The sequence below is a fragment of the Protomyctophum bolini genome (genome assembly GCF_963924005.1).
Source record: "Protomyctophum bolini genome assembly, chromosome: 3".
NCBI classification, from domain to species: Eukaryota; Metazoa; Chordata; class Actinopteri; order Myctophiformes; family Myctophidae; genus Protomyctophum; species Protomyctophum bolini.
Genome location: NC_137864.1, coordinates 4,712,604 through 4,773,551, shown reverse-complemented (window position 1 = coordinate 4,773,551; position 60,948 = coordinate 4,712,604). Strand labels below are relative to the sequence as shown.

The following is a 60,948-nucleotide window of genomic DNA, read 5'->3' as shown; positions in this document are numbered from 1 at the left end:
TCCACACCATTACGCCACGGCACCTTTGGGCATTCAGCAGATGTCTCCGGGTGCTTTTGAGTTTCTATTTTTTATTCTAGCCTTGAAAAGTTCAAATTACTGCAGCATTGAGCTGTAGGAGGAACAGGCCTTGAACATGGAATGTCTGTACTGAAACCCTGATGATTTGACCACTGCACCATCAGTCAGACACTCTCAGGCAAAGTCTCCTGGTAATTTTGAAGTGATCTTTTGTTCGTTAGCCTTCAGTTAGTAAAGTTTAAATAACACAGCATCATATTAATCAGATCTTTCTTAGCGCTGTTGAGGTCTTCTTTTGTATGATAGTGTAACAGCCAGGAATCGAACCCTGGTCTCCCACGTGGAAAGCCAACATCTTAACCACTACTACAATTAGAGTTATCCTCTTTTCTCATCATTTTGGACCATGGGCTATAGCCCATATCGAACGGCATACTATAGCACGCCGTTTTTCATCATTTTGGAGGATTTGAAAAAAATGAAAAAATAAAAAAACGATGGGTTATAGCCCATGTTTTTTTAAATTTTGGAAAAAAAAAGTTAGCCTCGTTTCTCATCATTTTGGACCATGGGCTATATATAGCCCATATCGTACGGCATACTATAGCACGCCGTTTTAATCATTTTGGAGGATTTGAAAAAAATGAAAAAATACAAAAACGATGGGTTATAGCCCATGTTTTTTGAAATTTTGAAAAAAAAAGTTAGCCTCGTTTCTCATCATTTTGGACCATGGGCTATAGCCCATATCGTACGGCATACTATAGCACGCCGTTTTTCATCATTTTGGAGGATTTGAAAAAAATGAAAAAATAAAAAAACGATGGGTTATAGCCCATGTTTTTTTAAATTTTGAAAAAAAAAGTTAGCCTCGTTTCTCATCATTTTGGACCATGGGCTATAGCCCATATCGTACGGCATACTATAGCACGCTGTTTTTCATCATTTGGAGGATTTGAAAAAAATAAAAAAATAAAAAAACGATGGGTTATAGCCCATGTTTTTTGAAATTTTGGAAAAAAAAAAGTTAGCCTCGTTTCTCATCATTTTGGACCATGGGCTATATATAGCCCATATCGTACGGCATACTATAGCACGCCATTTTTCATCATTTTGGAGGATTTGAAAAAAATGAAAAAATAAAAAAACGATGGGTTATAGCCCATGTTTTTTGAAATTTTGAAAAAAAAAGTTAGCCTCGTTTCTCATCATTTTGGACCATGGGCTATAGCCCATATCGTACGGCATACTATAGCACGCTGTTTTTCATCATTTGGAGGATTTGAAAAAAATTAAAAAATTAAAAAACGATGGGTTATAGCCCATGTTTTTTGAAATTTTGAAAAAAAAAGTTAGCCTCGTTTCTCATCATTTTGGACCATGGGCTATAGCCAATATCGTACGGCATACTATAGCACGCCGTTTTTCATCATTTTGGAGGATTTGAAAAAAATGAAAAAATAAAAAAACGATGGGTTATAGCCCATGTTTTTTGAAATTTTGAAAAAAAAAGTTAGCCTCGTTTCTCATCATTTTGGACCATGGGCTATAGCCCATATCGTACGGCATACTATAGCACGCCGTTTTTCATCATTTTGGAGGATTTGAAAAAAATGAAAAAATAAAAAAACGATGGGTTATAGCCCATGTTTTTTGAAATTTTGAAAAAAAAAGTTAGCCTCGTTTCTTATCATTTTGGACCATGGGCTATAGCCCATATCGTACGGCATACTATAGCACGCCGTTTTTCATCATTTTGGAAGATTAAAAAAAAAAAAAAAAAAAAAAAAACGATGGGTTATAGCCCATGTTTTTTGAAATTTTGAAAAAAAAAGTTAGCCTCGTTTCTCATCATTTTGGACCATAGGCTATAGCCCATATCGTACGGCATACTATAGCACGCCGTTTTTCATCATTTTGGAGGATTTGAAAAAAATGAAAAAACGATGGGTTATAGCCCATGTTTTTTGAAATTTTGAAAAAAAAAGTTATCCTCGTTTCTCATCATTTTGGACCATGGGCTATAGCCCATATCGTATGGCATACTATAGCATGCCGTTTTTCATCATTTTTGAGGATTTGAAAAAAATGAAAAAAAACGATGGGTTATAGCCCATGTTTTTTGAAATTTTGAAAAAAAAAACTTATCCTCGTTTCTCATCATTTTGGACCATGGGCTATAGCCCATATCGTTCTAGTCAGGGTTCTAGTCTCCTGAAGAACATTTTCACTGTCCATCTAAATTCTAAAAGGCTGGTTAAATGAGACATGGGCTATAACCCATCGTTTTTTTCATATTTTCATTATTTTCAAATCCTCAAAAACGATGAAAAGCGGCGTGCTATAGTATGCCGTACGATATGGGCTATAGCCCATGGTCCAAAATGATGAGAAATGAGGATAACTCAAATTGTCGTAGTGGTTAAGATGTTGGCTTTCCACGTGGGAGACCAGGGTTCGATTCCCGGCTGTTACACTATCATACAAAAGAAGACCTCAACAGCGCTAAGAAAGATCTGATTAATATGATGCTGTGTTATTTAAACTTTACTAACTGAAGGCTAACGAACAAAAGATCACTTCAAAATTACCAGGAGACTTTGCCTGAGAGTGTCTGACTGATGGTGCAGTGGTCTAATCATCAGGGTTTCAGTACAGACATTCCATGTTCAAGGCCTGTTCCTCCTACAGCTCAATGCTGCAGTAATTTGAACTTTTCAAGGCTAGAATAAAAAATAGAAACTCAAAAGCACCCGGAGACATCTGCTGAATGCCCAAAGGTGCCGTGGCGTAATGGTGTGGAGCGCTTGTCCCGATGCCTCTGCTACAGTCAGTTGGCCGGTTCAAGTCCCATGTCATGACATCAAGGTGCTGGAGGACCATCGGGAGTTCCTCCTACAGCTCAATGCTGCAGTAATTTGAACTTTTCAAGGCTAGAATAAAAAATAAAAACTCAAAAGCACCCGGAGACATCTGCTGAATGCCCAAAGGTGCCGTGGTGTAATGGTGTGGAGCGCTTGGCCCGTTGCCTCTGCTACAGTCAGTTGGCCGGTTCAAGTCCCATGTCATGACATCAAGGTGCTGGAGGACCATCGGGAGACGGTGCTCTCTCCCCCTGTTTCCTGAAAAGTTGCATTTGGGGGTTATGTTTGAAAGAACCCTGTCCACCTAAAGTTTTACAGATAAGAATTAGGTCAAACTTTAAAAAAGAAATAGCAATGCATTTTGGCCCATCATCTGACAGAATAGTCTGTGACTATATGAATTTCACAATGAAAAACTGCAAATTGCGGAAATTGCAAATTTGGGAAATTGCGGAAATTGAGGAAATTGAAAATTGAAAATTGCGGAAATTGAAAATTGCGGAAATTGCGGAAATTGCAAATTTGGGAAATTGGAAATTGCGGAAATTGAGGCAATTGCAAATTGCGGAAATTGGAAATTGCAAATTGCGGAAATTGCAAATTTGGGAAATTGAGGTGGCCCAAAACTTGGTTGGAAAGTCCCTCTTTTATGTCTGGCTTCCAGGCCAGTTGGAAAATGGCACACTGAGAGGTGGTAAGAGTATGTTAAATTGGACATTTTCATGGTAAAAGATTAGCTGGACAGGGTTCTTTCAGATATAAGCCCCAACCGATACATCTCAGGAAACAGGGGGAGAGAGCACCGTCTCCCGATGGTCCTCCAGCACCTTGATGTCATGACATGGGACTTGAACCGGCCAACTGACTGTAGCAGAGGCAACGGGCCAAGCGCTCCACACCATTACACCACGGCACCTTTGGGCATTCAGCAGATGTCTCCGTGTGCTTTTGAGTTTTTATTTTTTATTCTAGCCTTGAAAAGTTCAAATTACTGCAGCATTGAGCTGTAGGAGGAACTCCCGATGGTCCTCCAGCACCTTGATGTCATGACATGGGACTTGAACCGGCCAACTGACTGTAGCAGAGGCATCGGGCCAAGCGCTCCACACCATTACGCCACGGCACCTTTGGGCATTCAGCAGATGTCTCCGGGTGCTTTTGAGTTTCTATTTTTTATTCTAGCCTTGAAAAGTTCAAATTACTGCAGGATTGAGCTGTAGGAGGAACAGGCCTTGAACATGGAATGTCTGTACTGAAACCCTGATGATTAGACCACTGCACCATCAGTCAGACACTCTCAGGCAAAGTCTCCTGGTAATTTTGAAGTGATCTTTTGTTCGTTAGCCTTCAGTTAGTAAAGTTTAAATAACACAGCATCATATTAATCAGATCTTTCTTAGCGCTGTTGAGGTCTTCTTTTGTATGATAGTGTAACAGCCGGGAATCGAACCCTGGTCTCCCACGTGGAAAGCCAACATCTTAACCACTACTACAATTAGAGTTATACTCATTTATCATCATTTTGGACCATGGGCTATAGCCCATATCGTACGGCATACTATAGCACGCCGTTTTTCATCATTTTTGAGGATTTGAAAATAATGAAAATATGAAAAAAACGATGGGTTATAGCCCATGTTTTTTGAAATTTTGAAAAAAAGAGTTAGCCTCGTTTCTCATCATTTTGGACCATGGGCGATAGCCCATATCGTACGGCATACTAAAGCACGCCGTTTTTCATCATTTTGGAGGATTTGAAAAAAATAAAAAAACGATGGGTTATAGCCCATGTTTTTTGAAATTTTGAAAAAAAAAGTTAGCCTCGTTTCTCATCATTTTGGACCATGGGCTATAGCCCATATCGTACGGCATACTATAGCACGCCGTTTTTCATCATTTTGGAGGATTTGAAAAAAATGAAAAAATAAAAAAACGATGGGTTATAGCCCATGTTTTTTGAAATTTTGAAAAAAAAAGTTAGCCTCGTTTCTCATCATTTTGGACCATGGGCTATAGCCCATATCGTACGGCATACTATAGCACGCCGTTTTTCATCATTTTGGAGGATTTGAAAAAAATGAAAAAATAAAAAAACGATGGGTTATAGCCCATGTTTTTTGAAATTTTGAAAAAAAAAGTTAGCCTCGTTTCTCATCATTTTGGACCATGGGCTATAGCCCATATCGTACGGCATACTATAGCACGCCGTTTTTCATCATTTTGGAGGATTTGAAAAAAATAAAAAAATAAAAAAACGATGGGTTATAGCCCATGTTTTTTGAAATTTTGGAAAAAAAAGTTAGCCTCGTTTCTCATCATTTTGGACAATGGGCTATAGCCCATATCGTACGGCATACTATAGCACGCCGTTTTTCATCATTTTGGAGGATTTGAAAAAAATGAAAAAACGATGGGTTATAGCCCATGTTCTTTGAAATTTTGGAAAAAAAAGTTAGCCTCGTTTCTCATCATTTTGGACCATGGGCTATAGCCCATATCGTACGGCATACTATAGCACGCCGTTTTTCATCATTTTGGAGGATTTGAAAAAAATAAAAAAATAAAAAAACGATGGGTTATAGCCCATGTTTTTTGAAATTTTGAAAAAAAAAGTTAGCCTCGTTTCTCATCATTTTGGACCATGGGCTATAGCCCATATCGTACGGCATACTATAGCATGCCGTATTTCATCATTTTGGAGGATTTGAAAAAAATAAAAAAATAAAAAAACGATGGGTTATAGCCCATGTTTTTTGAAATTTTGAAAAAAAAAGTTAGCCTCGTTTCTCATCATTTTGGACCATGGGCTATAGCCCATATCGTACGGCATACTATAGCACGCCGTTTTTCATCATTTTGGAGGATTTGAAAAAAATGAAAAAATAAAAAAACGATGGGTTATAGCCCATGTTTTTTGAAATTTTGGAAAAAAAAGTTAGCCTCGTTTCTCATCATTTTGGACAATGGGCTATAGCCCATATCGTACGGCATACTATAGCACGCCGTTTTTCATCATTTTGGAGGATTTGAAAAAAATGAAAAAACGATGGGTTATAGCCCATGTTCTTTGAAATTTTGGAAAAAAAAGTTAGCCTCGTTTCTCATCATTTTGGACCATGGGCTATAGCCCATATCGTACGGCATACTATAGCACGCCGTTTTTCATCATTTTGGAGGATTTGAAAAAAATAAAAAAATAAAAAAACGATGGGTTATAGCCCATGTTTTTTGAAATTTTGAAAAAAAAAGTTAGCCTCGTTTCTCATCATTTTGGACCATGGGCTATAGCCCATATCGTACGGCATACTATAGCATGCCGTATTTCATCATTTTGGAGGATTTGAAAAAAATTAAAAAATAAAAAAACGATGGGTTATAGCCCATGTTTTTTGAAATTTTGAAAAAAAAAGTTAGCCTCGTTTCTCATCATTTTGGACCATGGGCTATAGCCCATATCGTACGGCATACTATAGCACGCCGTTTTTCATCATTTTGGAGGATTTGAAAAAAATGAAAAAATAAAAAAACGATGGGTTATAGCCCATGTTTTTTGAAATTTTGAAAAAAAAAGTTAGCCTCGTTTCTCATCATTTTGGACCATGGGCTATAGCCCATATCGTACGGCATACTATAGCACGCCGTTTTTCATCATTTTGGAGGATTTGAAAAAAATGAAAAAATAAAAAAACGATGGGTTATAGCCCATGTTTTTTGAAATTTTGAAAAAAAAAGTTAGCCTCGTTTCTCATCATTTTGGACCATGGGCTATAGCCCATATCGTACGGCATACTATAGCACGCCGTTTTTCATCATTTTGGAGGATTTGGAAAAAATAAAAAAATAAAAAAACGATGGGTTATAGCCCATGTTTTTTGAAATTTTGGAAAAAAAAGTTAGCCTCGTTTCTCATCATTTTGGACAATGGGCTATAGCCCATATCGTACGGCATACTATAGCACGCCGTTTTTCATCATTTTGGAGGATTTGAAAAAAATGAAAAAACGATGGGTTATAGCCCATGTTCTTTGAAATTTTGGAAAAAAAAGTTAGCCTCGTTTCTCATCATTTTGGACCATGGGCTATAGCCCATATCGTACGGCATACTATAGCACGCCGTTTTTCATCATTTTGGAGGATTTGAAAAAAATGAAAAAACGATGGGTTATAGCCCATGTTCTTTGAAATTTTGGAAAAAAAAGTTAGCCTCGTTTCTCATCATTTTGGACCATGGGCTATAGCCCATATCGTACGGCATACTATAGCACGCCGTTTTTCATCATTTTGGAGGATTTGAAAAAAATGAAAAAACGATGGGTTATAGCCCATGTTCTTTGAAATTTTGGAAAAAAAAGTTAGCCTCGTTTCTCATCATTTTGGACCATGGGCTATAGCCCATATCGTACGGCATACTATAGCACGCCGTTTTTCATCATTTTGGAGGATTTGAAAAAAATAAAAAAATAAAAAAACGATGGGTTATAGCCCATGTTTTTTGAAATTTTGAAAAAAAAAAGTTAGCCTCGTTTCTCATCATTTTGGACCATGGGCTATAGCCCATATCGTACGGCATACTATAGCATGCCGTTTTTCATCATTTTGGAGGATTTGAAAAAAATAAAAAAATAAAAAAACGATGGGTTATAGCCCATGTTTTTTGAAATTTTGAAAAAAAAAGTTATCCTCGTTTCTCATCATTTTGGACCATGGGCTATAGCCCATATCGTACGGCATACTATAGCACGCCGTTTTTCATCATTTTGGAGGATTTGAAAAAAATGAAAAAATAAAAAAACGATGGGTTATAGCCCATGTTTTTTGAAATTTTGAAAAAAAAAGTTAGCCTCGTTTCTCATCATTTTGGACCATGGGCTATAGCCCATATCGTACGGCATACTATAGCACGCCGTTTTTCATCATTTGGAGGATTTGAAAAAAATAAAAAAATTAAAAAACGATGGGTTATAGCCCATGTTTTTTGAAATTTTGAAAAAAAAAGTTAACCTCGTTTCTCATCATTTTGGACCATGGGCTATAGCCCATATCGTACGGCATACTATAGCACGCCGTTTTTCATCATTTTGGAGGATTTGAAAAAAATGAAAAAATAAAAAAACGATGGGTTATAGCCCATGTTTTTTGAAATTTTGAAAAAAAAAGTTAGCCTCGTTTCTCATCATTTTGGACCATGGGCTATAGCCCATATCATACGGCATACTATAGCACGCCGTTTTTCATCATTTGGAGGATTTGAAAAAAATTTAAAAATTAAAAAACGATGGGTTATAGCCCATGTTTTTTGAAATTTTGAAAAAAAAAGTTAGCCTCGTTTCTCATCATTTTGGACCATGGGCTATAGCCCATATCGTACGGCATACTATAGCACGCCGTTTTTCATCATTTTGGAGGATTTGAAAAAAATGAAAAAATAAAAAAACAATGGGTTATAGCCCATGTTTTTTGAAATTTTGAAAAAAAAAGTTAGCCTCGTTTCTCATCATTTTGGACCATGGGCTATAGCCCATATCGTACGGCATACTATAGCACGCCGTTTTTCATCATTTTGGAGGATTTGAAAAAAATTAAAAAATTAAAAAACGATGGGTTATAGCCCATGTTTTTTGAAATTTTGAAAAAAAAAGTTAGCCTCGTTTCTCATCATTTTGGACCATGGGCTATAGCCCATATCGTACGGCATACTATAGCACGCCGTTTTTCATCATTTTGGAGGATTTGAAAAAAATGAAAAAATAAAAAAACGATGGGTTATAGCCCATGTTTTTTGAAATTTTGAAAAAAAAAGTTAGCCTCGTTTCTCATCATTTTGGACCATGGGCTATAGCCCATATCATACGGCATACTATAGCACGCCGTTTTTCATCATTTGGAGGATTTGAAAAAAATTAAAAAATTAAAAAACGATGGGTTATAGCCCATGTTTTTTGAAATTTTGAAAAAAAAAGTTAGCCTCGTTTCTCATCATTTTGGACCATGGGCTATAGCCCATATCGTACGGCATACTATAGCACGCCGTTTTTCATCATTTTGGAGGATTTTAAAAAAATGAAAAAATAAAAAAACAATGGGTTATAGCCCATGTTTTTTGAAATTTTGAAAAAAAAAGTTAGCCTCGTTTCTCATCATTTTGGACCATGGGCTATAGCCCATATCGTACGGCATACTATAGCACGCCGTTTTTCATCATTTTGGAGGATTTGAAAAAAATTAAAAAATTAAAAAACGATGGGTTATAGCCCATGTTTTTTGAAATTTTGGAAAAAAAAGTTAGCCTCGTTTCTCATCATTTTGGACAATGGGCTATAGCCCATATCGTACGGCATACTATAGCACGCCGTTTTTCATCATTTTGGAGGATTTGAAAAAAATGAAAAAACGATGGGTTATAGCCCATGTTTTTTGAAATTTTGGAAAAAAAAGTTAGCCTCGTTTCTCATCATTTTGGACCATGGGCTATAGCCCATATCGTACGGCATACTATAGCACGCCGTTTTTCATCATTTGGAGGATTTGAAAAAATTAAAAAATTAAAAAACGATGGGTTATAGCCCATGTTTTTTGAAAATTTGAAAAAAAAAGTTAGCCTCGTTTCTCATCATTTTGGACCATGGGCTATAGCCCATATCGTACGGCATACTATAGCACGCCGTTTTTCATCATTTTTGAGGATTTGAAAAAAATGAAAAAATAAAAAAAACGATGGGTTATAGCCCATGTTTTTTGAAATTTTGAAAAAAAAAGTTAGCCTCGTTTCTCATCATTTTGGACCATGGGCTATAGCCCATATCGTACCGCATACTATAGCACGCCGTTTTTCATCATTTTGGAGGATTTGAAAAAAATTTAAAAATTAAAAAACGATGGGTTATAGCCCATGTTTTTTGAAATTTTGAAAAAAAAAGTTAGCCTCGTTTCTCATCATTTTGGACAATGGGCTATAGCCCATATCGTACGGCATACTATAGCACGCCGTTTTTCATCATTTTGGAGGATTTGAAAAAAATGAAAAAACGATGGGTTATAGCCCATGTTTTTTGAAAATTTGAAAAAAAAAGTTAGCCTCGTTTCTCATCATTTTGGACCATGGGCTATAGCCCATATCGTACGGCATACTATAGCACGCCGTTTTTCATCATTTTGGAGGATTTGAAAAAAATGAAAAAACGATGGGTTATAGCCCATGTTTTTTGAAATTTTGAAAAAAAAAGTTATCCTCGTTTCTCATCATTTTGGACCATGGGATATAGCCCTTATCGTATGGCATACTATAGCATGCCGTTTTTCATCATTTTTGAGGATTTGAAAAAAATGAAAAAAAACGATGGGTTATAGCCCATGTTTTTTGAAATTTTGAAAAAAAAAGTTATCCTCGTTTCTCATCATTTTGGACCATGGGCTATAGCCCATATCGTACGGCATACTATAGCACGCCGTTTTTCATCATTTTGGAGGATTTGAAAAAAATAAAAAAATAAAAAAACGATGGGTTATAGCCCATGTTTTTTGAAATTTTGGAAAAAAAAGTTAGCCTCGTTTCTCATCATTTTGGACAATGGGCTATAGCCCATATCGTACGGCATACTATAGCACGCCGTTTTTCATCATTTTGGAGGATTTGAAAAAAATGAAAAAACGATGGGTTATAGCCCATGTTCTTTGAAATTTTGGAAAAAAAAGTTAGCCTCGTTTCTCATCATTTTGGACCATGGGCTATAGCCCATATCGTACGGCATACTATAGCACGCCGTTTTTCATCATTTGGAGGATTTGAAAAAATGAAAAAATTAAAAAACGATGGGTTATAGCCCATGTTTTTTGAAAATTTGAAAAAAAAAGTTAGCCTCGTTTCTCATCATTTTGGACCATGGGCTATAGCCCATATCGTACGGCATACTATAGCACGCCGTTTTTCATCATTTTTGAGGATTTGAAAAAAATGAAAAAATAAAAAAACGATGGGTTATAGCCCATGTTTTTTGAAATTTTGAAAAAAAAAGTTAGCCTCGTTTCTCATCATTTTGGACCATGGGCTATAGCCCATATCGTACCGCATACTATAGCACGCCGTTTTTCATCATTTTGGAGGATTTGAAAAAAAATTTAAAATTAAAAAACGATGGGTTATAGCCCATGTTTTTTGAAATTTTGAAAAAAAAAGTTAGCCTCGTTTCTCATCATTTTGGACTATGGGCTATAGCCCATATCGTACGGCATACTATAGCACGCCGTTTTTCATCATTTTGGAGGATTTGAAAAAAATGAAAAAACGATGGGTTATAGCCCATGTTTTTTGAAAATTTGAAAAAAAAAGTTAGCCTCGTTTCTCATCATTTTGGACCATGGGCTATAGCCCATATCGTACGGCATACTATAGCACGCCGTTTTTCATCATTTTGGAGGATTTGAAAAAAATGAAAAAATAAAAAAACGATGGGTTATAGCCCATGTTTTTTGAAAGTTTGAAAAAAAAAGTTAGCCTCGTTTCTCATCATTTTGGACCATGGGCTATAGCCCATATCGTACGGCATACTATAGCACGCCGTTTTTCATCATTTTGGAGGATTTGAAAAAAAATAAAAAAAATAAAAAACGATGGGTTATAGCCCATGTTTTTTGAAATTTTGAAAAAAAAGTTAGCCTTGTTTCTCATCATTTTGGACCATGGGCTATAGCCCATATCGTACGGCATACTATAGCACGCCGTTTTTCATCATTTTGGAGGATTTGAAAAAAATGAAAAAACGATGGGTTATAGCCCATGTTTTTTGAAATTTTGAAAAAAAAAGTTATCCTCGTTTCTCATCATTTTGGACCATGGGATATAGCCCTTATCGTATGGCATACTATAGCATGCCGTTTTTCATCATTTTTGAGGATTTGAAAAAAATGAAAAAAAACGATGGGTTATAGCCCATGTTTTTTGAAATTTTGAAAAAAAAAAACGTATCCTCGTTTCTCATCATTTTGGACCATGGGCTATAGCCCATATCGTTCTAGTCAGGGTTCTAGTCTCCTGAATAACATTTTCACTGTCCATCTAAATTCTAAAAGGCTGGTTAAATGAGACATGGGCTATAACCCATCGTTTTTTTCATATTTTCATTATTTTCAAATCCTCAAAAACGATGAAAAGCGGCGTGCTATAGTATGCCGTACGATATGGGCTATAGCCCATGGTCCAAAATGATGAGAAATGAGGATAACTCAAATTGTCGTAGTGGTTAAGATGTTGGCTTTCCACGTGGGAGACCAGGGTTCGATTCCCGGCTGTTACACTATCATACAAAAGAAGACCTCAACAGCGCTAAGAAAGATCTGATTAATATGATGCTGTGTTATTTAAACTTTACTAACTGAAGGCTAACGAACAAAAGATCACTTCAAAATTACCAGGAGACTTTGCCTGAGAGTGTCTGACTGATGGTGCAGTGGTCTAATCATCAGGGTTTCAGTACAGACATTCCATGTTCAAGGCCTGTTCCTCCTACAGCTCAATGCTGCAGTAATTTGAACTTTTCAAGGCTAGAATAAAAAATAAAAACTCAAAAGCACCCGGAGACATCTGCTGAATGCCCAAAGGTGCCGTGGCGTAATGGTGTGGAGCGCTTGGCCCGTTGCCTCTGCTACAGTCAGTTGGCCGGTTCAAGTCCCATGTCATGACATCAAGGTGCTGGAGGACCATCGGGAGACGGTGCTCTCTCCCCCTGTTTCCTGAAAAGTAGCATTTGGGGGTTATGTTTGAAAGAACCCTGTCCACCTAAAGTTTTACAGATAAGAATTAGGTCAAACTTTTAAAAAGAAATAGCAATGCATTTATGCCCATCATCTGACAGAATAGTCTGTGACTATATGAATTTCACAATGAAAAACTGCAAATTGCGGAAATTGAAAATTGCGGAAATTGCAAATTTGGGAAATTGCGGAAATTGCGGAAATTGAGAGAAGAAGAAGAAATGCGTTCTGGTAAATCATGTTTACCAAGGGTAACTCGACTAAGCATCAGATACTTGTTTACAGCAAGGCCCACATGGAGCATTTCATGGTAGAGGTTCAATGCCTTGTCCAAGGGCACTTCAACGGTGGTAATTTTAACGTGTCGGATCGCTGATTCGAACTGGCGACCTTCCGGTATCTAGACCGCTCCGCAATCCACTCGGCCACCGCTGCCTCTGAGGAAATTGCAAATTGCGGAAATTGCAAATTGCGGAAATTGCAAATTTGGGAAATTGCAAATTGCGGAAATTGCGGAAATTGCAAATTTGGGAAATTGGAAATTGAGGAAATTGCGGAAATTGCAAATTTGGGAAATTGGAAATTGAGGAAATTGCAAATTGCGGAAATTGGAAATTGCGGAAATTGCAAATTTGGGAAATTGAGGTGCCCCAAAACTTGGTTGGAAAGTCCCTCTTTTATGTCTGGCTTCCAGGCCAGTTGGAAAATGGCACACTGAGAGGTGGTAAGAGTATGTTAAATTGGACATTTTCATGGTAAAAGATTAGCTGGACAGGGTTCTTTCAGATATAAGCCCCAACCGATACATCTCAGGAAACAGGGGGAGAGAGCACCGTCTCCCGATGGTCCTCCAGCACCTTGATGTCATGACATGGGACTTGAACCGGCCAACTGACTGTAGCAGAGGCAACGGGCCAAGCGCTCCACACCATTACGCCACAGCACCTTTGGGCATTCAGAAGATGTCTCCGGGTGCTTTTGAGTTTTTATTTTTTATTCTAGCCTTGAAAAGTTCAAATTACTGCAGCATTGAGCTGTAGGAGGAACTCCCGATGGTCCTTCAGCACCTTGATGTCATGATATGGGACTTGAACCGGCCAACTGACTGTAGCAGAGGCAACGGGCCAAGCGCTCCACACCATTACACCATGGCAACTTTGGGCATTCAGCAGATGTCTCCGGGTGCTTTTGAGTTTTTATTTTTTATTCTAGCCTTGAAAAGTTCAAATTACTGCAGCATTGAGCTGTAGGAGGAACTCCCGATGGTCCTCCAGCACCTTGATGTCATGACATGGGACTTGAACCGGCCAACTGACTGTAGCAGAGGCATCGGGCTAAGCGCTCCACACCATTACGCCACGGCACCTTTGGGCATTCAGCAGATATCTCCGGGTGCTTTTGAGTTTTTATTTTTTATTCTATTCTTGAAAAGTTCAAATTACTGCAGCATTGAGCTGTAGGAGGAACAGGCCTTGAACATGGAATGTCTGTACTGAAACCCTGATGATTAGACCACTGCACCATCAGTCAGACACTCTCAGGCAAAGTCTCCTGGTAATTTTGAAGTGATCTTTTGTTCGTTAGCCTTCAGTTAGTAAAGTTTAAATAACACAGCATCATATTAATCAGATCTTTCTTAGCGCTGTTGAGGTCTTCTTTTGTATGATAGTGTAACAGCCGGGAATCGAACCCTGGTCTCCCACGTGGAAAGCCAACATCTTAACCACTACTACAATTAGAGTTATCCTCGTTTCTCATCATTTTGGACCATGGGCTATAGCCCATATCGTACGGCATACTATAGCACGCCGCTTTTCATCGCTTTTGAGGATTTGAAAATAATGAAAATATGAAAAAAAAACGATGGGTTATAGCCCATGTCTCATTTAACCAGCCTTTTAGAATTTAGATGGACAGTGAAAATGTTCTTCATGAGACTAGAACCCTGACTAGAACGATATGGGCTATAGCCCATGGTCCAAAATGATGAGAAACGAGGATACGTTTTTTTTTTCAAAATTTCAAAAAACATGGGCTATAACCCATCGTTATTTTATTTTTTCATTTTTTTCAAATCCTCCAAAATGATGAAAAATGGCGTGCTATAGTATGCCGTACGATATGGGCTATAGCCCATGGTCCAAAATGATGAGAAACGAGGCTAACTTCTTTTTTTCAAAATTTCAAAAAACATGGGCTATAACCCATCGTTTTTTTATTTTTTCATTTTTTTCAAATCCTCCGAAATGATGAAAAACGGCGTGCTATAGTATGCCGTACGATATGGGCTATAGCCCATGGTCCAAAATGATGAGAAACGAGGCTAACTTTTTTTTTCAAAATTTCAAAAAACATGGGCTATAACCCATTATTTTTTCCGCAATTTCGCAATTTTTCAAAAAAATTCAAAATTCAAAATTCCGCAATTTTTCAAAAAATTCAGAAAACGATCGGCTATAAACTACAAAACATTTCAAAGTAAAAACTTCCAGCATGGTCCAAAATGATGAGAATCGAGGCTAACTAAATAACTCAGAAACTACTCAGAAAGCACTATATTTCATATATTTCATGTCATAGTTTTAGAAATATAGCAAAGTGTCACAGAGCCACTTGACTAATGTGGGATTCGAACCCTGGACCTGTGGATCACAAGTACAGCTACTCATCACACTGAGCTAACTGCTGGTTACTACAACACAGCTTTTCTGTGCTAGTTGATGTTAGTGTGGAATGCAAAGTGTCAGTAAAGAATGGGGTGGGATTGGCCCCTTTATTTTTTTGTACCTGAGTGGGCTTTGAACCCACCATCTCCCGATCATGTGGCAGCATTCTAACACACTGAGCCACTGGCTCCAGACAATTCACACTTATTTTTTGTTTCTTTTGTTCTTCTGTAAACTCATAAAGTTTTTCACTCCGTGAGATCAGCCAAAGAGTCGAAGGGTTTTCTGTACCTCATTTGAACTGCCTAAATCCAGGATTGAAACAGGGACCGACCTTTAAATCTTCAGCAGGTTCGAACTTGATGCAGTTGAGAATGTCTGACTTAACCCACCTTTCAGAATATAGAGGTTCTTTAGGTTAAAAAACAATGCACACTTTCGACATAAAAGCCCTAAAGAAACAAGTGTAATTGGTGGAGGTGCTCTAGGTGATCGAGTTCTAGCGTGGCTACCAATGCGACTGTGTACCAAGGTACATGGCCAAAGCAGGTTCAAAGCCAGCCTGGGGGACCAAGCTGTAACCAAGCACTGAAGCCAATACTCATCGATGTACTCTGTTACCCTGGGTCTACTGGGATGCAGTACAGTGGGGCTGGGGGGGGGGGTATTTCCCCCCCGGTGTTTCCACACAGTAAAATGTGGGTGTTATGGCAAAATAAACTAGAACTGCACCCTATCGAGTGCCTACTTGCTTGTTGCACACAAGTAGGCCTACTAGTACGGACATTTATACAATATTTAGCTCACTCTTACATCAAGGATGTTTTTCCAAGTTTGTATGTGTATTACAAAGAGCAGGGCCTTTAGTTATTCTTTTTTCATTTTGCATCTTTGCAAGGTTGTACCTTTGTAGGCCTACCTGTCTCTAATGTATAAGCAAAGTTGGAGTCTTTGCCGGTTTGAACCGGCACACTTCTACACTTCTACTTCTACACTTCTACAAACATGTTGAATTTCTGGGCTGCTTTAAAGTTGTCCTTCTGGACCTTTAGATCTTCAGTCTAACGCTCTCCCAACTGAGCTATTATTATAGTGTCAAATCCAGCATTTATTTTTTACATTGACTGTTACTTGTTACTTCTTAAACAAAAAAAACTCATAATATTTTTCACCCAGGGAGATCAGCCTAAGAGTCATAGGGTTTTCTGTACCTCATTTCAACTCCTGAAAGCCGGGATTGAACCAGGGACCTTCAGATCTTTAGTCTAATGCTCTAGCAACTGCGCTATTTCGGCTTGTAAGTGTCACATCCAGAATATATTTTTCAATTGATTGTTAGTTCTTAAACAAATAAACTCATACAGTTTTCCCCCAGTGAGATCAGCCTGGGAGTCATACGGTTTTCTGTACCTCATTTGACCTGCTGAAATCCGGTTCCATTTGTACACTGTCAAAGTCACTAACTAATACTATCAACATCCATCTATTCTATATACCCTCTACAACAGTGGTTCCCAAACCCTTTCTTGTCAAGGATCCCCGAATTTACACTTTATTAGCCCGCGGAACCTAACCCCAACCCTAACCCTAACCCGGCTATAATCCATGGTCAAAAATGATGAAGTGATTTTGTCTTTTTTACAAATCCCCGTTTTTACAGGCCATGGGCTATAGTCCATGGTCTCGGAGTGATTTTCGTCTTTTTTTCAAATCCTCAAAAATGATGAAAAACGGCATGCTAGTGTACCCTAACCCTAACCCGGCTATAATCCATGGTCAAAAACGATGAAAAACGAGGATTTGAAAAAAAGACAAAATCACTTCCTGACCATGGGTTATAGTCCATGGTGTCGGAGTGATTTTCGTCATTTTTTTCAAATCCTCAAAAATGATGAAAAAACGGCATGCTACAGTACCCTAACCCTAACCCTTGATCGTAGGAGATAGTAATGTAGGACTCTACAGATCAAGTGCTATCCAGTCATAAAGTTTGAACACTTGAAGAAACTACTACAGAAAACTGGAAACACTGCATCCTATCTGTAGGAATGAACAATCGACAGCAGGGGAAAACAGAAACAGGACGGAAGACAATGAGGCAAAAGTGTGGCCTACATGGGTCACATATAATTCGCCCAGCTGGTACCCACTTAAGGCCCAATCAGATCCCAGTTCAAACCCATATAGGCAAACACAGGTGGCGCACACATGGTTCTGAAATAAAATGGCCCATTTGGATACCACCTAAGACCCACTTAGAAACCCGCAAAAGCCCATATGGGCTAACACGGGTGGGCCCTTTGTGAAAACTGGGTGCACGGCCCACTCGGAACCCATGCCCATAGCCCATGTCAAAACCCAAGTGGGGCCCAGATGGACATGTTAGCTGGGCAGCATTAGGTGGTGCCAAGCTGTTGCAGCTGCTTTTGGATCTTCCACCCGCTACCGAGTTCCCTAACAGAACACGGAGTGTAAAATTAATAAAGTGTAAAAAAGGACAACATGCGTTGTCTTTTACCTTATTACTGTGTGAGAGTGGAATCATCCAATCCACTATAATATGCAACTCAAAGCAAGGGTGAATACCAACCACTTGCCATTTTGGCAATTCTTTTGGAGGCTCTACCCACATTTAGCTGCATTGCTCATCCCACGAACGCCCGATCATTACAAGCTATACCTTGTTTTAAAGGTGACTAATCAGCGATTAAAATGCTATACAACACAATACAAATTGGTATTATTAAAGTGGCGAGATAATGGACCAACGTTTAACTTTTGTTGCCGAGTTTATTAGGGGACCTACCATTAGGGCATTTGAACACTGATGCCTGCCAGCCACAATCTAGGTCAGGGTCTCAATTTGTGGGACGCCTGTAAAGTCTTGGGACATCTGGTCACCCCGTTAGTAATGTCGGCTTATTGGGACGTCGGACTCCACCTGGGCGTTCCTGGACAGTGGGCGGACTCCACCTGGGGGTCCTGGACAGTGGGCGGACTCCACCTGGGGGTCCTGGACAGTGGGCGGACTCCACATCGACACACAGCTCTGGCCTGGTGTAAAGTGAACCCTATACGTTCTCATGAACCCGCAACAGCGCTCACGCAAGACCCAACGTGCTGCTCTTACGGACATACAAACATGAACGGACATCAGTCATTGTAAAAGTATAATGAGATTTATTAACAAATTGGATTTCCCCCAAGAAAAGTCCAATAAAAGGCAACGACTTCATTATATTACAGTATTTAGAGTATAACATTTACAAAACAATACAGGGCATTATACAGACAGAAGCTGGTGCGAGTTGTGCAACAGCAATGCACTCAAGGCCAGGATGGGTTAAAATTTGTAAAAAAAAAAGAAAAAAAAGGAGAAAGAATAATTTATATTTACACCATACATTCTGGGCAGGAAAAGTGTTGTTAGAACACAGTATGTGGTACAATCCGAATCCTACCATTTTCCTTCATATTTTTTTACTAGTCAGGTAGATCTTTGTGGTGCAGGTTACTACCAGTACCCGTCTAGCTGGCTGGCAGATGAGAGATTTGGCTAGTAGATACCATTACTTTTCCACACTGCATAATACGCTCGTATATTTAGACAACAAACTTCCAGCTGATCATTGGCACTGGAGTGCATGAGAGCCAAGCTGCAGTTCTCTCTACCTAATGGCCAGAATAAACCAGACTCAAACCAGATTTGTCACGAAATGACTATGAAGGAGGAAACAAACATGTTTTAACCAATTTACCGTTGTTTTAGGGGTTACTGGCCAATGTGGCCATGCACACCAGTTTTAAATATTAAATAGTAATGGCGAATAACCTTGACCACACAATGACTGCCAGAGCATTTAGGCTACGTCAAAGTAAATTTGAATCTCTTTTTTTTATTAGACTGAATGTGCCGACAGTGGGAACTAAAATGGAACTTAAAACAACATGCTTAGCTGTAACATTCTCTTAAGCATCTTTTGGCAAGGTAGGTAAAGGTAAGGGGTCAACATATGCACAGAAAAGCATACAGAAACCGCACAAATAGACTAGAGCGAACTGCAATAGTGATGGGAGGTCTTTCATTATGAAAGCTCCAACTGGTCACCCAACTATCCCGAAGACGCAACCAAAACCTTTCAAACCTGTAGGGCATTCATTTATGAAAATAGGTTTCTGCCCGACAGCAACGATATTTGACCTGTTAAAAGTGTCCACCTGCCTCCAAGGCTGCTGCTGTTGTATGTGGTGAATCATGTAACACAAGAAACCAGCAATAAACGGTTAAGGAATTGGGATACAAATATTCTTTGTAGTTATCTCCGACCAGGCCTAAGGCAAGGATGGAGATGCTTTCAACCCGTCTGTCCGGGGATAATCTCACAAACCACTTGACCCATCAGTCGCACATCACTTACAAGGAAATATTAAAACATTCATTTTATAATCAAGTGAATGGTGGTCGGAAACCGGCTGTCCAAACTCATATTTCATAAATTGTGTTTCCATCGAGGCGTTTATTTTATCTTATTAGGAAGCATTGAACTTGCATGATATGGCTTTTGGAGTGGCAAGCACTTTTTGGTGTTTTAAACATTGTTATAATTTAGCTATTGAAAAATAGTAGATCTACAAGCTCATAGTGCTATGAGCTTGTAGGTCTGCTATTTCTGAAATAAAACGTGCCTCAAATCTTTCAGAAAATTGTCATGATTTAGAAGATTTAGTTTTTTAATTTCGACGTCAGGTCTAAATGGGTTAAAAAGGATCCTAGCAGCGCGGTCTTGAATGTTTTGAAGCCGAGTAGTGCGTTGATCATGGAAGTTCCATCGGTCAATGTATATTTCCAAGTCAAACACTCCACAACACCTCGGAACGGAGGTGGTCAACAACGGAAGCGGCGAGCACCGTCAACACGTCCAAAATGGATATTCGCCGGACAATTATCGCGTCCATTCGCACATTGAGCCGCTAAAAGTCGGAGGGTTCCCTCGTCCCCGTCGTCTACGTTTTAATGATTTTAAATCCCTTATAGGCCAACGTGGAAACAAAACCAGCCCCTGTCAACACACCTTCTCATCTCTTAATGAAATGCACTAAACACTTCCTCAATACATTTTGAAGTATAGGAAGTGGCAAACATTTAACTCGCATGACATACAGTAGCTTAAAATGAATGAATAGCCTACCAAGTCTGACCTGATTAAACTATCATATCATATCACTGTAGGCCGCTATAAACACAAAGAAAAGGGACTGTGCCAACTGCAACATAGCCCAGAATGTTTTTTTAAGAGGTTCAGCGAGAATTTGAAGAGGCTCGGGAAGAAATCAAGAGTGACGAAAAGAAATCGGGGCAACTACAAGAATCGCATCTCTCAAAATGAAGGGCAACTTTATAATTTGTTTTATCAATCTGATTTTAATTGTTTGTCCCAATATTTAATAAAGGACTTTTTTTTTTTTTTTAAACAGACAAAAGACAGCATCTGGACAGGCCAATAGCCAACCATGTGCTTTTCTTTTTAGAATTTCTGAAAATTTGCTTCGTATTTTCAAAACGGCTTAATGGAAACGCAACTATACCTAGTAGTAGTATGCTGACTGACGTCACAGACTCGCCTAAATATGGAGTTCCACCTGGCCTGGTGGAGATGCACATTCAACCGAGCGGCACCTTTCTAGTTTCTGATAAAAGCACAGCACTTAGTAGAAGCATAAAATCAATTTATGCAATAAATTCAAAGTAAAATAAAACAGTCCTATTTACACAAATCCTTTGTAGCCCACCATGAGCAATGTTTACCCGACATGACACAAGGAAACGCCTGACCTGCACACTCCACAAGAGGGAGCCTGGAACCCAGATCAACAGCGAAGGCTTCTGTGTCCCGTCCTGCCCAGCAAGCAAGCTACCATCATCTCCTCCTCTGCTCTGCTTGCATCATCAGTCATTAGACAAAACCCTCTCAATCAAAGACACACGCTCAAGGTCAAGGATATCACCAACTAACTGTACAACTGGGTCAAGCCATTGCCAGTGCATGCCCAGTTTGCAGGTGGGGTGGGGGGGGGTTAGCGTTCATCACACTGAACGCAAGACTAAACGATAACCCGACCTGATCGAATGCTATCATAATTAGGGAGGAGGGGACCATGGATTCATTTGTCTTGTTGGCTGACAATCTGAACAGCCACAGTTTACAATTAGCCATGTGGCAGCAGGCTGGAGTTACCCCCCCCCCCCCCAACCACACCCACCCCACGATAACAATACAAATATATAGGCGCGTGACATACTGCACTTTACACAAAAGGTAGAAAAATATACTTAAGGCAACACTGACGCCCCCCCCCCCCCCCCCCCTCCCACCACCCCACCCCTCTCGTGTTCTCTGTATCTCCCTCTCCCGTCTGCGTTAAGTACCATCATTCCAGACCGTTAGAAGAAACACAAGCATGTGAAATAATAACATTAGTGTCATCTTCTTCTCTCTCCCCTCCATATCAATGACAAAAGGCTGCGGGGCCTGCGGCCTATACCGTACATACAGTACATTAGAATGAAACCACCAAGGAAGAAAAACAAAAACATTTCACTCTGTTGTGCGATTAGAGAAAGGGATTGTGGGAGTGAGTGGTGGTGGTGGTGGTGTGTTTTTCAGGTTATTATCCGTTTCTATTTCTGTGCAATCCGTCCATCCGTGGATCATTCCCTGGTTCCCCCCCCGGGGGGACAGATGGGGGCGGGGGGAGAGGAGATGCCCAGCAGCAGCAGCAGCAGCAGCAGCAGCATCATCAGAGAGCAAACAGCAGGATGAGCACAACCATCATGACAGCCACCAGGATACCGATGGCACACCACTGTCTCCGACCTGAGCGACACGCAGACACGCACGCACACACACACACACACACACACACACACACACACACACACACACACACACACACACACACACACACACACACACACACACACACACACACACACACACACACACACACACACACACACACACACACACACACACACACACACACACACACACACACACACACACACACACACAATCAATTTGCATTGTCACATCATAGGTTTTTTTTTTTTTAACGTGTGCACTCATTGTGTTGAGTTGTTGAAAAGAGAGGTTAGCGGTAGAGTAAATAGTTGAATAGCGGTGCGATTACATACAAAGTCAACGCAAAGACGAGAAGTTGCGCGATGCGAGCGAAAGGGAATTTTTTTTGTTTTTTACCAACGCTGACGACTGTGCGACCAAAAAGTAAAGCAATTGAAGCTAAATTAGGAGAGCGTAAGAGACTTGAGTCTCCAATGCACTATTCGTCTCCACTGCAGCGGCATCAAGGCTATAGTCAGGTGTGTATATATACTTGGTATTATTTCGTTGCCGTCAGGCAGAAATCTCTTATCTCCATATTTTTTACTTCAACGCCCTGGCCCTCTACTTGATCAGCAGATCTACAAGCTCGGAACACGGTGCGGAGCATTTTGAGCTTGCGGTTTTTCTGTTTTTGAATTTGAATCCTGAACAGTTTGGGACATATGAGGTTTCCACCGACAGAGTACAGACTAAATGCGGGTTAATGCGGATGCAAAAATGTATCCGACATGTCATATCGCAAAGAGAACATCAAAAAAAGCTGCTGGCTTTGATTTAACCCATTCTGACCGGGAACCCATTTTGGTGTTAGCATCATGTTATGCTTTAGCTATTGAAAAATAGCAGATCTACAAGCTCGTAGCGCGCCACCGGGTGGCGCGCTACGAGCTTGTAGGTCTGCTATTTTTGAAAAATCGAAGAACGACTGACATTTTTAGAATCTGATCTCAGGTCAGAATGGGTTCATCAGACCAGTGTGTGTCCAGTGGAAACCTCATATGAATCTGATCTCAGGTCAGAATGGGTTAAATCAGAATTGACCCGTGCACCGCTGCCATGACTTAAATATACATGTCGTCACCAACAAAGTAAAGAAAGATTAGGTGGATTAGGCGAGAGTGTGTATGTCCCAATGTGTCAGTCTGGTAACTTACTGCTGGTCATATGCGAGACCTTCTCCAGCTTTTTAAGGACAGAGTCCATGCGGGTTGAAGTTTGGTCCATCTCATCTCCAAAGTCCCCCAACATCCTAAAACGATACACAAAAACAGCACCTCATACAGTACACCATGCAAGCAGCTGAGGAACGCATTCACTTACTGTAAAAGAGAAAAGCCGGGGCTTGTCTCAGCAGCCATGAGAGTGGCCATTAGTAAGGGTGGGGGTAAAACTGACGTACTTGAGAACTGAATCGAAGAAAGAGTGTCACTTCGTTTCACTGGCCTTCGCCTTTAAAACTGTTTAAGAGATGTCAAAAAAAATAAGACCGTATATGGTTCACGTGATGCAGACACAGACTCAAATGCCTCCTTGAACATTTGACTATTTCGGTACAATATGCTAGTGGTTAAGGTAAAAAAACACTGAAAAACACGGGAGGCGGACTATTTTCCGACAGCATTCTAGCCGACGGGGCAACGGTCCGCTCCGCAGCGGGGGGACATTCGCTGCCATGCGAAAAAGCGATGGTCCGACATGCGCTGCTCCCGTGCTTGCGGTTAGGGTTAGGTTAGGATTGAGGTTTCGGATCAATATGCTGCACCCCAAAAACACTGCCGGTGGCGGGGAATGAATGAATTAATACCTGGCAATCAATGTGTTAACTATCACGCTGCTGCTGAGCTATGTGTTATTGTGTATAGAACTGTTTTTGGTATCTTATAAGCCCCCTAAGGGAATGGTTGTAAGACAAGACACCAAAATGAGATATCGTACATTCACTCACTCAGCCAGTGTGCACCAACCTCTTTCAGCCGACACAAACGCCCTGAATTTCCTCTCGGGGGATCAATAAAGGTTCAACTTACACAGGAAGTCAAACTGGTTCACGAGAGCACTTGACACTTTTTTCATTGTCTTCGCTGTCGGGCAGAAACCTTGCATCTCCATATTTGTTATTTCGTTGAAGTAACTACCGTACTTCATTACCACGCAAAAGTAGTGAAAATAGCAGATCTACAAGCTCACAAAGCAGGCAATGCGACCCGTTGTGAGCTTGTAGATCAGCTAATTTCACACTTTGAAACCGTTAAAAAAGGTGTGGGTGGGGAGAGGCTCAGGTTGAGCGGCAGCATGGGAATTGGAGAAATGGCTAAATCTGGCATTACAAATGTAGAATACAATGACATTGAGTTGGGTGGTTTTTTTTAAGGGTAACTGTTGCAATATTACACTCGAGGGTGTGCTTTACCGAGATTATTAGCACTACTCCGCTTTCGGAACTCGGCTAAGGCCTCGTTCCTGCCGCAACGCTGTCCTGCCAATAATCACGGGACGGCACACCCTCTCGTGAAATATTGCTTAATTGTGATGTGCTTTGGAGGAAAAAAAGACGCTATAGCAATGCACAAGATTCCTTACTCTGCCAGTCACTTTGACATACAAGCCACAAACAGTCAAGAGTCGGTTAGATTAACCCCTTTTGGTGTATGTTATGCTTTACCCATTGAAAGAAAGCACATCTACAAGGGTGGCGCGCTACGAGCTTGCTATTTTTGAAAGATCGAAGAACGACTGACATAGAAACATAGCCTTTTCTGATCTCAGGTCAAAAGGAAAACGTACTGCCCTGGATTTGTGTGTATACTATATGCACGCACGCTCCATACTCACACTGCCTGCTCGTCGAGCTCATCCCCGATGCGTCCGGACATGTCTTTAAGGACTCGGATGCTGCCAGATACCAATTCCAGCTGCTCATCCTGCTCCTGCACAATGAGCTACACACACACACACACACACACACACACACACGCGCGCGCGTGCGCGCGAGCGGCGATATGAAAATTACACGTCAGGATTATTGTGGCAAACAATAATTGTGATTAATGATATGGCAATAATCAAACCATATAACCCACAGAGATTTATATCCCCTTTCCCCTTCATTTAGACTAGAGAATCACATTGACTGGGTAGTCACAGACAAGACGATAGAAATGGCAAAAAAAAAAAAGGCAACATTCTTGTGGTGGGCTGTCCCCCTCTCATTACGCTCCATTTAATTGAACCCATTAGCGCTTTTGGTCAAACTTCCAAACCCATTAATTGTACTGCCAATCAACATTAACCCATTCTGACCTGAGATCAGATTCATACGAGGTTTCCACTGGACACACACTGGTCTGATGAACCCATTCAGGCCTGAGATCAGATTCTAAAAATGTCAGTCGTTCTTCGAATTTTTCAATAGCTAAAGCATAACATGATGCTAACACCAAAATGGGTGCCCGGTCAGAATGGGTTAACAACACTGTCCTCCAACTACAGGCCAAAGACTTGGTTTTGATTATTGGTAAATATTAATTAAATAAATGAATACAAGACTGAGATGAGAAATATTTTTTTGGGGGGCTCAGAAATATAACAGAAACTCATTAACAGAAAACAAGTATAACAATACATTGTGAGCGTGTAAGTATACTTTTTTTTCTTTCTTTTTTTTACCATCCGTCATACCATGACATAGGGCATGTAAGTGGTTAAGACTTATTCTCAAAAGCAGACTCTGGTATCCGCTGACATGCAGTGTGACCTACAGTGTGTAACTGAATCCTTTGAGGGAGTACAACAGTGATAAGATAAGCGTCCATGAGCTCACCTGTTGCTGTTCCTGCTGATCCTGGATGTACCTGGAGTTGGCAGACACCAGGTGAGCCTCCATACCCGTGGAGGAGCTGTCCTGGCCCGACGAGGCAAACAGAGCCTGGGCCAACACAGAGGAGGATATATCATTTTTGTGAGTCAGCCAGCGTTCGCAGAAATTGTATGACAAACCAAGTGTGAACTGTAAACGGTTGCGTTTGCGTGTGTGTGCGTACCTGTTTGTTCTTCTTTTCAGCCTGAGCCACAACAGAAGGGCTGGCCAACTGCTCCTTCATCTCCTATAAAAAAATGAATTAAAAAGAAAAGACAAATAAGAGAGGGAGTAGTTAACGGCTCACACTCCTCAATGGTTCCAATAGGACTGAGCAAAATGACAGGGTTCATTTAACTTACATTAAGTCACTATAATCAGTTTGCACCTACAATAGTAATATTTTAATTTCAATTTGTTCCTGTGCCATGGTTTGAAAGCAAATTATATATAGACTACGTGTTCTAAAAGGACAGAAGGTGATTTTTAAATTATGTAGTCTGCTTCAGGAACAGCAGTCCTGTTGAGGTCAAATGAAAGGATGGGGAACTAAGTACATTTACTCAATTACTGTACATACGTTTTTACTTTACTGGAGTATTTTCAAATGTCAAAACTTCACTCAACTCCACTACCAGATCTCGGAGGCAAATATTGCACTTTTTATTTATTTTTTTGAAAGTAATTCTAAAATAAATCAAATATTTAAGGTGTTTTTATTTAATGTTTTATTTCATGATAGTTATAGAGGCCAATTATAATTTATTAGGGCATATAAGGCTTATTAGCCAGGGAACGTTTGAAGTTTAAAAAAAAAATGTGAATGTGCACTGCACACACCTGTACAGATTGCCTGGTCATCTCAACAAAGGCTCTCCTCTCCTGGAGTTCATTCTCCCCCAGGCGGAACTTCCCAGGGTTGGATTCCACAATACCTGTCAACAGTCAAGGATTCCATACGCGCACTCATAATAATACCGGTACTTTATCTGACACACCTCTGCATACCTAATGCTACTTAATACAACGCAAACCATACACATCCACGTACAAACAAATATACCCATTTAGACCTGAGTTTAAAACAATCACTTTGAAAGAATATATATTTAAAGATTTGCGCCACATTTTTACGATTAAAAAATAAATTGCTAAATTATAACATAATAATGTTTAAAACACCAAAAGGGGTTCCCGCCCCAAAATGGGTTTTAAAGAGTAGTTCAACCAAATAATGAATTATTTTCTATCAATTACACACCCCTTGAATTCACGGAGCCGATCATTTGGCAATCAAATTGTTGTTTCAGGATTAGGAATGCAACAAAAACAATGAAATCTCTGTGAATCCAAGGCTTCATGGGGTGTGTTATTGATAAAAAAATGTTTTTTTTTGGTGAACTACTTCTTTAAAGGTCAGATATGAATCATCATGACTTTCCCTGTGTGACATAACCCTCAATCTTGTGCAACCACTGCTCTTTACCACAAGGAAGAGAAAGCATGTCTGTCAAAGAAGCTTTTCATTGAGGTCAAATGTAGCCTCCGGTATAACAATTTACAATTTACAATTTAGGCATTTAGCAGACGCTCTTAATCCAGAGCGACTTAATCTACACATCTTGCAAAAATAAATGATGGATTTATTTGTTTTCTTTTTGCTCCCAAATGAAACGGGCTTCAGTATCTTATCTTCCGATAATATATGTTGGCTGTTGCCATTATTACTTCAGTATAACACAGCAAACTTTAATTAAGCACTAGGGATTTCAACCGTGTTTGGCACACTTGCTTTAGTTATTTTATGTAAACAAGCAGAAGGTCAGTGAGTCTACTTCCTCCGGCTCTCTGACTCACACTCAATGTGTAAGAAACTGGAAGAAACCAGTCTATGCTGTGTGCACATAACAGAATGAAAACAAAAGGTTGAACCTCACACAGACAGTAGCTCTGGTCCCCGGACAGGTACCAGTAGCTCTGGTCCATAAGGGCGCCCGTATTCCGGCAATGTCATTACAGGTGACAATAAAAAAACACAAGAATGACTCAGTCATAACTTGTCTTCAAGCTTGCAGATCTACTACTTTGGATGCTTTGGTGTGACGCTGTAGTATGATCAAGTGGGGGCGTTATGCAGTGTTACTGCATAACCCCTGCGTTCCCCGCTATTTAATCCAATATTCTACGCTGCCAAGATCGTTTTATTACCATGTGCTGAAGTATTTGCAGCTTTCAGCCATGAAATAGTCAGATGGGTTGTTATGATCAGAAGCACCAGCGGCCATGACAATGCGACACGAAACCACCATGCACAGCATGCTGTAGGCCCCGTTCACATGCATTGGGCTCAATTTCCCAGAAGCCCTAGCAGCCCAGAGGATGACTTGATTTCCGGTTACATCATCATGATAACGCGACGGCCTCGTCACTAGCTCCGGGACAAATCCGCTATTTATTTTTAATCATTTTTAAAACGGCGAATTAAACGCATTAAACAAATAGCGGGTTTAGCGTATTACGCGTGGTGGAACCCTGGATTAATACTTAAAAAGGGTATCTTTGAAAAACAAAGAAAGGGTCCCGCACACTGTCAAACACTTGCCCAAATGTTGCTCTTTATTGGGTCGATTAGACCTTCATCAGGACAGACAATCTCTGGACTGGAACCCTGGATTAAACAATTATCCGCCGTCAAAGTGTTAATTTAACCCATTCAGAACGGGAACCCCTTACAAGCTACGAGCTTGTAGATCTGCTTTTTTTTTTTTATCGTGACAATGTGGTGCCAATCTGTGGGTGGGCGGCCAAATTCATATAATTTTAGGGGTCCTTGACATGAAAAAGGTTGAGCACCACTGACATAAAAAGTGTTTTTCTTAAAACTTTTAGGATTTAGAAGCCTTTTTTTTTTTAAATCAGCCTCAGGTCTAAATAGGTTAAGACGTTAAAATACAGAGATCAGAGGTACTCGAGATATAAAAGGATACTAATAGTCTCACTGAGGTCCTCCAGGTCCCAGTCTATGGCGCGTAGACAGTTCCTCAGCTCATTGGTGCTCCAATCCAATTCATCCTGACTCACCTGTGAACACAAAACAGCAACTGCTGATTACCTCACCAGAAGCCAAATGTTATGCTGCGTTCACACTGGCACAAAAGATACAAAGCTACACATATTTGTATCTTTGTAGCTGAAGTTGAAACCAGCTCAACCTTTTTTGTAGCTTTGTACCTTTTGTAGCACCGTACAAATGTAGGATTTATCTTTGTATCTTCATGTCGCCGCCGGCTTCCATTGAAGATTAAATGGTAGCCTGTATCTTTGTAGCTGCACAGTTGCGGAGGCAGCGTTAGGGCCGATTCATACTCAGTCACTCAGTCAGAAATTTTCAGTAGCACCGAAGAGGCGACTTTAATGTGACCTCAAATGACGTCAAATGACGTCACATTGTAGGCTCTACAGCGCCGAACAGACTTTTAACTCGGCTCTAAAATAGGAGTATGAATCGGCCCTTAGGCTGCACAGTAGCCACAAGGTAGCTTTTCCTTCCCCCATCCACAGTCCACCTTTGTTCTTAGATCTCCATCACCCTATACCGTTGCGTTGGTCCGACTCGCGGCATTACCGACCCCGTCCCTACCCTAGCCGCACGCAAAGCCACGTAGTCGGCATAAAGGGATGTCGGAGTTACGGAGTAGTGGATTATTTAGAACTCACATCAGTCTCTTTAGGAAATAATCAAGGTAGAGAGTGGACTGAAACGATGTCACTTCTATTACAGACTGGTCTGTACCGAGCCCAGGGAGACTGCACTGTAAGCCAGCCTCCTGAGCCCTTTTCATTTCTCTCGCTTATACACAATGGCAGAGCAGAGAATACATTGGAGGTGTGGTCAGTGGTCAGTGGACATGGTCAAACATGGGTCTTGTGTAAGAATAGGTCATCTGACAGACAACCAACAGGTGGATAGTATTCTCATCTTCAAAATCCTATTACATTGGGCAGTCCGCCCATTTTGAATCAATTGAAAGGACGCTGTGCAGGCACTTGGGTAAAGTCCCTGCCCACCACCACAGAGGTTGTGGGTTCAAATCCACCGTGGTGCATCCGGCCTTGTCAGCCGTCTATGCCAAAAACAAATTGGCCTGTGTGCGGGGGAGGGATGCCGGCCGGGGACAGTGATATTGGTCATTGCACGTACTCCTGCGGGCGGCCAAATAACTGTCAGTGGGGATTGTCGAGCGGGAGGAGAAGGACAAAGGCCCTACGTTTTCCCGGTTGGGGCTCCTCACCGGCAGGTGAGTCAGTGGGATACAACAGTACTAGTCTAGTAGTGACGACACAGGAATGTGTGTGGGGACAAATTAATTGTCATTTGGGGGAAAAAGTTCAAAGTAATTGGCTCCTCTAAATAAATAAAATAAAATAAAGAAAAGTGATGTAGAACATTTTTTATATTCTATTTTGAAATTGGAATTTTCATTGACAGCCTTAGGTCGAGTTAGATTGACTGTCCAAACAGTCTCAACAGTCAGTCTGGACTCTCTGGGCTGTATTTTGCGTGCCTTAAGTACCAGGTCTTATTCCCTAACTTGAGTAAACTAAAGACCTGGAGGCGTGATTAATGCTCTTTGGCCACTCAGAATAGCCAAATGGCATTGATCACGCCTCCAGGTCTTTAGTTAGGGAATAAGACCTGGTACTTAAGACACGCAAAATACAGCCCTCTGTGACTAAAACCATTGTGTATAATAATTGTGGCATTCTTTGCAACTGGCTCAGGAGGGATTCCCAGCATGCCTTGGCATGTCCATGTTATTGTTGTTCATTGTGCTTATTGTTGTTGTTGTACGTGTGAAAGAATGTGGTTAATATGGTGTTTACGTGTGTTTTGTAATGATTGTACAGCCTAGGGGTACAGTACTGCAGGGCTTGCAGGCACCCATTTATTTGCCTTCTAGATCAGTAGTTCACACTCAGATTCTTTCCAAAAATGTTCAAAGCAAATGTACAAGCTTGCACAAAGTGGTGCACTGTAGGGCTGTCAGTTCACCTCTATAATCCAATTCGAATTTCATTGCTTCATTATTTGTAATTTTCGAATATATTCGAATATTTACATTGTTTATTTTAGCTCATATTTAGCCTATAATAATACACGTGGCTGGCATGTCTTGTGAGTTTTGGGAAGTGCAAGGTTTTTGACAGGTCTGCCTGCTGTGGACATTGAAACCCTGACCATTACACACGGGCAGACGCAACGATAAAGTCTATCATTCATTGTGAAGCCAGCAACATGTTGATGCAAACAGACGTGTACAGTAGCTGCTCCAAATGATATTAGCATTCGTCTGTGTCTGCCCGTGTAAACGCAGCATTGTCCCCCCGCTGCGGAGAGGACCGTTGCCCCGTCGGCTAGAATGCTGTCGGAAAAAAGGCCGCCTCCCGTGTACCATAGTGTTATTAAGGAGGACTCCTTGGCGTTAAACTAATGTTAGCTCCCATGCTAACTAGTTGCTACCCTCGTCAGAAACAACAGCACAGATCGGGTGGAAGATGCTGATACCACTTTGCTTGTGCCCGTGGATGGGAAATGAGATTTAAAAGGCTATAGAAGCGTGGATGAAAGGCAAGCACAGATGTGCAATAAAGTTGTGTCATGAGACTGTATTATGATTTTCGTTCTACCGGCGATTTCTGTCTGTGTAGTATACTAGACGTATCTATGCATGTGTTACAAGGGTTTGTGTGTCTGTGATTAAAAGAGTTACAGCCAGTAAGCCCGCCCACCCTGTAGACTGTCTCTGATTGGCTTACCCTGAAATCTGGCCCTACGTTAGCCAATCATTGACCTCTTCTGCGACGTGACCGGACGTGCACCTTTTCACATGCAGTGGAAGCGGCCGTGGAGATTTCACAGCGGTAGATTCGTTACTCAATACATTTAGTGAGCGGATAAAATAACATAAAACAAAATAAATATATTAAATAGAATTAATAAATGATAAAAGCTCCATTCGAATGGCAATTTTAGCTTTCGAATATATATATATTTTTTAATATTCGAATTTCTTTCATATTATGAAATTCGTTCTGACAGCACTAGTGCACTGTGAGCTTGTAGATCTGCTATTTTTGAATAGCCAGTGTTAAAATCTAAAACGACAGAGATGCTTTTGCCGGTTTTAATGGGTTACGGGCAGGTTCGCTGGAGTTACTTGGTTGTGTGTGTGTGTGTGTGTGTGTGTGTGTGTGTGTGTAAGATCAACAAACACTTATCCAAACACGTATCCTATAGCAGGACTATGTCATGCCTGATTGAACACACAATTTATTACAATACAAGTATTGTTTCAGTTGTGTTGTTTATTTAATTTAGGCCTTTTAAACTTCTAGCTATTGTTTTTACTGCATTCTATTCTTCAAAGATGTAATGTATTTTTTACATGTTCATCATGCTTCTTTTTTATTCTGTATGTATGTGTTGGACAGGATTAATAAAGTATATATCTATAATAGTTTGGGATTATTAGTCCAGCAGCCAACAGGCTTCTTTTGTTTAAAGTGGGAAATGTGTTAGTTTTTTAAATTTCATTTGACTAAAATATTATCATTCATGAATCCACTTGCTGACTGGCTGTCGGTATTGAGCTAGCAATGTATTTTTATAGTGGGATATATGTGACCATACCATTAACAACCTATATAAAATGCAAGATTTTCACATTTTCACTTTATGTAGCATGCGACATGTCAAACTAGTGGGTTTTCATGATTCCGAATCCAATCCAAGCATTAGTTTTCCACAATTAGGCTATGGGCTAAAAACTTCCATAGCCACTTCACAAAATGTGATGAGGTCAGCACATTTTGTGATGACGGCTATGGCCGTTTTAGCCATAGAGTATTAAAAGGATAGAGACTGAACTGGCGCGAAGCTCCGCGCCCCGCCGCTATTCATGTCAGTGGAAGTTGCTCAGTGGCGTTTTGAAGCACCCGGAAGGCTGCCGGAAGTACCGTCTATTTCCGCTGAATCAGCATTTGGACACTAAATTTTGGTGTCCAAAGTGCAGCTGGGCTTTAACATTGAGCGCTCGGTTGCACGGGGTTTCCTCGTCAAGAATCCACGGGTCCGCCTGCAGTCCTTCCTCTTACCACTAGGGCCCAGCGCTTCAACATTGGAGTGCCTAGCTGGCCCCTTGGTTTTAGCCCATGGAGTGTTTTTTGTGCAAAACTAATGCTTGGAATGGATTCAGAATCATGAAAACCCCCTAGTTTGACTAGACACATGCTATTTAAAGCATAATGGATTTTTTGCCTTATTGGTATGGTCACATATAAACCCCTATAGAGACAAATCGGTCAGCAAGTGGATTCATGAATGTATGCAAGACAATATTTTAGGCCAATGAAAAAAAAACTATGCAAAATGTCCCACTCCCGGCTGTCAGACTCACCTGTGGCCCTTCCTGCAACAGCTCCTCCCAGCGATTATACAGACCCCGTGCTCGGGACAGGGCTTTCTGCACCTCCCTGGACACACACACACACATTAACCATTTATTTATGTCCACACAAAGGATATGCATACAAGGACACAAATATTATAGGCGCATTAAAGTTACATCTGCAAAGTCATGGCATGATGTGTTTTCATGATACAACAGGCAGGTCACACAGTACTCTATGGGTAGAAGTAACAGCGTCTCCGCCATATATGACGGCTGCCAATTATAGCAGAGACACCACAATACTTTGCCAGCCTTTTTTGCCTCCTTTTTGGACATCCCAAGTTGTTGGAACCCTCTAACAACCAGTCTGTGCATATAACTGCCCTAGGCTGCCACATATAAATACAAATAGTCTGCACCTATAATAGCCCAGCTCTGAGATGTTATGTAGAAGTGGTTGGTCTTTTATGACCTTGGTCATAAAGGCTTCCTCTAGTCTAGGCTGTGGTCAAAGACTCAAAGGTGCAGGCTATCTCTAATACGGGCACTTCTCTGGACTCTTCATCAACCACAACACTATCTGGTGTATTGGCTGCTAGAGAAACACACACACACATGCACGTAACAACATTGACACTTAAAAAAGGAAGTAAAAGTATCATCTTAAGGAGGTGATTACGACCAGTCATCTGGTGGTGATCTCTCCACAACAGCGCCCCCCCCCACCCCCACCCCCATTTAACCAAAACAAATCGGAGCACATTTCACAACCTTCTGTAATCTCGCAACCCTCTGTGAACTGGTTGACAGACTGCAATGATTGGGGGGCGGCACCCCCGTACACACATACCATACAACTTAAACCTTTATACTGTATGTCGTAAAGACTGTAAAGTTTACAACCAAACAACCATTATACTGTTAAGACTGTAGAGCAGTGCTTCACAAAGTAGGGTCCAGGGACCCTCTGGGGTTCCTTGAGGGGCTCCGAATGGACACTTACAGGTCTGATACTCTTGAGTGTACAAATGGACCTTTAGTTTGCAGGTCTGCAGCTCTTTGAGTGCACAAATGGATACACTCGGTCATGGGGGGTTCTTGAAAAAGGCCATACATAGTTATTTCTTGGGTTCAATTGTATTGTATTAAACTGCACTCTTGTGCTTTGCTTTTGGTTGTTTACACAGAGTAGAGGACGACACTTTGGTGTAAAGCCGCACCCCCACCCCCGTTACTAAACTGTCTAACTGTAGCCTCTGATGCTAGCTAGCTAAACAGCTAGCCTCCTACAATGTAACTGGACGCTGCTATAATAACCGAGATGGCGGTTGCTATTGTTTACATGAAACAACACGTCAAAATTGAATAAAGGAGCTGTCTTCACATAAAGCCTCGGTTACAAAGCTCATCTCTCACCCTTTCACAACGAAGAATGGGTCTTCAAGCGACATGTTGATTTCCTCTGCTCCAACTTCTGGGTGGACGCATGCGCATCATCCAGATGACCGATGACCCAGTGACGTGAAGCATGGTTGGTTGGTAGCACGTGGCGTTTCCAATCACTCACACTCTATGCTCACACTGCCTCTGTATCTCTATGACGCAAATGGAGCAGGCAGGCATAATATAAAAGGTAGCATTCATGCACCTGCATTAATTAATTAATTCGTTCATTAATTAATTAATTCGTTCATTAATTCATTCAGGTCTGGGGACCACCAAGGGTCCTTGCAATTTAGTTGCTATAGTGTAATAGAAAACAAAATGTATTTCATGTTGAAATTCTATTTAAGCATAATGATGCTATTTTTGTATTAATCTTACTATGACCAATGTGTCTGAATGTAATGTAATGTCCAAGCAAGCAAAGTAAATGAGTGATAATTTAGTACTAAGACCCTCAGTGACTGTTGTTATGTAAGCGAGCAGCATGAAGGCTCATATAATATACAGCAAGGTCAAGTCAAGTTGCTATTGCCCTAAGCAGGACTGACTCTTTCCCAGGGTTCTCGTATCAGGCAGTCACCGCATGGCCTCATACATATAAGTAGAATTACTATTATTTTTTATTATTATTTAATTTATTATTGCAAATAATAAAGTGGTACGGTTATACAATGATGCTAAAAAGCATCAAAGCACAAAAACATTTAATTAAAAAGGAAGAGGAGCACTCAAAAATGTGGAGTAGAGGAAGTAAGTTAAAACAAATTGTTCTTCAAAGACTGACTGATGCCCATATATGGAGATCTGTGTGTCTGCCCCTTGTCCCTTAGGCCTATGCCCATATATGGAGATCTCTGTATTTGTCAGTCTCTTTTATTCTCTTATATGGAGATCCCTGTCATCAGTATTACGACCAATTGCCCATATATGGTCATGTTGATATAAATATCCATAGTGGTGGTCAATATAGCAAAAATATATTAACTTATTTTTAAGCAGAATCATATATTATAGGCCAGGGGTGTCCAAAGTGCGGCCCGCGGGCCAAATGCGGCCCTGGGATAAATGTCATACGGCCCACAGCTTCATACCTCAATTGTATTATGAACGGCCCCGTGATTTTGTAACCCATTTTTCAATTATCTAATGTGATCCTGGGCTCTACACACCCTCCGCCAACCTAGTCCCCATATATGAGGGACATGGGGAGAGCAACGGACTTGAACTCATGCTTCCTTTATGCCTGAGTGTCCAAGTTGCTCCTTTACACCTGACAGGGGGGGGAGTTTCCCTGGTTGGACGTAGTGCGTGGAAGGAACCAGTTCCTTTCCCCTTCATCAGGCGCCCCGGCTGGCTAGGGGGAGGCATTCAAGTTTTTTAACCTGGGCATTTCCCAGAATATAAATGTCAAGTGTTCCTTGTTCCTTCTTCCTTGTATTATTATTTTTACGTTGCTCCTCTGGTTACATTTGGTAATGTGACATATGGCTGAAAAAAGGCTGAGAGACACTTTTTGTTCATAGCACACACCCGATAAAAGACCATTGATTTGAAATATTGATGATGATATGATGAGTTCAATAGAATCGTTTAATTACAAAGAAGAAAAACAACAAAAAAAGTGTTGTAACCTGCTGTTTTTTTCTACTTTCTAATTCTTTGTTTGGTCCAAAATATTGTGTGTGTTGTCATGATTTGTCACGACAAGAGTTGGCTTCGTACGACACTTAAAAGGTCTTTAAATTAATATTTTAAGAAATGCCTATGGTCAAAGTGCATTGCGATTCATTTCCAGGGTTCTGAAAGGGGGAGGGAGGGACTGCGACGCTCTATAGTCTATAGCCAACCTCTGTGGTTAGGAGTCAGCTCTTGTCGCCTGGCAGAGAAACAATAAAGTGGCTATATGTTTAAGAGTGGTTGTGTCCCTGGCACAACATAATTTCAGATGTGGGTGCTTGACCAGATACTATCAATTTGAGGATCTCTGACGTGAAAAAGTTTGAGAGCCCAAATGGGTTGGTTTGCAGAGAAGAGACCCAATGAGACTACAATGTTCCCCACAATCTCTGTGTCTCTCTCTCTCCCTCTCAGTGTTGCCAGATTCTGTGACAGAAATAAGTGACCAGTTCTACGAAAACAAGCCCAAAAGAAGGGACTCTAGGCGATTTGAAATCATCTGCTATTTAAAAACAAGAAATGATGACATAGTCATATCATTACCAGCTGCTTTTTATATCTGCGGCGGTGATGGTCCGTCGTGGCGTTGCACACAATGCACACAGAAGGAAGACAGTTGACTGGCATAGTATAGTAGGCTGCTGCTGCTGCTATATTTGCGAAAGCAGTGAGCACTTACTATGAGACCTAGCAGATCATGTCTGTCTGTCTGTCTGTCTGTCTGTCTGTCTGTCTGTCTGTCTGTCTGTCTGTCTGTCTGTCTGTGTGTGTGTGTGTGTGTGTGTGTGTCCGTGTGTCCCCCCTGTGTGCCCATATATGGAGCTGAGTGATTTGTTTGTGATTGATGCAACACACTCCATATTTGGACGTATAGCTGCTTTGGGGACTCCTTATTGCGAACGCAGTGAGCACTTACTATGAGACCTAGCAGATCATGTCTGTGTGTCTGTCCGTGTGTCTGTCCCGCTATCCAAATATGGAGTGTGTTGCATCAGCAATCACTCAGCTCCATATATGGGCACAAAAGGGGCCAGGTCCACTCAGCTCCATATATGGGCACAAAAGGGGCCAGTGATTTGTTTGTTGTGGACCTGGCCCCTTTTGTGCCCATATATGGAGCTGAGTGACACTAATTCATTCTAATTGTTATTGCAATTTACGATCTGCGTTCGCTTCCCGCGTTCGCGCGTCTTACTCGTATGGTTATGGCTTAAAACTTAACTTAAAAATAACTTAACTTAAAAAAAAATCTTAAAAAAACCCAAATATGTACGAGCTGCGTTCGCTTCCCGCGTTTGCGCGTCTTACTGGTATTATCACAACACAACATGAAGTTATAGCATGATGTCGACCTATATGGTGTTAAGGATAGGAAGATAAACAAGTGTTGTCCGTTGTGCATTTGTCCCCCCCCCTTTTTTTACCTGCAAGCCCCAAAAATACGCAACCCGCAACTACCAATATTTACAAGCAACTTTACAGAAAAACAAGCCCAAACTCGCTTTATAATAAGCCGACATGGCAACACTGCTCTCTCTCTCTCTCTCTTTTTCACACACACACACACACACACACACACACACACACACACACACACACACACACACACACACACACACACACACACACACACATATCCCCTCCCCGTCCTCCCACCCTTTCCTGTCCAGCTCTTTCTTCCTCTCTCCCTCCCTTCCTGTTTCCTCTCCTCCCTCTCTGCTCCTCCCCCCTCCACCCCACTTCCTCCCATCCTGTCCGGGGAAAATTCACAGACCATTGTAGTGTTATTCTTAACACCCATTGAGAGAGACAGACAGACAGACAGACAGACAGGCCCTGCAAATGGGTTTGATTTTCAGCGTTACTCGCCAGTAATTATATTATGTCCCTCGACACTTTCCTTTTATTTGAAACAAAAACAGACGTCTCTCAGACAACTCAGCCCAGTATTTGGGCGCGGTCCCAAATTAGAAATGCTTTTACATTGACGAAAAAGTCTGGTGTTAAAAATGTACACGAGTTACGAGTAAGAGTACAAAAGTATTGGCATGAAAATATACTTTAAGTACCTATCATGCACTGCAGTACTAGGCCTATGTCCCATTTCACAAACTTGTTCAAAACAGGTGGGTTGCACACATCCAGTTCCCTGCTGGTGCTGGACACAAAATGGCAGTTTAAAAGGGTTAAAAAAAAAAGAATATCATGTATAGAAGTCTAAAATAGCGGATCGACAATCTCGTTATTCGTTGGAAATGGTTAATGTGTTTTGTAATAATATTCAAAGTCTACAAAGTAAGCAATAGTAGTGGAGTAACAGGCAACCATATTTGCGTTTCAGATATAGTGTAGTCTTCTACTCCAGTATTGAAAATTGGATAACTCAAAATCATTACTTTAGGTAAAGTAAATATACTTAGTTACTTTCCACCACTAGCTGTCTGCCAGGTTCCAAATGTTCTGTAAGTGATCAGCCTTCTTCTGACACTGCAAGCAGCCGTGTCAGAAGAAGGGTGGATTTTATTATAGCCTACAGCAGGATTAAGGTGATCCGGATACCGTATAAACCAAACAGGCTACCATATATAGTCTAGGACTGGACCACTTACAAGGTTTTCCAAAGGGAATCTGTGGAATGACAGCATATGGCTGAGGTTCAACAAGAGGTTCTGTTCGTCGAACTATAGGCCTATGTGCTGTGAAATGTTGGTGTGGCAGACTTCGTCAGCTTTGGTAACAGTGCAAGCTATACAAAATATGTAATAAAAAAAAGAACAAGGTATAATGATGTTATAATACAAGGGTACTAATCATTTATGAAGTGTGTGTTTACTGTGTTATGTAAAGTGTATAAATGTATATATATACACACACTTGTTTTAAGTATAGTCTTATTATCACAGACTTACGACAACTAAAACAATGATTTTGTTTTTGTCTGCACTGCAGATAGAAGGTAAATCAGTAAATCAGATTTTCAAATCTGTTATCTTAATGCCAAGTATTCTGAGCCAAGGCTATAGTTATATCTTTCTATGACAAAAGAGCATTGATTGTTGGGACTGCAGGGAGTCAACAATGATTCAATCTGAATCCTGAATGATGTGGAGGGAGAGATGCTAAAAATAGAGCAATAATGGTGTGCTTGAGAGAGTGACAGCTGCCTCTACCGTTTGACCTCAATCATTGCCACTGCCTTGGTAACCCCTTGGACCGGTGACAGGTCCTTATTTGGTGTTGCGATGACGTCACCACAGTGTAGTGTGCTGTGCGCGCCAGGCAAGCGTGGAGGCGCCCCTCTCTCTCTCTCTCTCTCTCTCTGTCTCTCTCGTGCGCGCGCGGGGCCAGCATGGGGGGAAGTGAGCTGCGGTTGAGCGCGTTGCCGTAATGGCTTTTCCATTGCGCGCGTTCCCCGGGGACTTCCTGCTGCCGGATTAGCCATATATGGCGGTGGAATGTGACGCGTGTTTGTGTGTTATGCGCGCGCGCGCGTGTGTATGTGTGTCTGTGAATGAGAGAGAAAGAGAGAGAGAGAGAGAGAGAGAGAGAGAAACTCCCTGGAAACTGGAGACATTTCCGCCTCCGTAAATTCTCTGAAACGCTGAGTGCGTTTTATCATGTAAACACTGACATGCTATTCTTTTCATATGGTGGACAGAACTGTAGTAGGCTAGAGAGGGAACTCCACTTGATGCAATCGGTAGACTAATGATGTTATTAGCATAATGTAAACAAATGCGCTCTAATCGGTTCCCATTTGAATAGAATAACAATGGTTCTGTTCCATATCACATGGATGGCTTCAAAATCCTGATTAAGTGGTTAGATTAAGTGTTGATTAAGTGTTGCCTATTGTGCGTCTTGATTACATTATTAGACTGTTTTATTTTGTTTCCAACACTGTCACAGATTCCAAATGAAGACCTAAAACTAAAACCTCATGAAATAAGCTGTAACCTTGTAACAAGAGCAGGAATATATTAATAATGCAATAATACATATGTGGAGTGGAGAAATAACAATATTACTGTGTGTAATTGTAGGATATGTTTTCCCATGGACCATGCAGTCTGCATTAAACACATTAATTCGTTCAATACACGGTTAAATATATCGCTAGTTTATTTTTGTCTCACTGCATCACAGTCAGTATGAGGACCTCGCAGAATTAGTATTATTTACTATGTAATTAAGAATTAAGTGCCGCTTCAAATGTAAGGGTCCATTTTGTTTCATTAGTACACTCTCAGGGTTAAATCATACGATACATTATATTTGAGCGTTTGTTTTGTTGAGGCTAGCAGGTCTGGGCGGGGTCTGTTGTGAGGAATGAAGTCCACCTGACGTCACAGTGGAAATATAATACCGCCCTGTTGCTCGCTAATTCCCATTACTGTGTGTGAGAACAGCCGGTGACACAACACACCGACTGACAAGAACTAGTCCTCAAGGAATTGAGAAGAAATACAAAGTAGTTTTTTTTAATACTAGTTCGCCGACTTCATTTTTTGGAAGTGCCAACCGTGCGCAATTACGCAAAGATGAGTACCACAGCAGTAGCCGCGACGAGCGCACTGGACGTGAACGTCGAAGCCAAGCGGATACTGGCCGTGTCCATAAGCAAGCTGTACGCCTCCCGGAGCCAACGGGGAGGTCTGAGGCTTCACCGGAGCCTGCTGCTGTCCCTGGTCATGAGATCGGCCCGGGACATCTACCACTCCGCCTGCCTCCTCGCCCAGGAGGAGGAGGAGAGCGCCGCCGCCACCACCACCACCGAGGAGTCGATGGACATTATGGACACCGCCGGCTCCACGGTGGCCCAGCCGCCCTCCCCCACTGCCCCGGAGGAGCCACAGTCACAGAGCGCGGCCACGGAACCCCCACACGACGACGACGACGACGAAATGTGCGACGAAGAGACGGATAAAGAGGATAAAGAGAACATGAGCCCGGTCATAAGCCCCAGGAAACGCCGGGGCAAGGCGTCCGAGGCGCCGGACTTCCTTCCCAGCAAGAGGGCGAGACTGGAGCCCGGCGAGGAGAGGCACGCCGTGCCCCTGGCCCTGGGCGGTGCTTCAGGGGCCATCGGCATCGGCAACTGTCGCGCCGGAGAGTCCCTGGCCACGTTATCTCTCAACAGAATAATCCCTGCATTCTGAACTGTGAACTGTGGCCCCCGAAACAGGGCCGTTGATATAAAGAATGTATAACAAACCGGAGGGCCGATCTGATGCCCTCGCTAGTACCCGACAGACAGGGGCCAAAGAGCTGGCCTACATCGGCGGTGCCCCCACCGGGGGGGGACAATGGGATTACTGGAGCCAAATGGCGACCTCTCAGCCGATTTGAGGTCGTCTCGTTGTTGCCAAACCCGCCAGCAGGGCTCTCTCTCTCTCTATGGACAAGAAAGAAAATGTCCGCGACGAAGTTCGTTCGTGGTTCGTGGCCAGAAAAGTTTGAGGAAGGAGCCAAAGAGACTGCGGGGGAGGGAGATTCTCCCCCTCTTATTAACTGTGGTTCATTGGCCCGTTGTTAAACGGGTTTCTTTTTCATGAAATGAAATGAGTGACTCAAAAGGTGCGTGAGAGACGAAGCATCGTGGAGTTCAGGGAATTTCCTGCTGTTGTAGCTTCTGGGAAATACAAGACCAGACAAACAGAAGAAGAAGGGACATTTTTGTGGCTCGCTCACTCGATTACTCACGGATGAACAATAGCTACTCTGGACTGATGAATCAATGTTGTTCTACATGACGAGGCTAATGTGCTGCTTGACTCAAAAAGCAAGCTCATGAAGTCTCCTGCCTTAATGGGATTCATGTTACCACGGCACTTAAAATAAAGACTTTTGTGGTAAATGCCTGACCTGTGACAATGATATACATGTATATCCCACTGTTGTTACCTCACATTCAACGCTGCTATACGTTTGTTGTATTATCTCCAAACACGGTGTGTAACAAAATAAATGTTGTTGAAAGATGGATTCCGTTCTCACGTTGACTTTTGTTCTAAGGTTTGTGGAATGATGTTGATAAACATTACACTTGAGCCAGACGTAAAATCCTGAGGGCGGTTAGCCTACATTCTTGAGTCAGTGAGTCTGCCTTCAATCTCATGACCTCACAGGCTCACACACTGAGAGACTGGTACTACAAACACGCACACACACACACACACACACACACACGATTCCAGTAGTTGAAACATTTCCGGTGGATTATGATGGAATTACGAATCATTTCCTTCCCAGCATGACCGGATAACTGATTTAGAGCATGCCAATTTTGGCCTGTAACGTGTAACCTCAACACTAGTACTACATTACAATGTTTTAGAATTTACATATACTTGTCTGAAATGGTTCAAGAAGTCACCCACATAACTGACTAAAATAACTTTATGTCACCGATGTTGAGCCTATAATGATTACTATAAACAGCATGTAGATGGTGTTTATATAATCATAAACACCATTTATGATAATGATTATCATCACTGTAGCTATTAAAGTTCGTGACAGCAGCGCTGTCCTTTATCTGATATTATTTTGTTTTGCCATCATCACCGACTTAATCATAACTACTCATAACACATTGGAAGTGTTTTCAGAGTACAGTACCGCATGCTTCAAAGACGATGACCCCTCATCATGTCAAACTAGTAGTAGACAAACACAAACACATTTTGAGCTTGTAGATTTGAACTATCTTAAGCCATTTAGACCTGGAAACCTGGGTTCTATAAATGACTTCTAAATCCAGACAGTTTTCTGAAAAAGCTGTTTCTATGTCAAGTCGTTCTTCGATTTTTCAAAAATAGCTAAAGCATAACATAATGCTATAACACCCAAATGGTTTAAAGGGTTTTTTTAAATAGTAAAAAATGGCTAATTAGTTTAGGGTTAAGGGGTGGCGCAAGATATAGCCCATAAAGAGCTATAGCCTCGGACACGATCAATGGAACCAAATGGACCAGTATGGGGTCCATTTGGTTCCATTTGTACAATCTCAGTTATGGGGGGTCTGTGAAAATGAATCGTTTTGAGAATCACTGTCTTATAGTGTGGACTCAGTGTAAATCAGTGTCATACATTATTCTGAAGAAAACCTGGAGACTGACATTCAGTAATCAGGTGTTATGGTAAAAATAAGAACACTATGATCTAGAATCTTTGCCACGGACACATTTGTCTGTGCGATAGCCTCTCACTATTACGTAGGCTAAAGCACATGCACCAAGAGTAACACCATATACAGTAACTCCATGAAGTTACCAGACGTTTAACTCCCTATAATCCTCACCACACAAGAAGCCAAATGTACATATAAGCGCCCACATCTGAGTTCAAACCTTTATATGACCCATATGCATAGCACAGCAGTCCAGGGGTTACTTACTTAAATCCATGACATAATTTGGTTTAAATTATATGTCATTATTATCAGAGCTATATGCTATGGCTACTTTTTCCAAGTCTTGTTTTGAAATAGAACGTTGCAGACAAATAACTATATTATACACCTATTAGTAACTTCACCAAATGTCATTATTGAAAGAGTGCAGATTAATGTGTCGTGTGCATTCGTAGTTTCAGACAGGAGATAAGTGAACTCTCTGAATCCGTTTTATTTATCATTATCACATCTCTCTTTTTTTTTAGTGCTCTGGGATGATGTATCACCCATGGCTGATTCGGTCTGGCTGATTAGCCAGGCTATCACATTTACACACCAAGTTATTAGCATTGACTTGGATAAATTAAATTGTACCGTCCTGCAGCATACATTAAAAACAGACATAAGAAAACGGGTTAAATTCTGCCGCTGTAGTGAAAACACAGCTTATTCTATTATGGTCCTTGTGTGAGCTGCGATTACCGCGTACAATACTTTTACAATTATAGCACAAAAGGTTATTTTGTAAAATATGTTGTATAAACAACTGTCCTATAGCCTATAAGTCCATTGCCTGTTTCATTGTTTTGTTTTGACTATGTATAGAAATGTGTCTAAACCACTTTTTAGCCCCCCCCCACAAATATTATCAGACCAGTAGTGTTTAACAAAAAACATTTCATACACTTATGGAGTCCCCTGAAATGAAAAAGTTAGCACCACTGTTCTATAGTGTCTGCAAATGTCAACAGATGACATTGCTGCCACATCATGTTTAGTCATTAGTAACATTTGACTCATTACGGTTGAACCAGTAGAACTACTGTGGAAACCAGTCGTGCAAGTCTTGCTATTACCACAGTGAGCATTTTATTGTTATGTTTTATTCAATTTTGTAGCACCTTTTGACAACTCTAATATTTGTGGTCAATTAACCTTCTTAACCAGCCGTTCTCAAAGTAGCTTTTGGTTTTCCTTGGACCCTTACAGGTCTGTATTCTGTAACTCTTGAGAGTCATGGGAAATGAAAATATTTGAGAGCCACTGTCTTAAATGAAATGCAATAACGTGTCTTAGTACTTCTTTTGAAAAGCATGGAATTCTAAATAAATATCCATCCAACACCTCTACCTCTCAGTAAAAAAACTGTCACAGAGAGTGTACTGTACAAATGGAATCAAACAAATCCATGTTGGTTCCATTTCTATATGCACTCTCAGAGCTAAATGTTCAGCCATATATAATGACGAGTAATTTGACTTGTTGAGTAATGTTCAGCATGGTATAAGTGATATGCTGTTTAAGATGCAGACAGTGTGGGTGTCTGCTACACTGTCTGTCCCAGTGACGTTGTTGCCAACAGCTCAGAGCTAAATATGGAAGGATCCAGTCAATGCCTTTACAGAAGCCACATGCATGTGCATCACAAGTGATGGACAATTATGTCCCTGACGTTTGAAAAGGTATTATACTTATGTCTGTGCCCAACAGCAAATGCAAGCTAGTTTACTAATACAGTCTGACACTATCAATTCCATTTGATTGTTTTTGTATGTACATTTGTAGTCTTGATTTATGTTTGTTTTGTTTCCTGTTTGCTTTGCCAACTTAACAAATGTAATTGATATACTGCAGGTTACTAGTAGGTTGCTTGTAATATTGATGTGCTTACATAGTCTGGTTGTGTAACCTGTGTTGATGTCTTGTGTGCGTATGTACGCGCTATTACAGCACTTCAGGGGCCACTTATTATAACAAAAGAACTAGGTCAAATTTTAGATTTATTTATCCATAACATATAACATCTGTTATTATGGCACAGTAGCCCAGGGGTTACTCATAACAAAATAACTGGGTCATACAGTATTTCAGATGTATTTATCCATGACATCTGTGTTTTATGTGTGACCTTTCCCACCCGAACAAACCCTGCGATTGACCAAGTGTGAACTGAAAACTGTTTTGTTTGTGTGTGTGTGTGTGTGTGTGTGTGTGTGTGTGTGTGTTGAAAATATACAGTATACATATATAGGCCTATACATTTAGTTTTTTGTGAAAGACAAACAAATTCAGTGTCGATTAAGAACATTTGTGCGTGTTCGTCAGTGTGTGTGTGTGTGTGTGTGTGTGTGTGTGTGTGTGTCTCTCTCTCTTTGTGTGTGTGTGTGTGTGTGTGTGTCTCTCTGTGTGTGGGTGTGTGTGTGTGTGTGTGTGTGTTTGCGCGTGCATGCGTACGCGTGGCGCGCGTGTGCTTTTATGTACTGTATGTGTATGCGTGCGTGTGTGTGTGTGTGTGTGTGTGTGTGTGTGATTACAGATATCACGTGCCAAGTGGTCATGAACATATGATGAGCTCATTCCTCGCTGTGCTGTGTAATGTTGACTCTGTGGAGCGGTTTCATACAAGCCAGCGAGCGGTGAGCTGACTAAACCCGTGAGCGTGGATGAGGGCAGGCTCAACTATGTGTTTGTTTGTGTGAATGAATGAGTGAGTGAGGTAGCGCACACGCACGCACGCACCGCACGCACACACACACACACACACACACACACACACACACACACACACACACACACACACACACACACACACACACACACACACACACACACACACACACACACACACACACACACACACACACACACACACACACACACACACACACATTTTGAAAATAGCCAATCGACCAAGCTCACAATGCGTGAGCAGCGGTGCTTGTAGATGTGCTATTTTCAAAAAATATTTTTAACAACACAAATCTGGTACGGGGGTCCCAGCTGGCACAAAGTGGGGGATGGGGATAAATATGCGGCAAATGACATAATATTCATTTGGGGGGTCCTTGACATGAAAACGTCGTAGATTTAAAACCACTGGTTTAAACAACATTAGGAAACAAGCCCCCCAAAAACTACCGATATTTAAGGGACTGTACAGAAAAAGCCCAGTCACTTATAATAGGCGGACGAGGCAACACAGAGAGAGAGAGAGAGAGAGAGAGAGAGAGAATTACAACCTACAGGAAGACAGGAAGTGATGTGTATGGGGAGAGAAGGGCGTGGGAGGAAAGTATTTTAAGACACAGCTGCTGCAGGGTAGATTTCCCCCGGTACATCTGGCCTTGAATGACTGTCCTGTCCTGTGTGTGCGTGTGCGTGTGCGTGTGCATGTGTGTGTGCGCGTGCGTGTGTGTGTGTGCGTGTGCGTGCGCGTGCGTAAGCAAGATAGATAACTTTGTGTTAATTAATCTCCGATCTCACATGTATGTATGTGTGTGCGCGCGTGCGTGCGTGCACACACAGGGGGGTAAATGAACACTGATGAGTGTACTGTGCATGAAAGGAGAGAAGAAGAGCTCATAATAGACTGCACTGGATTATGACGCGCCCGATCGCGGTCATTATGTCTGTCACTTCAGAAGAACATTGAGATTGAGAGCGAATCATACGTTTTATTCACTGAGGGCATTTCACATTGTTAAATGTGCCTCATACGCAGGTGGCGTTCCCATTCTGAATCCATTTGCAGTTACACTATAATAAAACACCATTATTAAAGGCCGTGCGTGACACACCGTGTGCCGCGTGCATGTTTATTTGGTGCAATTAATTCACATCAATTTAAAACATAGAAGTTTGTTTCATGATGAGCACAGACATCCACCCACAAAATAATGCCAATATTATGAAGTAGAGAGGTTCAGGCCACACTACCTATACCACACAGCCCTCACACATACTGACAAATATCCCCATAATCTGTCGTTCTTTGTCGCTTTTATACCCATATATGGAGATCCCTGATCTGATGTCATCAGCATATGCCCAATTTGAGGACAGCCATGTTTTGGATGGGGAATTAGCCCTTCACTAAGGGCCGATTCATACTCCTATTTTAGAGCCGAATAAAAGTCGGTTCGGCGCTGTAGAGCCTACAATTTGACGTCATTTGAGGTTCGGGGGGGCGGGTACCGTCCTAAAGTCGACTCTTAGGTGCTACTGAAATTTTCTGACGAGCCGAAATCATTTCGGCACTACAGCGCCGAAACAGCGGTAAAATAGGAGTATGAATCGGCCCTTAGTCCCTCCCCAACCCATCCTTGTCCAATAGGCACATTTAGCAGCGAAGAAAGCTTGACCTGCATTGCGAACCCGTTGCTAAACTACTTGGATTGGCATTGGACAATCGCTTTTTGGGGTGGGATTTAGTGAAGGAATAATTGTGGGGAAGTCTTACTATATGGCTGTTGTAGAATGACCTAAACGTGACATCTTTGCTGATGACCAGGACCACCAGAGTCTTCAGACCCTGGTGGTTATGGCCGTCATGTTGTTGGACAGCAGGGTCAGAACTATAAGTTGTGGACCCACCTTGCCAAGGTTCTGGTGTTCCTGCCTGGCCCTCGTGTTGTTGGACGGCAGTAATCAACAGACTATATAGGCTACGATAAAGAACTGTCAAACATTGGCCAAATTGTACATATATAGGCTATACTGAGAAGGAAGCAAAAGGGCAGTGTGAGCATGTAGATCAGCTATTTTCCACAATATTTATCTATGGAACCGAGTCAAACAAAACGTATAATGCCTCAACTCCTACAATTCCAAGTGCTTGGCAGGATATAGGATATAGTCCCCAGCTCAAATATGATTATTTGGTTGGGTCGTGCAGGCCTGAAAAGGTTGAGAACCACTGCTATAAATTACTGGATTGTTATAACAGTCATCATGACTTCCAAAGTTCCAGTGCAGGAAACTATCGCTAGAATAGCTACACGTACACCTAGGGGAAGGCCCGGGGAATCAATGACAAAGTGTATACTTAATACAGGCCCTGTATACACTGTACAGGCAAATAAGGGAAGGGAATCAATGTTACATGAACATCTACTGCAGGATCAATTCGTCTCACTCCTGTGCTCTGTGTGTGTCTTATTAAATTCAAAGTGGCTCAGAAGGATTCAATACACCACGACTACACCAAGAAATAAACAATGCTTGTATTAGGAATAAAATAAAGGTTGAAATTAAATACACACAGTGCACATGATGAATTCCTGTTCTGTTCTTTAACTACATAGAAGTGTCTATTTGTATGTCTCTAAATGTTTTGATGAATTGAACAATGTGGACCCTGTTGTAAACAAGTGTAATGCTTAATTGGGTCGTCCACTCACAGTTAACAGTCTCTGTATTGAGTTTGTGCTTAAAATGTACTGTAATTCTACAAACTGTTAATAAATATTTCAATCAATCAATCAAACACACTTTGTGTCAATGAAGTGTCAAAGATTGTTATTTTTACACTCTCACAACGGTTCTTGGTTCTTCTGTGAACCATATCATTGCTATCTTCGATGTGTCTCTCCTAGTAGGCAGAGATAATGCCAGGCTGACCCCAGTGCGTCATCCTGTTTAAAAGGCCAGTCATCCTTTCTCTATTCAGAAAGAAATACAGTGACAGAGGTTCCTTGATCAACGTACAGCAGTGGTTCTCAAACGTTTTCATGTCAAGGACCCCCAAATTGACACTTATTTGCCCACGGACCCCAACATTTCAGACCCGTGGGACGCAAAGAAATCAGGCTGGAACCCAGGCTAGATTTTTTACGGCTCTAGCAGGACCCCCAGATTGGCATTCATTAGGCTACGGACTCCCATTTCATGGCATTTCCATCTCTGGGACCAACATTTATATTGTAAAATCAATGTGAATTTAACTCTGAGAGTGTGCAAAACTGCAAATGGACCTGTAAGGGTCCTTTTTGTTCAATAGTACGTACACACATGTAAAGACCTGTAAAGGTCCATTTGGTTCCCACTAGCCTGAGCTGTTAAGGTTTCTGGTCTAGAGGGGCGGGTACGCGGCTGAGATTTGCGCACATCCTGATTGGTTCATCGATCTGTCCGTCAGCCGGTCCATTCTCTCTCCCCCCCCTAGTGCAGCACTATGTCACATCATATTGAGCTATGCCCACCCAGAAGGGTTGACTCCCACTTCTAGACCACAGCGGCCAATGCATTTCCCCAGGTTTTCATAGACGAAAATAAAAGCCTGGGTACTGAGGCTAGGTTCCCACTATCTATTGCTGGGGGTACCCGGCCTGGAACTCCCCCAAGGACCCCTTCTCACTTTGAGAGCCACTGTTTTACAGAACCTGGGATTGCTTTCTTATTTTGCATTAATTCTTCAACTGTAATTGACAAGCTTGGATTAATATTCTCTCTTATATTACTGTAAGGGTTGGTGGGAAGTTTGTTTTGTTATATTGTTGCTGTTGTTGTTAATTTGTATGCCACTTGTCTTATTTCAAAATAGGAAAAAAATAATTTTGCAAAAGATTATGGTACTTACCCATAGTTTACTAAGGCTAGCTTCAAGCATTGGGTTGCATGCGTGTGCCATCACGACGATCACGTGACGTCAACAACACAAAAGGCTGACGTTCCCTTCCCTTAATCATTATCAAATATAATTTGAAGATAGTTTGGGAATTAAAGTCCGTTTTAATGACATTTCAAGCTAGTCAAGACATGTGCACGCTATTCGTTGGTTGGTTTGAACACGTGTGTTCTTAATAAACATTACTAACCTGAATAAACTGAAAGAATGAGACAGATGCAGCTTCCTGTAGAGTTCACCCTGCGACTGTCTCACTATGGGGAATCGCCCTCTTGTGGCAAACCATAGGCCTAACTCTGGTTGAAACCGTAGGTTCAGTACAGGCTGATTTGGTACATTTCTGGTAAAAAATAAATACAAAACAAATAAATAAATAAAAGAAAGAAAGAAAGAAAGAAAGAAACAAGTAGCTACAGTATAAACATGGCAGGATGCATAAGACTCAACGTATTGTAACAGTATGTGTATGATGTAGTAAAGCAACATAGCAGCCTGCAGCTATATGATGCTGTATAGGCCTATACTTTACAACACAAATCTGTGTTGCTCTCAATTCACGAGTAGGCTAAGCTATAAAGCTGGATAGATACAGAGTCAACATCAACTTGATTTATCAATTTGAACCAATAAGAGCCTCTGGCATATCTACGCTACATTGGAACCGCACAGTTGTTGATGAAGACTAAATGTCAATTACTTTGTTGGATAGTGTGTGCAATGCATAGTGGAAATGTTCAATTCAATTCGGTCTCCTTGGACCAAGGACTATTTGTGTTTATTGGACACTAAGATTTGTCGTCGTCGTCGTCGTCGTCGTCCCCCCTCCTATAGAGCCATCTGGAGAAGAACTACAGAGCTGGAGATGAAGGCGCCGGGGCTGTCATGGCAACAACGAGAGCGGAGGGCACAAGACGGAAGGGGATGATGGAGGAGCAGAGACGGATTAACCTCCCACGAGGGCCCCTGGGCCGCAAACATTCTGGGGCCCTCCGTAGCGCGCGTGCGCAACTTTCAGGGGTTTGTGTTCAATTTTGGTCAAAAGAAAAAAAATCAATCGACAGCTAATGAAGGGCCCCAGGAGCCCTTGCCAGGGCCTCAAACCCAATACCGCATAGTCCAGTATGCCTTTGGGCCCCACTGGCCCAATGACTAATTTGGCCCCATGTGGAGGAGCCTCATCAATTAAGGGCATATAATATATGCAGCCCTCAGGGAATTTAAAGGCCTAAGTAATTAAGTAAGTAAGATTTGTTCTGCACTGGAGACATTGCATTGCACAGTTGCATTATTGTCTCCTGTACCACCACTGAGCGGTGATAATGTATACGTCTAATTATTGGAGAAATTGAACAGTACATACAGTATGTAAGCCAGAACATCTGTACCTGCAGTGTCTCATGGGGACAGTGTTTCACAAACCTTTTAGATAAAGGCCCCAAAAGAAATAAAGGGAAGCTCCACACATCACTCAGATCTGCGCACAATCAATGTATTTATTTAGCTTTCGGTCTATACTGACCTTCTTCCTGAAGAAGGTTCCCTTTGTGGCTCCGAGTCCAGCACCTCTCTTAAGTCTTTTCAGCGGATCAGCGGTGGTTCTTTTTACTTTTTACTTTTTTTGTCAGATCAAGGCCCAAAACAAGAAATGTAGACTATATTGCTCAGGACCCAATATCCTGACACTTTTAATTGATGAAATACTTTTGGAAAATTCCGGAAAGTTTATTTACTTGATTGAACGTTTTTAAATAATAATATACTTTATTATTATTTTCATAGGAAACGGACATATTTACTTGCGAAACCATAACAATTGCTCCTCTTCAACCCACTGTTTGGGAAACAGTGGTCTATTGCATATGTGGGGGTCCTGGGAAAATGTAAAAACATAATTAAAACAATAAAATTTAAAAGGTATAGGAGAATCAGTGGTATACATTAAAGAATCAAGACAGAAAGGACACTCCAGGATGAGTAGAATGCATTCTCTCTGGTTTTATTCACGTTCTTAGGAAGAGATCCGTTTGGAGTTACAAAATGCACTGGTAGAAATAGCAAAGATAGAGATAGAGAGTGAGGGTGAGAGAGAGGGGGGAGTGTGTGAGAGAGAGAGAGAGAGAGAGAGAGAGGGGGGGGGGGGGGGGGGGGGGGGATTTCATAGCCAGAATAAACGGGAATAACATCACCAGATTCAGGGTCAGGCAGTTCTTCCTCTCAAATAGATTGTTTTTCATCATAGGAAAAAAGTTAATATTCGTTCTCCCAGTTTTCTTTTTTAATAACTTTTTTTTTTGTAACGTTAGATAAAGTGTTATCTATCCTCATCCCAACAGGTTCCCTGTGAAATAACTGGCAATATAACAAACAAACATTCTTTGATTTCATCCCCAAAGTCATTTTGTCAGCTTTTTTTTTTTGTCAGCTTTTTTTACATTTTTTGTTTTTAAAAATAGAAGAAAAAAAAAGAAACACATTGCTCTTAAAAACATCTATCTATATATATATTTTTACATATATATACTTTTTTCTTTATATTCTTTTTTGTTCATTTTTTTTAACATTTTTTTTATTCCTGAAGTTGACTTACCCCACATAGTGGCATGCACATTGCACATGCAAATCTGTAATTAAATACTTCTCTTTTATCTTAAATTGCCATGTATGTATTTTATTTTTTATTTTTTTCTCTCTTTTTTTTTCACCCCCAACCTTTGCTTAAGTGAGTCCTGTATGGTTTTCTACTGTGGCACTGGTATGGGTTCTGGTATGGGTTCTGTGTGGATGTGACTCATGGTTGGCATGGGAATGAAGTCCAGTTGCTTCTCAGAGTGGGTACTCACACACAGCTGTGTAAGAGCGGTACTCCGCTCAGCGGTGGAAAGTAACAAAGTACATTTACTCTTACTCTGTACTTATTGTAAATGTTTGAGGTAGGCCTTTACCTTTACTTGTCTTGAGCTTTTTTTTTTTAATTTTATTTCTTCTATACTCCATGAGGCAAATATTGTATTTTTTTTTTTTACTTCCCACTACAATAACTTGAAAGCTTTTATAGTTGCCACTGGTTACTTTTCATATTTAGATTAGTATTGCAATATGTAGGCTTACATGAACCAATAAGACTTGTTTTATACATCGACTATTAAAAGCCAATCTAAATGCTCATATTTGTAGATTTATGCTATTTTCAAAATATCTGCAAAAATGTGTATAGGCTATTCTTACTCGATGCCAATACGTTTGCACGATTCTGTCTGAATACAGGCTTTAATACTTGTAACAGATTGTTTTATCGTCACTTTTCACTGGATAACCTAAACCCCAAGCCCGTCGTCGTCCAAATTCTGGGCGAAAACCTCCGCAGAAAATAGAATATATCGACAAGCTCGTTGATTACGGGCTATTTTCAGCTATATAGCTAAGATAATTGATGCCCCGCGAGAGCAGAAACGTCACTATACAGTACAGAGGCCTTATAGCCGTGCTCCATATGACGTCATGACGTCATGTGGGTTTAAGTGTTTCTACAGTAGCCATACTGGTGCTGATGTGAGCCTGCAGGACGGACAGACGCTCCGGAAGCAACTCGACTCCTTTGTGGCCGTGTGATGAGGATGATGAGGAGGAGGATGGGCAACAATGGAGGGAGAGGAGCCTTGAGGGTTGCTGTGGCGACAGAACGAGACAATTCTCTGCATCTCTCGGGAACCAATTAAAATCGCTGCAGAGTGCGTTTTGAGTGCACGGTTTCGACTCTGCATCCATCACGTGCGTGTAAGTGCACGCGCACACACACGCACACGCGCGCGCGCGCGCTCACACACACACACACACACACACACACACACACACACACACACACACACACGTACACACAGTCACACACAGTCTGCAGAACAAGTATCTTCCCAGTTCCACGCATGCACTGCCACACAATTGAACACGCGAGCGCATGCACGCAACGCACGTGACACGTCGCACACACAATACACACTCAATGATGATGATGATGTCATGTCACTGACAAGGCAAAGCTCAACCACACCACCCTGTGTGCATTAATGAAACTGCATGCATACTGATGAGGCATAACCATAATGAGCATCTCAAGTACTAGTGTTAGTGAGAGAGAGACAGAGAGAGACAGAGAGAGAGACTGAGAGAGAGACAGAGACAGAGAGAGAGACAGAGAGAGAGAGAGAGAGAGAGAGAGAGAGAGAGGGAGGCAGTGAGAGAACGAGGAAGCATGACAGAGAGAGGCTTTATAGAAACAATGATTGATCTTTTTTGATCTATTGATTCGTTTCTCTTCATGAAAGCGAGCCTGCATGCATGCAGGGCTGATTTGATCATTAGCAGCAACAAACAAAGCGACAAAGGATGACAAAAATGAACGACATCAGATGAAAACAGTTTCTTTCCAGACATTTTATGGATTATGTACAGAAGAAGTTATACAGAGCCAAAATGTACAGGGCATGAGAGAGAGAGAGAGAGAGAGAGAGAGAGAAGGAACAATGAAAGAGACCATGTAACAATGAGACCATGTAACAATGAGACCGTGTACAGCGTACATCGTCACTGTCGGGCCCGAAACCTCTCGTCTCCATTATTCTACCTTTTTGTGTTTGATTCGATTCGATTTTTTTACATTTGTTTTTGTAAATAAACGCCCTATACTTGATCACACTATACAGTGTCACACAAAAAGCACCACTAATAGTCCTTCGTTTTGGTGTCGTCTGAGAGGTTAAATCTTATCAGACGATATAACTAATAGTCTTTCGTTTTGGGTCTGAGAGGTTAAATCTCATCACACGGGGGGGTCCGTGGCAGAAAAGATAAATGGTCCTTGATATGAAAAGGGTTGAAAACCATTTTGGGAACGGGAACCCCTTTTGCATGTGTTAGCATTATGTTATGCTTTAGCTATTGCAAAACAGCAGATCTACAAGCTCATAGCGCGCCACCGAGTGGCGCGCTACGAGTTTGTGTATAGGTCTGGGTATTTTTGAAAAATCGAAGAAGGACTGACACATAGAAACATGGCTTTTTCAGAAAACTGTCCGGATGTAGAAGACTTTTTTTTTTTAGAATCTGATCTCAGGTCAGAATGTTCTAGACTATAGAGAGAGGGCCCGTTCAGCGGATAAGGACGACAAGACGAAGACGAATATGGCCAAACATTGTCTTTAAGGAAACGGAGATGGTGCCCATGATAAGAGAGCTGGAGCAGAGAGCAGAGGAGGAGGAGGAAGATGGTGATGATGAGCGTTATGAAAACCTTGTTCAGTGCAGAGTGTGTGTGTGTCAGTGTGCTCTTTCCTTTTTCTTTTTTTTTATCTACAAAGAGGAGACATGGTGTGCCCTGTACACAGTGTAAGGCACTGAGGGTGACCTACTGTATAGGTGATGGTCAAGGAGTCTCAACATGCTCGTATATTGTGCACACGCGCACGCACACACGCACACACACACACACACACGCGCACGCACACACACACACACACACACACACACGCACACACGCACACAGAGGAATGTCTCCCTGCCCCACCAGTGAACCCTGCCCCTCCCGGTTGGTGGGTGGTGTGGTATGGGTGGTGTAGTAAAGCATGGATGAGTGCACACCCTCCATTTCCCATCAACTCAACGAGACACAGCTGGTGAATGCAGGTGGAGGTGGAGGTGGTGACGACGACGACCACAATGGGCTTGTTGTGTCGTGGACAACAATGTGACAATGACAGCGTTAGGGTCGTATAATAAAGCCCCCCCCCCCCACGGTGGTCCAGTGCCATGGCTGAAATCGTGTGTGACTTGTGATCATTACCGGCATACCTCTGCTTGCTATACGCGTCCCCTCCCCCATCCCCTTATATAGTCCCCACCACGGCAGATTCTCTCGCAATACCCCAACCCCCCCCCCCCCCACACACACACACACACACACACACACTATTGACTCCTTTGTCCGCCCCCAACCTCACCCCTGTCAGCCTTTGACCTTTTTTTTTTTTTTTTTTTTTTTACCCCTCTACCCACACGCATGCACACACCTATAGTGCTGTACAAAGGGGGGAGACCACGCACGGGTGTGGTGGCTCTTTTTGTTTTTCTTTCGTAGCTACATACGCACAACTTTTGGCCGCACTGCTGTACAATTATACCCATTGTGTAGTTTTTTTTTTAGAGAGCCCTTATTCGTGTTTCTCGTCACAACTGACCATAACTGACACAATTTCACAGACGATCGGGCGGATGGGTTTTGTGGTGGTGGTGGTGGTGGTGGGGGACCTTCAGTCTGTGCACCGGCTCGGAGACTTGATGAGGAAAGAAAAGACCAAAAAAAAAAGACTGATTCAATGTTTTTGGGAGACGATGGAATGGATGAGCCCGACAGCCACAACAGAGCTGCAAACATAACAGCGCTATATGGATGACCTTATACAACGCTCTCTCCCCCACCCCACCCCCTACTCAGCTAAAATGAAAGTAAACAATGAAGGTAACAAAAACAAAACAAAAAAAATAAGTAAAAAAAAAAAGAGATTACATGTTCTTTTTTTTTTTTCAAGCATGGGATTTTTTTTTCTTGGAAAGCACACACACAACATGCTTAAAAAAAATAAAATAGCAGTGTTGTGTGCCAGCCATTTTGGATCCGCTCTTTACAATTCTGGACAAGCATGGGTTTGCTATATGGAGCCAAAATGGAGTCGTTTCCTGTCTGTCTTTCGACACATGCAGTGTCAAATGCAAAGTGGTTATTTGCGTTTGTTTGTCAGCAGGCTGTGAATGGGGGAGGTGACGGTCAGAGTCTGTAATGTGGGTTACTGACGGAGAGGGGGGGGTCAACATTACAACGTCTGACTAAATGCCCATGCCAGGTAAAACCATACAATAAGTCATAAACCTAGGCCTACTATTTCATAGCTGTCATATTCCTACATCTAGCTATCTAGCTACCTAACTCTAGAGGGACCTGAGAAGTAAACAAACCACTTTTCACCCCTGTAAAACTCGCCACAACACCGCCTGAAACTGGACCCGGGAGATTTCAAAGATGGACACAAAAATGTTTCACTGTGCCTATGCCCATAACAGGGAGGTAAAGCAGAAAGCCATAGCCAGCTCATTAGCCACATCCGGTATTAGCGTTAGCCATGCCGACGACGTAGATTTCCGTCAATGTCGGCTTATGAATCGACGATGCGATTAACATTCTTCAAAACCATATGAGGCTCCGCTTCGCAGACGGTCAACCGTCTCACGTCTCCCAGACTTCTAAGGGGAAAGTCGTAAGCAAACAGAGTGGGGGGGGGGAATGGGCCGCTATACAATACCGGACGTGACGTTGACTTCAAAGCTCCCTATATAGTGCCATACGTGGCCGTTTCCCTGGCTATGTTCTCACCGAGGCCCAGTCTAAAAAAAAAAAAAAACACACCACTCTTCCCAGTTCCTGTGCTAAAAAAAACATGGGAGCCGGTGGGACTCTTTAAGGCGTAGTGTGGATGATCTTGTCTATATAGAAGAAGGGCTGGGCAGGAGGGGGGGGGGGGGGGGGGGGGGGGGTGTAAATGTGAGTCTGATACAGAAGGCACTGTGGCTCTGTAGGAGGGGTCCTGTGGAAGCGCCCCCACCTGCCAAAACTTTCGGGATGCGAAGTGAGGGGTGTGGAAAATGAGGGGTGTGTTGGGTGGGGGGGGGGGGGGGGAGTGGGGCAAGTTTTGTGGTCAAACACCTTAATAAACGGAACGAAAGGTACCTTAATAACAACATCCCCAATGGCTGTTTGCTGCGCTGTATACCGCAACCGCTATAGGGTCGTCTGGAAGGCAAACGTTCCAGGAGAAGATGGGGGGATTGGGGGGGGGGGGGGGGGTAGTGAGAAAGTCACTTGAAAAAAAAGGGGATTTTACTCTACACGTGATGCTATGTGATTGTGCAAAAAGTTTGTGTCGATCTCACATTCACATTTTTTCACGCATTCCACGCGCTCTGGTCTCTTCCGTTTTGAAACTTTACAGTATTTATATAAGCATAACTTCCATAGTTATATGCTTTCGCCGACCAAGGTGGTGTCGCACGGCGAAAAATCACCCGGCAGCTTTTGTAAGGGCGACTATTATTTACGACGACGCAAGACCATAGCGCGATGAAGTACGAATTGGGGTTTCATGGCGTTTCGTATTTTCTTCTTCTCTTAAAAACAACACGACACGAATGCTTTATGAGGTCTGCATAGAGTTCGTATACATCTGGTGTGCAGGGGGGGGGGGATGTTTTCTGTCGCTACATGACAACAGTGCAAGATTCATGAGCTCGAGCGCTGACTGCACCATGACGAGCAATGGCACGCAAAATAAACAATCTGAATCTATCTAATTATATTCTATGTCGTTATCTATCAGGCCTATATACTAAAATCTACCGTACTGTAATTTAAATGTATTCTGTATACTTCATATATCTCTATTAAGCTATACTTTATCGTCGTGTCCTATAGAGTTATTGAAATGTCCAACAATCATTTTTCCCTTCGTATAAGCAAAACAAATATTCGTAAGTTGTCTCTGTTCCCGTGTGATGCCATATTGTGTTCTTCAAAGTTCTTTTTTTCTGGCATGCTCAAAAGACGTGATGTCAAAGCAAGTGGAGAGAGAGAGAGAGAGAGAGAGAGAGAGAGAGAGAGAGAGAACTTTAATGATACTAAATTGGGTTGATGGGGTCTTTGTCATGCTGTGTGTGTGTGTGTGTGGAGGGGGGGGGGTCCATTTGGCTGTTCTCTAGTTATCCTGAGCTAATGGGGGAGGGGGCAGCATTGTCACAGTTGGATGGGACAGACATGGTGACTGTCTGACCCCCAAGCAGCACACCGTATACTGCTTTTAAACGTCTACTCTAGATTTGGCATACTAGATCAAAACGCCAGCGTATATAGAAAACCAGGACGTGTGTGTGTGTGTGTGTGTGTGTGTGTGTGTGTGTGGCCAGTCACAGAGGAGAGGCTGTCCCATAGAGAGGGGAAAAGGCAGGGCAGGATGATGTGCTGACCGACAACCGCCCCCTGGTGGCAGAAAGGAGAACAGCACCACCTAATAATACCAGCGGTAATAACCAATACTGTAACTTGGTGCTTATACTTATCAGCAGTCAGTCTCAGTACAAACTACAGAACCGGAGAGGAGAGGAGGTAAACGTAAAGTAGAGAGAGAGAAGACAAAACAGGGACTTGAGTGATCTTTTTTTTTTTCTTTTTTGGAGAAGATTCTAAGAATTCAGCCGTCCCCCACCCCTGCGGAATCCCATGGCATTCAGAGAGCAATTGTTTTCCCCCTCCTGTGACACATTGCCCATGTCTGGAAAAAAAACACAAGCCATGGAAACAGAAGGAAAATCTTCACACTTGGTGTTAGTCCATTTTTCAGTGACCATAAACACAGACGAATCTCTTCTAAGACTGTAAAAAAAAAAAGAAAAAAAAAGAAAAGAAAAAAGTCTTGCCCCTCGCTGACTGTGAACTCTTCACACCTCTGGCTTTGCAGCTTGTCGTATACAAACCCCTCACTCCCCCTCATGCGTTGAAGAGAGTTAGTGTCAGAGCTTAAGTCTGTCAATATTCACGAGCGCTCACCCAGAAACGTTGCATTATATATGTAGGCTTTTCGGGGGACCCCAGTTGTTGGAACAGAACTCACAAAAAAAACTAAAAAAATAAATAATCAAAAATCAAAAAAAAAAAGAAAATCATGGGAACAAGATGGACACATAATTACTCAAATATAAAACAAAAGTAAAACAAATCTACGGCAACAATTCCATTAGTCAATCATCATCATCATCAACATCGTCATCATTGTCTTCATCATTTTGCATTGACACTGATGTCATTATTCATATTCAAGACTATCATTATTAACAATAGTTAAAGTCAGTTCTCTTTTCTCTGCTCTCTCTCTTCTCGTTATACTCGGCCATGCATAATGGGGGGGAAGCGTCGAAATGAACCTATATACTGTGTTCCCACAAATCAGGTTGTCAAAAAATGTTGCTTCAAAACGACAACCATACTGCTTCAGGTCAACAGAATCCAAAAATGTTCTGACTACGGCAAGATGTAAAACAGAGAGAGAGAGAGAGAGAGAGAGAGAGAGGAGAGGAGAAAAGAGAACTTCTTTGTAAACCTAAATCGTAGTGTTCTATAAAGCCCCTAGGTCCCGCCACCCGCCGCCATTTAATATTCATCCTCTCTCTAGTATGTATTTAATCGATCATGCAAGATTTCCATCAAAACTTTCCGACTCCGAAAAAGATCAAAGGAGGGCTGAGCGAATGCAAACAGAAGAACCAAGCTCCAATGTCCCCCCGCAAGAAGAACAAGAAGGAGAAGTAATCGATAGAAGAAATACTGAAGAAATAAGTCTTTTTTTTGTTTTTGTTTTTTTTACCCCATCCCTCCGTTCCTCTCCTTCCTCCGCCCATTCCCGACATGTGATGTCATTCCCGA

General features: G+C 41.6%; 2 protein-coding genes across 2 annotated transcripts; one reads left to right on the top strand and one right to left on the bottom strand.

Moving 5' to 3' along the window:
- Positions 1-21,011: 21,011 nt before the first annotated feature.
- Positions 21,012-34,997, bottom strand: stx10 (syntaxin 10). Its single transcript, XM_080759784.1, has 9 exons — positions 34,927-34,997; positions 33,517-33,592; positions 29,047-29,140; positions 26,900-26,994; positions 26,244-26,306; positions 26,024-26,128; positions 25,036-25,142; positions 23,358-23,452; positions 21,012-22,173 (listed from the first exon to the last, which is right to left on the bottom strand). The coding sequence occupies exons 1-9, from the start codon at positions 34,959-34,961 to the stop codon at positions 22,097-22,099; spliced, it is 747 nt and encodes a 248-aa protein (XP_080615910.1). The 5' UTR covers positions 34,962-34,997; the 3' UTR covers positions 21,012-22,096.
- Positions 34,998-41,042: 6,045 nt separating this feature from the next.
- Positions 41,043-42,616, top strand: ier2b (immediate early response 2b). Its single transcript, XM_080760304.1, has one exon. It carries the CDS (start codon positions 41,175-41,177, stop codon positions 41,790-41,792), a length of 618 nt encoding a protein of 205 aa, XP_080616430.1. The 5' UTR covers positions 41,043-41,174; the 3' UTR covers positions 41,793-42,616.
- Positions 42,617-60,948: the final 18,332 nt, after the last annotated feature.

What these genes read in the sequence shown, in the direction of transcription:
- stx10 (XM_080759784.1), bottom strand. Translation starts at nt 34,961, where the DNA reads ATGTCGCTTGAAGACCCATTCTTCGTTGTGAAAGG. An exon ending in CCATTCTTCGTTGTGAAAGG is followed by an intron (nt 33,593 to 34,926) that starts GTGAGAGATGAG and finishes GTGTGTGTCCAG; the next exon opens with GGAGGTGCAGAAAGCCCTGT. An exon ending in GGTCTCGCATATGACCAGCA is followed by an intron (nt 22,174 to 23,357) that starts GTAAGTTACCAG and finishes CGTGTCGCTCAG; the next exon opens with GTCGGAGACAGTGGTGTGCC.
- ier2b (XM_080760304.1), top strand. Translation starts at nt 41,175, where the DNA reads ATGAGTACCACAGCAGTAGCCGCGACGAGCGCACTGGACGTGAACGTC.